We start from the raw sequence: 70,992 nt of genomic DNA on the forward strand, positions 1-70,992 counted from the left end.
ACAATTCAAACCAAGTACATGATGTTATAAAATGTGGTTACATCAAAGCAATTTCTGGTGGGTCCAGAAGTAGAATATAATTCTTTAAACCAACGTATCATCATTTTCAAGGCCAGGTTGGATGGGGCTTTGAGAAACCTGGTCTAGTAGAAGGTGTTCCTGCCCATGCAGTGCGGTTGGAACTAGATGATCTTTAAGGTGCCCTCCAACCCAAACCATTCTGATATCCAGTGTTCTGGTTTGCCACATACAATAGTGACAAATGCATCTTGTCAATACTACTATTACTAGTAGACAGGCAATTATTATCCCTTTTTGAAACTTTCCTATCCTTCTGACTCTACCAAGAGTTGTTCATTCTGCAAGATGAACTGAAATGGCCTTGACTCTGACTTTTTAAACCTACTAAGTGAAATGCCTTTTTAGGAAGTGCACCATATGTGGCTTCAGACGGTGCATGTAGCAAACTGGTCTATTTTTTAAGTTAAGGTGTCTTTTTTAAAAAAAAACAACTGTAGAAATTCACATTTTAGAGTCATTAAAAAAACAATTATTAAACTTAACTGCATTCATTGTGCTTTCATTTCTAGAACTGTATTTGGAAGAGATTAGCGACCAGGTAATAGAGGTTGATATGGAATGTCAAACAGATGCATTTTTGGACAGACCACCCACTCCACTCTTCATACCAGCCAAAACAGGAAAAGATGTGGCCACAGAAATAGAAGAAGGAGAGGTATGAAGCTAAATCAGGTTCACAAGTGCTGTCAAAATAGGTCTCTCATACAAAACATGTTTTTGATGCAGAATTGAGGTAGAAACAGAAAGGAATTAATCCTCACATAATGCTAAAAAAAAAAAAAAAGGTCCCCAATGTTTGTTATGGGCGTAAATGCAACATTAAGAAAGGCGCTTCTCCATGTGCACTGGTTCTGCTGCTATCATCTAAAAACTACAATGATGAGAAACGCTCTCCCCTGTAGAAAGAGTGTCCAGCCCAAGAAGGGGTTGAGAACATAATGATGAGCAGAAATTGGGTCCAGGTGAGTGCTCTGCTTCTCCCTGGCAGCACCCTCAGGGGCTGTGTGGTGTCTCATTCCAGCTGTCTCAACACTTAGCCCCCAGCTGCACCCATGCTTCTTGCCTCGGCTGACATTAGCTTAGTTGACCCCCTACCCGCACTTTTCCATTCTACCATCAGCAGAAGGGCTCTGCTAATCGTCCTTTTGTCATTGTTGAGAGTGATTGTAATGAAAGGTCACTTGTCTCTGTTTCTCTGACTTCGATCCTCAGTTGTTTGACTTTGACATTGAAGTCAAGCCAATTCTGGAAGTGTTGATTGGGAAAACAATTGAGCAATCTTTGCTGGAAGTCATGGAGGAAGAAGAGCTGGCTCAGCTGAGGGCACAGCAGCGTGCCTATGCAGAGCTGCGTAATGCAGAGCTTGCTGAAGTACAGCGCCTGGAAGAGCAGGACAGAAGATACAGAGAGGAAAAGGTAGGACTTCTTAAGGGCAGAACAGGCCTGTCTGAATGCCTACCTGAAGAGGGAAAACCATTTCCAGTACTGAACTACAAGCTGTAAAATAAGGTGCATGCTCTCAAAGGGGTATTGTCAAGTTTAGTATTCCTCAAAGCATTTTGGTTCCATATAGCTGTACTCTACCGTTCACTCTCATGCTGCCACCACCATGCTGTTGGGTTTATTTGGAGAAGTCATGCTTCAGTGACCTGGTGTACTCAGACACCTGATGGAAAGGCTAAATGCAACAGTAGCCTATGTACCTGATGCAGCTGTTCCTCAAACCTTTTCTTTATAATAACTGCTAGATGAATAGTCACAAGAACTTGAAAGTGAGAGACTTTCACCTGCCATATATGCACACATACCTCTCAAAATCTCCCAGTATTAAGCCATATTATTACTGCCTAGTAAATAGAAAGGGCAGCTCTTAGTTGCTGTTCATCAACCTTATATATTTGGTTTTTTCCCCATGTTCTCCTGGATCAATTTGACTTTTGATCCTTAATTACATCAAACAGGATATAAAATAGAAAAGATTAAAAGTTCAAGAAATTCTGGCCCAACTTCATCTAATTCCAAGGCTCTATCTGCAATAATAAAGCAAGGAATTATGAGATTAGTGCATGTTAAGGCATTAGAGAAGGATTTCCTGTGGCCATCTATAAGGCCTTTATTTTACAGACTTGCCAAAATCAGAAAAGGTACACCAAAGGAACACATTTCCTTTTAGTCCTTTTAGGCTTTAATACTGCTTAGATTTGAGTATGTCATGACCCACAAGGTGGGTGTAGCACTGCCATGTCTTACAAAGTGAGTGTGGCTCCCCAGAGCTGGGGGCCCAAACCAAATATCACATCCCACAGAGTGGGCACAGGTAGTATTCTTCAGAGAGGGAGATCAGCCCAGGGAAATTTGGACTGGACCCCCTTGCTTTCTAAACTCCTTCTGAGAGGAGCCTAGGTGTGGCTGGGCCCAATCCACCTCCTTTAATTAATCTGTTTTAACAACCCACTCAACAAGATTAAGGTTGAGAATTCTCTTCACTGTACTCTAGGAGTAAGATTATTACCCAGGAGGTTTGTACAAAACACAATTTTACTTAAAAGTGAGTAAGATTATAAAGCATGCCAGATTGCATCTAGCAGAATTAGAAATGATGGTGCTTTCTTAGCAGTGGATTACAATTTAGCAAAACTTCAGGAAATTGTCCAAACAACAGGTTACAACTAACAAAACTTAACAAAGCAACAGGTTGTAAAACTTAAACTTAGAAACTATGTTACCCTTATGTGCTAAGATAAGGTTAGAAACTCAGAGAGATAAATTAAAAAGAAAAAGGGGAGATAGGAAAGGTATCACTACCCTTGGATCTGGTGATGATCTTGGTAGGAAGTTGTGGTCCTTGGATGGCTGGCGCGCTTCCAGGATTTCGAGTGTGTCTCTTTTATGCAGCCGAACTGCATCTTTTGGGGTGAGGTTTGGCATATCTTGCACAGCCAGGTGTTCACTTGGGCCCCTCCAGATGGGATGACAAAACAATAATACTTATTTCTGTGTGTGCTCCCTCTCCAGTGACCTTACCCGGGGCACACACCAGATGTCACTCTGCTTCCACAGTGTACAGCTTGCCTGCCCCTGTCCCTTATCGAATAAGGACAGTGTCCTGCCTGTCAGGGTGACCATCAAACAGAGCTCCCCTTGCAAGGACAGGGTTCATTCAGCTTATCAGGATGGCCACTGAAGGAGGGGCTGTTCTTGCAAGAACAGGACCCAGTTTATCAGGATGTCTGCTGAAATGAGGGCCTCTGCTTGCGAGAACAGGGCCTCAATTATCAGGGTGGTTACCCAAATGAGTGCCTCTCCATGTGAGAGCAGAGTCCAGGTGGCTTATCGAATGAGGGCACCACTGGAGTGCAGTGTACATTTTGTCAGGGCAGCTGTTTTGAGACAAATATTCTTTTTGGGATTGTACAGAATACAAGCTTGCTTTCAAGCACTTATTCACGTGATAAGTTTTTGTGAAGGTTTGAGGCCCTAAGTGTCAGTGCTCTTGATCATCTTTGCTATTTTTGACTCATACTATGGTGCTTATTCAACATCAAGATCAAAAGAGTAACAGCTAACGGCCTGAAAGGTTTACATGTGATATTGTCTTGACAGCAACGTCGCAAACTCCAGCACATGCAAATGCTGCAGAAACAGAAAGAGACTACGGAGAAAATTGCAGCTCGGGCATTTGCTCAGCATTACCTGTCTGATCTCATTCCTGCAGTCTTAAGTAATCTTCGTGAAAGTGGGTTATTTTATGATCCTATACAAAGAGGTTTGTATCATCAGTCATGTGTACAAGTAGTCAAGAATAAGCAAAAGTTGACGGTGAAGAGCCACTTTTGAACTGAGAAGAAATAAATGTGTGGTTAGGATTGGTACTGCAGAGAGAGATCCAAGCTGAAGTAAGTGTATTTTGATAGGACAAGCAAAGAAATCTATATGCCATTCTGAATCTTTGTTAATGATTATCAGAGCAATGAAGAAATTAGTCAGTTAAAATTAGGATCTTAAAATAATCCCAGATCTGTACATTGGTGATTTACAAGGTTTTAGGATCAGTAGCATTTATTACCTTGCTGTACCCCACTTCCTCAGGCCCCAACAGGTGCCCAGGCCACAGCTTGGGAATGGATACGCTCTCTCCAGAGTGAGTTGTGTGGCAAATACAGAAACTGAGTGTATTTAGCAAATAGGGCTGGCTTTGGGACCATGGCATAAAAAAACACAATTTGAGAATTACATGGGTAAGCCAGAGCTCTTCAGTCAGAGGGAATAAATGCTTTCAGTAGACCAGAAACCAGACGCCTTTGGAAAGTAAAGCAGGAAATGTTATTCTCCTGACTTGGTCAGGATAGTTATTTTCATCTCAGTGAAACATTACTGTGTATCTCATCCGTGCTAGCCATTCAAGGGTGCCAGACCCCTTTAAAATTCACTGCAGTTGAGAGGACTCTGGTCTGTATCCATTAAAATGGGGAATCTCAGTAAGAGAAACAGGAGATAAGAAACCAAACAACAGCTGAGAGATTTCGTATGTCTCTTGCAAAGCAAGTGTCTTTTGGCAAGGATGTTCATCTTTGATGATTGTAGTAAATGAAAAGATCCTGTCACTCATCCTTAATAAAAAGACATTTTTTCTTTCTTCCTCCCTGCTAAATGCTTACAGATATTGAGACAGAATTCTTTCCATGGCTGATGACAGAAGTGGAAGAAACGCTAGAGAGGAAGGTTCTGGGGAGGACAATACTAGACTGTAAGTTACCAAATCCTGGAATGTAATCTGGGCTGCTTGATGTTCTGGATCGTTTTTTTCCCAGTCAGAACAAATGGCCCATTTACAGGGTCATCACTTGTTAAGGTAGCAGGTATCATTTTTGGAAGAACTCCCAAATACCCATATTTTTTGTGACTTTTTTTTTTAAACTATATTAAAATATTTTTATAGTTGGAAAACAACTGCTACGTACATCGAGGTAGTTGATTTTCATCCGAAATAATAGAAGTATCAGTCATGGTGCACTGCCCTCTCTCTCTACTGGCTTCATATTGTTTCATGTGTCGATGCTGGGAGATGCAATACATTGAGCAGAAGAATGGTTAAACAGCACCAATTATTTTCTCTGCCATAAAACTGTGTTAAACAGCCATCATTTCCATGCTGTTCTCCATAGTGTGCTTGACCGTGCCAGTGGCAACAGAAAAGCCCAACTGCCTGTAGCTACCAGTAAACCGTAAAAGTCTCTGAACTCATTTGTGTAAGCTCTGTGAGCTATAGAATATGTTCACCCTCAATGAACTGAAAAGGATAATCACAGGCCATGGGTGACAGAGGAGTTAGGTGACCAACACTTATCATCAAAACAAGGGCTTATACCCTCTCAGTAGTCAATAACCATGTCCGTGCTTTTGAACTCGATTAAAATATCAGTCTTCTTTTGAGCTAGTTCAAGCTAAGTATTCAGGTCTTCAGAGGCTGTAGTTGAAATACCTGAACAACCTACATTATGTCTTGTATAGAAACACAATATTTTTATAATATGTGTCCACAGTGGTAGTCCTAGATCAAACCACATGTTACATCTTTCTTTTATGTTTTTCTTCCTGCTGTGATTTTGGGTTTGAGTTACAATGGGGTTTGTTTCCTTTGGGTTTATTTTCTATTTAACCAGGGTCCTTTTTAGCGTATAATTCAAACAATTACAGCTGGTCTGTTAGGCATGGACAGACCTTGTTCCTGGTGGGGCATGCCACTCTGAAACTGAGAAACAACTGTAAGGAGATGAACTAAACAGTTCAAGTGAACCCTTTCAAATTGCTGCTTTCAGTGTAAACTCTTTTCTCTGGAACCAAGTCACAGCATCTCAATAATTGATAATAATCTCAAATTATCATTTTTTTCCTCCATGATTGTTAATGGTAACTTTGTCTGTTTCAGCCTTGATTTCTACAGTGGTTGAAAAACGCTTAGAGGAATTTAGCCATACACCTTTGGTTGTACCTGCTGAAGAGCCCACGCCAACAGATGCAGCCCCTCAGGTGGTTGGTGAGACGGACATTGCTGACCAGCCAGTCACAGAGAAAGAAGAGATTGACCAGCCTGAGGAACAGCCTTCACACCTCCAGTTAGAAGAAGCAGATGTAGCAGAAACAGGATATGAAGACTGAGTAACAAGCAGGCAAGTCATCAGGTAAATGGACATTAATGTCGTAGCTGAAAGAAGAAAGGAATTCCTATCTATTTTCAAGTATTCTGCCCTAGCCACGCTGAAAGATGAACCTAAGCAACACTAGAGAGAGCATTAAAGTGTCTTTTCCATGTGCTGATTGCTCATTTCAGGCTGGAAGAATCAATAGAGAGGTTCCTAAGTGCACTGAATGGCAGTGAAATTCTACCCCCTTCTACACAATCCAATCCATCAAAAGCCTGGGACCTTTACAGTTGAAAAGTAACGCTGCCCCACACCACATGCTAAAAGGTCATAAGGACATTGAGAGCATCCTTATACTTCACAAGTGCTTTGATAATATTCTCAGAACAGAATTTCCTTACTTTCCTCATTTGGGAAAGTAGCTGCCGCAGCACTTAGCTACTTTGTTTTTCACTCAGGCTAGTCTCTCCTTTCCTGACAAATCTGGATGGGCATCTCAGCAGGTAATAGAGCAAAGGTTGCTGCTTCTGAAGCTCTTCAAGTTCAAAGAGTTATATGCCACTGAAAATTCTCCCAATGCAAAATCCTCTGCCTCCTGACTTCCAGAGCAATGCTAAGGGGCTGGAACTATGCACTAAGACTCCATTTTCTTTGTAATTTTCCTTTACCACTGGTTCACTGGAAACAGTACCAGAAATGACTGACAAAATGTGGCTGCACTTTTACATTAATAGCCCTGTACTTGAATTCAACTCCAGACACGGGCAGGTTGGCAGAGAAGGGGGACCCTCACACTGTGTTGGTCACTGGAGAAGCAAAAGCCTTGAGCAACATTAAGGAGGGGAAAAGGGACATGGGGTAATGGCATAGCTGTCACCTGTCTGGGGTGATGCCAGCAGACAGGCTGTGTGGCACAGGCCATGCCACTGGCTGGGTGGCTCAGGGACTGGAACACAGGGGGTTGGGAAAGCCACTCAGCTGACACCTGGGTGCAGGCACCACATCCCTCACACCACCTCTCTACAGAGACCCCTTCTGATGCCTTTCCTCTCCAAATCCTCTTTCTTTGGTCTGAGTCCCCAGCAGGTAGGTAACACCATAGGGCTCTGCACTCTTGTTGGCCCAAGAGAAGGCCCAGGGGTCTGCAGCTCCCTCTCTCTTGCTCAGAGCTGCAGCAGCCACCCTCGTGTGGGTGGGTGCCAGGAGAGAGGATAGAGGACAGAAGGAGACGGCGCTAGAGGGCAGGACAGCCCACAACAATCCCACATGGCACATTGCACATCCTGCACTGGCAACACCCGGCTGGATTTCCCCCACTGATAAACCCTAAAGCCATCAAACTTTTCCAAAATCTCATCATACTCATAGCATGAGGAGCCAACACTTGGGCTCACCCTACAAAGTCCACACTACAATCACAGACTCACAGAATGAGTGGTTTGGGTTGGAAGGGACCTTAAAGATCACCTAGTTCCAACCCCTGTGCCATGGGCAGAGGCACCTTCCACTAGGTCAAGTTACTCAAACCTCATCCAGTATGGCCTTGAACACTTCCAGAGATGGGGTAGCCACAACTTCTCTGATCAGCCTGGGTTTCAAGGCTTTCTAAATGCAGCTTTTCAGTTTTTCCATGCCCTGTTTCAGCTCTGTGCTGAACTGTTTTAAAAAGTTCAGCAGGGCTGTTTCAACCTGTCCTTTTAATGAGATTGAAGTAAAAATGCATTTCCCTACCTATATTACACCATCTTTTCAAATGATAAGCAACTCACACACCTGTGTGCTGGAATCAGGATGCAGGCCTCTGAGTGCTTTCTCTGGACATATAGTTTCTTTTGACATTGAACTGTGTCCAAAGGACCACTTGTAGCACAAGAAGTGTTGAATTGGTACCTCCTTCTAGTCATGTCCCAGATAGGTACTTGTCAGAAAAAGCCTCAAGCAGTGGAGAGTGTGCACAGTGAGGCTTCCTGTCTTGGTGTCTTTATCAAAAACAGCAAGTTACAATATGGCTGTATTCACATGGTTTCCATTTCTTGATTTATCTGCAAAGAGCTAAAGCAATCAGCTCAGCAGTTTAGTGCCATATTTACTTTAATACCCACTTGAGAAGCAGGGGAGGACTTTGAGACTTACTGGCCCTGACCCAATCTGAGAATCGCTGGAGGAGTTCAAAAGATGTATAGATATGATATTTAGGGACATGGTTTAACACCAGGATAGGCAGAGTTTGGTTAATGGTTGGATTTAATAATCACAAAGGTCTTTTCCAACCAAAATGATTCTATGAATCCTCTTGATACTGCTGGACCAGACTGGACTCTCCACATTTCTCCTTTGCATGCTGACAGACTGGGGGCATTTTGTTGAGACTAAAATCCATAGCTGGTTTGCTGCTGGCAGAAATAGTGGATTCCAAAGAGCTGGGGAGATAACTGATAAAAATAATACACCTGTGTTTGCTTGTTTATATGAATGTGTTACACATGAATCTCACCTTATCCATATTTCATGGCCATAGCCTTGGGAGTCCGCATTACTTTAACAACAGCTGTATACAGCAACAGCCCTGTTGGTCCTGCCCTCCAGCAGAAGACTCCTTTAGACCAGTAGGACAATATCTATCACAGGCAAATAGTAAAATGATTCCAGTCTGGTTTCTCACTGCCAGAATTGCTTTGGTAGTGCACGCAACAAACCTGATATGGCCTGGGCTACATTTCAGTGGTGTAACTCTTGTGCTGCTGTGTTGTGGCATTATTGCAGTTACAAACTGCCTTGTGTCACCTCACTCATCCTCCTCAGCCTCTCCATGAACATTTGGCCCTCTCAAATTGCCCAGGCCTTGTCTATCAACATATGATAGTATTAGCATACACCTATTATCACTGGCAGGTTAATCTAATAAATTTAATGGTGAACTGTAGCAGCCATGGCAGTTGCATAGCCCATGCTGCTGACTGCTATGGAGTTCATGATTTCTGGCAAAAAGTCTGTCTGAAAAGCTGCAGCAGTAACATTTGAAACTGCTCCAGAAAGATTACTTTTATCTGTCAGAGTCATAGCTGGATCTTGCAGCCACTGCTGAGACAAGATATGCAGTTAAATATGACCTAACGGTGGAATTCGACTCAGTAGGAATTGTGATTCAATCATACTCTGGCGATTGAAATTACATCTACTTTAAACATACCTCTTTTTTTAAAAAAAAAAATCATGATATGTTGGGAAGTACTAGTATGGGTTACAGAGTACTTCTAAAAGATTATTTAATGAGCAAATCCAGCAGGCCAGCCATTACCATTTTAATCAATGGTAATCTATAAATAAAATGCATTTGTTTCAAACAGACCTGACATATTGCTCAAATTACCTACAGTTTCTCAAAACACAACACAATGAACCACAGGATCACTGAAGGGTCTGGACAGGCTGGAGGGGATCTCTGGAGATGTTGTCTGGTTGAACCTTCTATAAAAGTATGTCCCTACATTGGACTAGGCTCCAATGGTGGCAGAGGTGTACTGCTGCTCTAACAGGTTTGGAAGGTCTGGTGGCCTGCAAACTGTGCAGCTGGGCAGCAATGCCTCTTACAGCCATGAAGGCAGACCCTGTCCCAGGCTGGCAGTCACAGACGAGAGGATGATATTATTGTGCTCTTGTTGGTCCATACCTGAAGGACTAAGCCCAGCTGTGGTTTTCCCTGTTGTCTCAAGAGAGACACAGACAAATTGGGTACCATGCAGAGCCGCAGAGATGGTTAAATGTGGAGAACTTGTCCTAGTAAGTGAAACTGGGTGTGTTTAGCCCAGAAAAGAGAAGGCTCAACTAGATCTGATGGTGGTTTTCCAGTGCTGAAATGGTGGTTGTGGAGAATGTGGAAGAATCTCCATAAAGACTGAATGTGACAGGGCAAGAAGCAACACGGCTTCAGGGAAAATACCAGCTGGCAATGTGTGCACCCTCCTTTCCTTGGCACTCGGTACGTACTCATACCCCTCAGCCTGCCAGTGTGCAAATCTGCAACAAAACCTTAAGGTAATGAATCAAAAAGTATCTGTGCAGGTGCCTTGAAAGTAGTTAACTAACACCAGTGCAAAGAGCGGATTTGCGTTGATCTTTACAAGTACGGACAACTTCGCACGACCGCAGCAATGGCAATGCGGAGCCGAGCAGGGATATTTATACTTCATTTTTAACAAGTTTGCCAGTAGCGTCGTTTCAGAGCAAACCTTGGGGCGCTAGCGGTGGCTGCACACTGCCTGGCCCGCCTCTACACTCCCTTCGCTCCGGCCCTGCCCTTCCAGTGGCTGACCCTAGGCACCTCTCCCCGCCGGCTGTCCCGCCGACCGACCGCGGCCCTACCGCTTCGGAGGGGCGGGGAGGGGAGGAGGGCAGCCCGCCCGCCCCTCGGCCCGGCCCTCCTGCCCCGCCCGCTGCCGCCCCGCCTCCAGGCACCTCCCCAGGGCCGGGCACCGCCGCGGGGACGGGAGGAGCAGCTGTCGCTGCGCTCCCCGGCCGGGCGCTGGGGGAGCGGGCGGCTCTTGCGGAGCTGGGCCATGAGGTGAGCCAGGCCTCGTCGGGAGTGGCAGGTGAACGGGGGTGGCGTGCGGGGCCGGGCCGGGCCGGGGGCGCCCCGCCGCCCTGCAGCGGTGCCCAGCCCCTCTGGTGAGCTTGGAGGCCCGCTCCGGGCGGGCAGCAGGGCTCTGAGGGGTTGAGGCCGGCCGGGAGGCAGCGCCGAGCACCGGAGCTGGCGGGCCGGGCGGGCGTAAAGGCGAATTGCGCGACATGTGTCCGCCTCAGGAGGAGACTTCTGTAGTTACTGATCTCCCTCGCAACTTTTCCCGAGCCCCAGCCGCCGCGCAGGCTCTCATGCTTGTCCGTCCGCCGTGCCTCGCACCAGAGCCCCAACTCGGGATGAGCTCACTCGGGCCCGCTCCAGCCCCCCTTGCCTCCGGCAACGGAGAGGCCTGGGGACTGGGCGCTCGGGAGGAGGAGGTAGTCTTCCTCCTCCTTCTCTGTCCCTTTCCGGGGATTTCGCGGCGGAGCGTGAGGCGGCCGGCGGCCCGTGTGCCGCCTTGGGCGGTGGCACCGCTGGGGCGGTGAGGATCGGGTGCGTGGATCGGGTGCGTGGTCCGGGACAGGGGCGGGGGTTCGCTCGCGGTTGGGGCAATGTCTGCGGGCTCGAACGTGTCCCCTCCGCTCGCAAACGGGTCTCGGCGGCTGCGGCTGAGAGAAGCGGCTCGCATCCCTCCACAAGCGGGGTGACAGCTTGCTGCCGTCAAGTCTTGAGCTGTCATCGGCTCGTACGGGAGACGTGATTCGTGTTGTGGGTTGTTTTTTTTTTGTCTGGGGAGAAAAACAGGGATTTGCCGCGTTGTATGGGTCTTTATTTTTTCTTAAAGTACATAACTTTGTTAAAATTTAACTTTCAGTTGTTTCTCACTTCCCCATTATAAGTCTGCGTCCCATAGCCAAATAACAGTTTGTTTTTCTGGGAAGGTGAATTTGAGACAGCCAAACTCTTCTCATAGGGTTTTTCCTGTGTGACTTGAGCATAACAAGTATGTTCTCTTTGCAAAGGAGGGCCAATAAGGCTAACTGCTTTTGAAGAGGACATTTGAAGTAATTGATGAAGAGAAGAAAGTAGTAGCTGTCTAGAAGCTGTGAGTTTAAATATAATCTCTTCTCATCTGATATTCTTAATTTATAAAGGAATGTATAGGACAAAATTCAAGCTATGTTTTTGGGTCTGTGATACATACATATATATATATATATATATATACACACATATGCATATTTTTGTGCAGCCACTTTGTCCATCATACAGGATTATTTATAGTCATAATTGTACCTTAATGATGAGGGTCTTCATGAATACAAATACCAGAAATACAAATGGTACATAAATTTTTTTTCCAAAAAGTGGTATGTGAGAATGTGTTTGGCGTTATTGCCAGAAGATTAGCAAATCCAGTTCTGGCAGAATGAGGAAGGAAGAAGTTCCCAATCCCACTTGCATCTCTCAGTGCTGCAGATGTGAAATTAACATCAGTACGCATGACCTGCTTCTTGGTTGCCCTAGTGCTTAGCAGAAAATCTAGCTCTTTAATTCTGAGAGACCTAATCCTGTGCTGCACCACAAAGTATCAAGCAGTCCCATCCTGACTTGGCAACTTCTCTGGCAAGACAAGACCATCTCTCATTCTTAAGTCATCTTGTACTCTACTTACCACACATGTGCAGCTCCCCTGTTGTGTTCTGGCCCTTTGCTGAGGAGAAATAAATAGGCTGTCATTGGGAATTTCCCTTCACTGGCTCCTCAGGTCCCTCTTGGTGGTTTGGAGAAACAGCTCACAGCGCACTGCTCCATCTCTATGCCTGGTCATACTATACAACACTGAACAGTTAAATAATTTTGAGTGCATTGCCTGTAGGTAGACTTTCTTCTAGCATGGGCACTTGTTTTGCATTCATTTTGCAGACAAGTAAGCCAGCAGGTCACAGATTCATGCTGTCTAACTAAAGACAATAACTTCTGTTTCCTTTCAATTCTGTAATCTGCTCTGCAGTGAGAATCCCTTTGTTGTGAGGCTCTGTGAGCACATGCATTTCTTCTCTCCTTGTCTGCCCTTTTGCCAAGACTCTGTGGAACGGAAACAGTGTAAAATAATTCCCCCCTGACAGCTGAGACAGATTTACTCCAGAGTGTGATGCAGGGGCTGGGACCGGAGCTGCTGTTCCTTTCCCTCAAACTCCCAACTTCTTGGCTGATGATTAAAAACCAGAACATCAGCCAACACCCTGCCCATAAGTGAATATACACACACTGTGCTTAAGACAGTCTGTGCTGGTGCTTAATATAAGTTTAATCTGTTTGATACAAGTTTCATGTATTCAGTGTTTTCATGTGTTACACCTAACTTTATGAACCTAAACAGTCCTCTTCAGTAAGAGCAATCTGGCTCACAAGATGTTTTTGGAACCAGAGGATATTTAAAGTATGCATTGCCAACCAGTTCCCTAATGGCTCCACTGAGTTTTTATTTTAAGATACTCCTGCTTTCAAAGATAAGCATGAAGCAAATGAGACTGCTCCAAACACCAAGGAGACAGCAGTCACACACTTGTCCTTAAGCACGTGCCACCATACAATTGGCCACATAATTTAATTGTCACTGAACTGCGAAAAAATTGTTTGCTCTTTTCTAGGTTGTGTGGAAAGAAGTAGGAAATATCTTTAGAAGATGCCAAGGATATTGCTATTTAACGATAACTTGCAGGAAATAACAAGCATTAGGGCAGAAAGGAGGTCAGTGTATTTGAATTCCATATGGGAAAATCTTGGAAATTGATCATAAAATTTAATTCCACACATATCCCAAGGATAATAAAATAAATATTTTGCTTCTACTTTTGCTTTGTTGCTGACTTATCTCTTTCTTCCATGCATTTTTCTGAATATGGGCTCCCTGAGAAAGGGAGTTTTGGGTTCCAGATGTCTCAGACATGACCATCTGGAAGGGACAATTCTTTCTAGAGGTCTTTGTATGCTTCTCATATTTCCTATTTTTCCTTGATTTTGCTGCCTGTACTGTTTCATCTTTTGTAAAATGTTGTGAGTTGCAGGGCTAAATGAGGATCAAGGATGCCTTTGTAAACTAGTTCTGTCTTGCAGGACAAAGCAGGTCTGCTTTTATCTTTCTCCTTCCTGCACGTAGAGCACTATTTTAGGAGAAGCTGTTTCACAAAGAACTTGAGATAGCAAAATTCAAGCTTTTCAAGTAGCATTAACTACTCAGTTTCAAGCTGGAATGATGATACATTAGAGATTGTATCGTAAGGCATTGATTTATGGTTCTAGTGAGTTGGACAGATAATTTGATCACGCTGATTATCTTCCAGTGTTCTCTCCCATTCAGCTTCTGTAATTTTTCCAAAGACATTCCTAAACACACTGACACTGTGTATTCCCTTACTTAAATCCCCGAAAAACTACAGTGGGAATAAAATGCATAAAAGTGCATTTCTAGGCCTTGTGGTGGTTTGTAAAAGGGTTTTGTGAAAGAGTGGTTTGTAAGCTCAGTCATGCTGGGTAGGTAGCTCAACATCCTTGTTCTCCCTTTTTTCCTCTGGAAAAGAAGTTCTCCCTTTTTTCCTCTGGTTCTTGTCTGTATCAGTGAAGAGCCTGAAAAAGTACCTGTGGAGAAGTGTGTGCCTTTCCTCTTGTTATTCTCAACTTAGGTGCTGCTATTGGAGTATTAAAGAAGATAAAAGGAATATCTCATTAATAGCACAGTGGTCTGCTGTGAGTGCCATCTAGTCCTGACTCTTCAATAATTAAATGCTGGGCATTAAGACCTCCCAGCTCTGTCTGTCCCACAGGCATCAGAGAGTAAGTGATAACATTCATCCCAGTCCAAATGCTGAGAGCCAGTCTCCTTTGTAACATAGATGGATTCTCTGTCCCAGTTGTGTCCTCTGTTTCCTCCTCCCCTGCTCTGAGGGAGTTGGGAATCATAGGAGGTCATAGGAGATGTCATAGGAGGGTGTTTTTTCATTGCCAGTATTTTGTATATTTTGGGGAGGAGCAGAAGAATTTTCTCCTGTGTGTTGAGATCCAATAGGAGACCGGCCGTCTTCTGGGTCCCTAAAGTGATAGGATTGTTTTTACCTTATGTAAGGCAGTGAGTTCCTGAAAGGGGAAACTTGTGCTCACAGTTCAGGTTGATCAGCTGGTGGCTGCCCAGACGTGTTGCACACAGAGCTGTTTCAGTGCTAAATGTCAACTCTTTGTGCAGAGGGGTGTTGCAGATGGCTTGCATGACCCAGGCGCTCTTCATGGAATGTCTCACCACCTCACTCTGAAGATGGCACCATGCATTATCTTCACAGTGATGCTAACCATGTTGGGTAAAGTTGTGTGCTGCCAGTTTGGGAGCACTAGTTACTCCAGGATGGCAAGATTCATCCACAGATTAATAACTTTGCTGGGTTCTTCCTATTGGGAGGCGTTGCCCCCCTGTGAGCCTTCTGATGCCATCACCTTTCAAGCAACTGTCTGAAGAACTGTGAAAAGCAATGCAATGTGTGTTGGGCATACAAGTGACAGGCGTGGGGTAGGTAGGCTAAAGGGGCCTGTAGTGTAGACACAGAAAGTGCAGAGATAGCGACTGTGCCCCTGTGCAGTCCATCTGATATGTAGGGCTGAGACAGGGCACAGAATTTGCTCCATGCCTTGTACCAGGGCACAGGTAGCAAAGCCCGTATAGATGTGCTTTGATTTTTCTTGATGACATGTAATAGAACTGCACTTAGGAAAATATTAGAGCAGCAGTGTCTAACGGTGCTGGCATGTGCAATAGCAAGCAAACGTAGTGCAATGAGCAGTATTATACTTTGCTCCTTCACCCAGCCTTTTGTTTCCACTTTGTTGTTGATATGAATAGTGTTGAGGGACTCTTAAGGATAAGCAAAGGTACCTTCTGCAAGACTGTCATGTATATTTTTCAGATAACTGTAGCAGCAAAAGTCCCATGAATGTTTTTAATCGTGCTCTGTCACTACAGTTGTGTTGGTTTACTTTAACTAGAACATTATTTCAGTCACTGCAGGTGTATAATGTGATCAACTGCATTTGTTTGTCCTGCTCTACAGAAATATGTAACATTAGAACCAATCCAGTATTTTTCAAGATTACTATTAAAAATGCTGCAAGACAATAAACAACTGATTTATAAAGCATTAAAATTCTGCTTTGCCTCAACAGATTGATGTCCAAAGAAGGCACAAAGTATCTAATAATTTTGTTGATTTGCCATACTAGATAGTGACCAGTAAGTACATGTTAAAAGCATGGCTAAGCTTCTCAGGTCAACATTTATTTTGTCCCTCAGGGGATGGATGTTCCTTCTGTGTCAGGTGGAATTATCACAAGTCATTGCCACAGAAGCAGTGTGCAGAGAGCCAAGAGGAGTCTGAAAGGAAAGGAAGCAGCAATGCTGAACAAAGATCTGGAAAGAGGCAGTAAGCGAAAGGCAAAGGAAAGATAATTAAATACCGGAAAGTATTAGCTAAAGGAAAGAAGTTACTTAAAACATAACTGAAGTTTAATTGGAGAAACAAAAGGAAAGATCTTAGGTGGAGGAGGAACAGCTCAGAAAACGGAGATTTGTTTTGTCAGCATAAGAAGTTTTATTTTAATTTCGTTTTCATTTAGTCATAGCAACCAGCTCAACTTTTTGTGCAGAAAGGCAACTCTTACAATGTTATAGAAAGCAAAATAACCCTACATATGTAGTCAGGGCTGCTTTCTGGCTTCTGAATGTTTTCATGTGTCTTGGGGGGAGTTGTGGCTCACCTGCATCATTGAGCAAGTAAAAGGCATCAAACCCTTCTTAAGAGATTAAGACAAGCTGAGAAGTAGCATAACACTTCTCTGCTTCAACTGCACTTGGATATCTCAGCAATCACACACATTAATTAAACAAATGACTTAAGACCTTTCATAGTGAAACAGCAGTAGGCGATTTGCTTGCTGAAATCAGGTAATTTACCTCTAGAAACACTATGCTTTGTATTCTCAGGGCTCATCCAAGAAAAGACCAGGGCTGCTGGTCAGAAGAAATCCAAATGCACTAGGATAAAACCACTCATCTCTGTTTCAGTGGAAGAGAAATTTGAGAACTAGCACATGAGGTATCCCGAGTGAATGCATCATTTGCTTCTTGTAAACCTGGCAGCCAAACAGCCCTTCCTCATTCCAGTAGCTCCAAGCACTGGAAAGAGATTGCTGAGTGGCTGGTCAGCAGTGGTAGGTGCCAATGCAAGTAAGAAAAGTATATGGTAAAGATTTCCACAGCTGTGGGGGGAGGCTGTTATATCCCAGATGAAGGAAGATGAAGGAGAATTTCAGTGCATTGTAGCACAGCCTCTAGCACCAATTCATTTCAAAATCAGTCAATCTGATTCTGCAAAATGTTTTGGTTTTAGTTAACCAAGTGTATTCAGACAAAATACAGTTTTAGTGGAAATATTTGGCTTGGTCATGACTCACTTGTTTTTGCAAACCTAACACTCCTTTCCCCACAAAGCAAGTCAATAAGCAGGCAAAAGAAGCAGAATTTTACTGTAAAATCTGCAATGTTGAATTTCTGTAGTTTTGAAAAGTATTCTCCGTTTTCCCTTTTTTAAACCTGTTGTGGATGGGGATGCTTGTGAAAACTTTATTACTGCTGTGATGACACTCACAATGTCCTAGTTTGGAAACCCATCACTTTGGATTTTTACTTTTGCTTAGGACAAAATATTGTAGAGGCATTTTGGGTCTTGTGTAGGTTTCAGATAGATTTGTAATGATATTCTTATGACTGGTTGTGCCCAGCATGGCTTCTGGACCTTATTACTTCTCACGTAACAGCTGCCAGGGACAAGAATAATTTTCATGCTTGGAAATCATCTTTACTTGACCTGTGCACGTTGGCATGCTGTTCTTCTCTCCAAAATATTCTTAGTCTGAGTGATGGATGCAATAATTTCCCTTTTTTAATTCATGAGCTTGGTGTACAGATTTTTCACTGAGTCTGATAAGGCATGAGGAGCTTTTAGATGAATAAAAATGTATGCTGGTTTTCATATGTTTATTGGTTTCCTGAAATTATTTACTTTTCATGTATTGTATTTAAGGGGCAGAGAGGCTGCCTTGACCAGAAGAGAAGGATGATGTAGAAACAAAACAGGGTTAAATGAGAGATTAAATTTGTTTTCCTTCTTTTCTAAAAGAAAAGAGAAATATGTAGCTGTTTTTTTTTTCCTGGAAGTTGTTCTTATCATTTCAGTGATTTGTCAACCTTAAAGCCTGAATCTCGCAACATTTAAGTCTTTGCAGGCCTCAGCACTCATGCGGACAAATACTGACAGTCTCTGGACCCCTAGAGAAGATGAAATGCTGAGTTACAGAGTGTATGAGAGGATGTTAGAAGTCATCAAAGGGATTGTTGAGTAGGGGTTGTGGATCTCAGTTTGTTTTTTTTTTAAAAAAAGAGTCAGCTTTTTATAATCTCTTTTAGCAGCATTTGAAATATAAGCACTTTAATTTTCAAATAAGACATTACAAAAATAAATATCAACTTATTAAACAAACAGAAAACAGAGTAGAAAAAAATACATAATTTAAAATAATTTGTACACAGCTTTCTAAAATGGTTCACAAAATACTTGAAAACAATTTTGAATGAGTGTCTCTTTTGATCTGTGAAAATACTACCAGGATCTGTGACTTCAGAATTTTCTTCTTGTCAAATTTCTTAATTTTTTAGACTATGTAAGTCTCTGAATTATCATTATGACCAGTGATTTTCAGTGATTACTGTATTAACAAATTGGTTTAATTTTTAAAATTATGACCTGACGGTCATTTTGACCTGGGTTTTTCTAAATTCCAGTCTGATAGCAAAAATTGTCATGGACATACTTAGGTCCTAAGATTGCTGTCATACTTCTAATAACATATTGAGGACCCAGAATTCTAAATTGCATCAAATGGTAATTCTAAAATAATCTATTTTTACAAGGATGGTCTTCAAAAATTGAAACTGTGGCTTTTACAGGACAACTTCCAACAACATCTTTGTGAAAAATGTCTTCATTTTGTCTCAGCAGAGCACTGACTCTTGAACTGTACTGATTTTCCCTAAGGAAATCTGGTTAGCATTTCATCAGTGACTATTTAGTAGGAATCAGTTTGTTTTGTTTTCCCAGTGTAGTAGATTACTAGAATATCACAGTGCAACAAGTAGAATACACTTCAATAATTTGCTCACCAAACCCATCTAAATATTGGATAGTGGACACTTTTTATAACCATGAATTCTTCCACTTGCAAACCTTGCATCCTGAACATCTGACAGAATGTGGTCATGTAGATTTTATAAATTAGTAAAGTGACTCTGGTTACTTGGGGTGCAAATGTCAAAAGTCTGAGTTGTTTGGGGTTGTTTTTCATTAACTCGCAACCATACTGAATGGGAGTTGAAGAGGTCATGCAACCGGGTGAAGAAATATGGACAAATGACCTTTTGGTGAACTTTTAATGAAAACTGAGAGATCACTGCATTTTTTTCTTCATTATTGTAACAAACGTTCCTATAGGAGGATAACTTTTAAATGAAGAAGTGGTGTTCCTTGCATCTGTTGCTGGAGCCCTTGAAGAAATTAAACAGATTCCAAGGATGTCTCTGAAAAAATGGCATACAGACAAATGCTGAACTGCTGAAGTACAAGATATATTTTATATCTGCCTGCACTTTGCATTCATTAATCCATGGTGTTCCTAATCTAATTAATCCATTACGTTCCTAATTTAATATTGATATGGTAGTTAACCATCATGTATCTGTTGAAGTGGTTTTTTCCATTCTTTGAAGGTAGCATCTGGACTCTTATCAGTCTCTACAGGGCTCTTCAGCATTGGCCTTGTTATTCTGATTTCATAATTCCTTTTGCATTCTCCTCTAGTGGGAAAAGAAACTTGTATAGGCAAGAGCCAGTCTCCTTTAATTTATTAAAATTCCAGATTTGCCAGAGAAAAGGGCAGAACTGCATTACTGTGCAGGATGAAAGCTCAAGATGAAAGTTTTAAACAAGCACGGACTGTGCATGCTATGCCACATTTTTTGGCTGCTGCTTTGAGTAACCTGCAAGAAGTGGCAGAGGATCCCAAGTAGTCTGTGTACTACACAGTTGCCAAGAAGGCTTCCAGGCCTTAGAAAAGAAGGAATCCAATTATAACTCCATTACAAGCTGTCAGTTTGGGAGAACAAGAGGTTCAAGTGATCTTCAGCTAACAGTGAAGCAATTTTTTCTCTCTCCTTTATCTGAGAAACAGATCACTGTGCTGAATGTGAATGGTGATTTATTGTCATAAATAAATTCCCATTGTCATTGGCAGTATTGTCATTGTTGAATATGTATCTGTATCTAGAGCTATTCAACAATAATCTGTTAGCCACAATTTGTGGAGGTTTGGAATAGTCATATGGCTTCATAATTAAAGGAAAAAGGAAGGGACTGGCTAAGTAGGATATGGGAACGTGTATCTTTTGTTAATCAATCATAATTCTCTTAAGGAGAAAGGAGTGGAGAAAGAAACACTGTAGTAGACAAGGTGCTGCTTACAAACAGCTGGTTGTATTATGGTAGAGCATTAATTATGTTTCCATGTGTAATATACTTATAGAGACATCCAGCTTTTGCAAAACAGCTAAAGAGACAAAGCTGCTCAGTGTGTTGAAATCACCAATAAGATCATATGTTGCATCTAAAATACCTGTAAAGATATTAATATTCTCAAAGTGAAATCCTTTTTCATGTAAAACTTCTTGAGTTTTACTGGTTTCTGAATGAAGTAGTCGTTTTACAGCACTGAAATTTAAAGCTGCAAGACTCTGGAAGTCAAGCCTGACCAAATTATTTTATTGATCATTATTATAAATTATTAATATTAGCATAATATAACAGCAGCATTCACAGTGTCACATTACTGCAGTAGTGTTGTGGGAGGAGGCATCTGGCTGATGCTGTAGGTAAGTGCAAAGTTTGTGAGCGTCTGAGGCTAAGAGGTTTTAGATTACCATAATGCAAGCAAGATGTGTGAGGTAAAGTGTTGGCTTCCAGAAGGCAAATCTGTTTCTATAATTTCCTGACACTTACTGGTGTTGCTGAAATATTGGCTAAATGTGTGTGTATCCCTCCTCTCTGGTCACAGGAGTGCTTGGTAGACCGTGTGGGAACTCCTCAGTTCCTCTGTCTCTGCTGTGGGTTTTGCTCCCTGCGTTTGGAGAGCTGGCAGCTGCTAATGTATTTTATTTGTCGTGAGCTTATGAAAGGAGGGACTGTTCAAGCCAGGGTTTTTGTCAAACCTAGTTTTTGAGGCTGCAGGAGACTTCTTGACTCTTTGGAGAAGGCTGCCTGAGGAGGATGCAGGGAAGGGAAAGGAAATCTCCCTGCCACCAGTCTGTCAGCAGAGATGAGTGGTGGAGCCCTTTCTGAACTGAGCCTCGGGGTGCAGGCCTGAAGCAGTGAAAAGGGTTTAGCCAAGGTATTGAGGGAGAACAGGAAAAAAATGCTTTTTCACTTGACCTCATCCAAGTGGGTTCGATGTTTGTTCAGAACTGAGTTTCAGGGAGCATACTGGAGTCCTCTCCACAGGCTTATTGAAATGGAAATGGTTTTGCCAGCTGCTGTGGAATGCAAATTATTTTAGGAATGTTCCTGGGTTTAGGCTTTTTTAAACTCACTCTTTTAAGGTATTTTTTATTTTTAGCTCATTCTAACTGATTCTCGTAACAAAACAAGCGTCCAGAAGGATGGCTAATGCCTTGTCCCTGACCCAGTAAAATACTGAATTGTAGTTTGGGCTCCACATGTACAAACGATTCCTTGCAAGTCAGTGGTGGAAAGACATGGGAAGTGCAGCAGCGCTTTGCTGGATTTAAATCAAAATGCTGAGTGCTTTGCAAAGCCGAGCAACAGAGTAGCCCTCAGTAGGGCAGGCTGGCAGGAGCTGCCATTTGATTCCATTCCCTAGGGATTTGTCTCCCTTTTGATACTGTTGCTTTTTAAAAATACTGTTTAGTAGCACTTCTTCCTTTACCAGAGTACTGGAGATGGGCAAATACTTTCTCTTGATGCATTGTCTGCCGTAGGTCTTTCCTGACTAGAAAGATGGCATCCAGTGATGCAAGGTTAGTAAAGTGGTGATGTTGGATGCTGCCGTATTGCAGAACAGGAAAAACCTGTTTAGGAACAAGGAGTGGGATTTGTTGGTCGTTGTTGGGATTTGCTTTTAATGAAAATCATTGGATTTGGTTTTTTTCCTTAAAACTATAAACAAACTTGGACAGGTTAAGTGTATATGTGGACTATATTTGATGGTGCTACATGTTGACATGATCATAACCAGGTTAGTGTATTGATTGGTTGGTGCAGCAAATAAAAAAGCAGGACTTCTTTATCTATGCAAATTTAAAAATATAGCTTTGGCAAAATAATAGCTAATAATCAAAAAACTATCAAAAGTCAAAAGGATGTCCTAGTGCCCAACCCCTTGAAGTCACTGGAATCTGACAGCACTCCTAGATATTTGTATACCAAGTCATTTAATGAGTTATGTAAAGTTATAAAGTATCCTTCAGCAGTAGGGCTGGTTTATACATTTGTATAGTGTGTTTAGTATACATATATATGTGTGTGTCTCCTATACACACTTTAAAACAGTATCATGAAGATATACACAATATTCTTAGGGAAAACATATGTTTTAGTACATAACGTTTTTTCTGCCAAGTCTCCCTTACATTTTTGTGCACCATTCTTTTATATCTGTGTAGTCCTTTGTAAAAAAAGAGGTGTTCCATATATAACTTTGGATTTTCATTATTTTTTACATTCACAAGTAAGACTTCCATATGAAGAACTAAAGCTGTATCAGTAAGCCGGATTTCTGGAGCTGGGACGAAAGTATTTTCTCCATTTCTCCATTGCTGAAATTCTTTGCTTAATCAAGGGAAAGGTGTGGAATCTTAAATAAGTAAAAACTTCTTAATGGCAAAGAAGTTATAAATTTTTAAAGTTATAAAATAATTGTTATTTGGAAAAAAAAAAAGTAATTTTTTAAAAGTACAGGTATATGCTATTTTATATGATACACTATACAGTGATTTATAATTTCATGTTTAAAATTTTCTCCAGGGATTGTATACATGATAAATCCAAAATGCACAGAATTTTATTGTTGGGACATGTTTGATAAGTTATGCTTAGCATATACCAAATCCTGGTTGTGGATGCATATGTGAAGCTAATACAAACCTCAGAAAATCTACTCAAGTGTCTCTGAATGGAGATTGTGGTCCTGCATATTAATTTTTCCAATTGGTACTGTGTTAATACTTAAATCATTTCTATATCATTATCATTTTCTTTCCTGTTCATGAGTTTGGGAGAAGAGAAACTTGTCAGCAGAAATGCAGTCAGCCCAGCACTAGCACTAGCACTAGCCAAAAGAGAACAAGTTGGGACACTAGTGGAATGCTAATGCTGTTTAATGGATGCATTGTCTCCTGAAGGTGTTTTCTTCTGATGGATGCAACCTGAGCATTAGGTATGTTGAAAGTTCAGCTGTGGCAACAGATTTCTGTAAATGGGGAAAAGAGAGTCCTTTCTGATTTAATCTCAGTGTAAGTAGGTTAAGTGTGGTTTTCCTGTCATGACTTCGGCTGTATATGTTAGACATCTGCAACTCTGTTATTTACTTTAGATCGCTTGAAAAAAAAACTTTTACTTGCATTTTACTCAATTAAAATATGATAGATGGTACCTAGATAACAGTGTCACTTTTATGTGGGGCTGTTGTGAATCTACAAAGTGGTTGTCCTGGACATTATTCAGGATATCTGAAGTATAGCAGTGCCTCCTTTTTAGCTGCATGAGTAAGGTGGACAGATGACTTCACAGCATCAGGAGAAGGGTTTTCCAGTGACTGGTTTCTGGTGTGCAGTGTGAAATCGAGTTGCATTTTGTCAAGTCATTAGAAAGACTATGTCTGTGCTGGCAGTTGGCATCACTTCTGTGCTGAAAGCAATGTAAGGAATTGTCTAAGAACCTCTGTGGGCTTATAGGGACTATTCTGCAGTAGGTGCTTATGTGTTCAGAACATCCATAGAATCATAGGTAGTAGAATCATATGGGTTGGAAAGGACCTCTGAGGTCATCAAGTCCATCCCTTGATCCACTAACACTGTGGTTACCAGACCATGGCACTGAGTGCCACATTCAGTCCCTTTAAAAACCTCCAGGGACGGGGAATCCACTACCTTCCTGGGCAGCCCATTCCAATGCCTGATCACCCTCTCTGTAAAGAATTCCTTCCTAATATCCAGCCTAAACCTCCCCTGACAGAGCTTAAGACCATGCCCTCTTGTCTTACTGGGAGCTGCCTGGGAGAAGAGACTGACTCCCCCTGGCTACAGCCTCCTTTCAGGGAGTTGTAGAGAGTGATGAGATCTCCCCTGAGTCTCCTCCAGGCTGAACACCCCCAGCTCCCTCAGCCCTTCCTCACAGGACTTGTGCTGGATCCCTTCACAGCCTCCTTGCTCTTCTCTGGACCTGCCCCAGCATCTGAATCTCTTTCCTGAACTGAGGGGCCCAGAACTGGACACAGAACTCGAGGTGTGGCCTCACCAGGGCTGAGTACAGGGGCAGAGTCACTTCCTTGGACCTGCTGGCCACGCTGTTCCTGATACAGGCCAGGATGCCATTGGCCTTCTTGGCCACCTGGGCACACTGTTGGCTCATGTTCAGCTTCCTGTCAATCCAGACTTCCAGGTCCCTTTCTGCCTGGCTGCTCTCAGCCACTCTGTGCCCCATGTTTCTGCTCATGGTGGATTTGTAATTCAAAAGCTATCATTCATGTCTTTGTCTCTGCATTGCGTAGGTCTCTTCTGCAGACCTCTGTTGTCATCTACAGGTGACATCACCATGTGAGCATAATGGTATCAACTGCAGTGCTGATGTGTCAGTATGAAGGCTTTTCCTGTTGCTGTTACTTAAATCTCTTCCTACATTGTCGTGATATACATACATCTATGTCTCTTGACCTTCTAGCCATTAGGCCAGGGTAGGTAGATGTACCACTTCTGGAAGAGTCAGGTCAGTGGGAGAACTCTGACTCATGAACCCATGTGAGAATGGTGTGGTGTCAGATGCAGGACAGCTGTCTTGCAGAGCTAGTATGTAGTCTTATATTACAGATGTTACACTCACAGAGCTGTTTCTAGGCCTGCCTTGCCATGGAGTTAATTCTCTGGTGAAGATGAGTTTCATACAATAAAGTACTTGCTGTCTGGCAAAACTGTGGCATCCTCCTAGAAGTCTGCAGTAACCTGCAGTGAGTGGATACAAGACTTGGAGGTGGCAACTGGTTTTCTGGTATTCAGAAACCTTAGCCAGGTGTCACCAAAGTATTTTTCAGGCACAGCAGGAGCAGCAAGTGGAGCTTTGCTTCCTCTCTTGTTGTCTCCCAATGCAAATAATTGATAAGCAAGGTAGTTATCAAGGCCATTGTTGGCAGCAGTCACCTATGTCTTAGGTGCGTCATGAACAGCCCCAGAGGTCCTGTGGGGGGGGGGTTTCCCTTGCTGTGTGCATTTCCTTGTGAACATCACCTTTCCTCCAGTGCAGTAGCAACTCTGCATATAGGGCATTATGAACCACACCTGGAAACTGGATGGTTGATTTCTTTACTCCCATGTCCTCTGCATCAGAATAGTAGGGCTAACAGGCATTGCCTTTCCCACTGGGGATACTGGACATCTCAAGTCACACATGCCTTCAGTGTGCCCACTATGGTCACTTCAGAAACACAAAATGTGTAGTCTGTAAACTTGTGGCAGTAGTGGAGCAGCAAAGAAAAACAATACCTAAAAATCCTGACTCCTACACAAATGCACACTGCAACATATCCTTTTTGATAGGCAGTACAGAACCCATTCTCACTTCCTCTAACCAGCATATAACCCCTTTTCATCACAGCAAGGCAATGAACTTTTCATCATCAAATGTGCCTGTAATCACTGCTTTGCTATCTGTAGACTATTAGCCATCAATGATACTTAGGTTGAATAGGACTTCACAGGCTATGTGCAGAAACTAATTTCCTGGTATCTGAAAGTCTGTAAAAACCTCAGAAGAAGAACCTCAATTTAGTGTCTGGACTATGATTTTCATCTATGGGTTGGGAAACATTTCCCATGCTACTTCTTCTCCTCTTCTGCCCATCCATTGATGAGGATGGACAGTACTTAAGAGCAACCCCAAACTACTTCTTTTGGCTGTATGTGCAGCACAGCCAGTTTGTCCAGTATACCTGTAACACTTCATATAAAGGTCTATGTGGTATGTCAGTGTGATTTACAAGGAGTAAAAACACAGAAGAATGCCCAACAGGGCTGTTAAACTGAAGCCAACCTGGCTACTAGCCAGTTGGCTAACTTTAGATTGGCAAGTAGTTGATCTAGCCAGAAACCACCAGGCACCATGCCTGTTTGGCATAGGGTAAGTGGCTGCTAAGACTCTGCATGTGTTGGAGCCCCTTTGGGTGGGGGGCAATGCACTGTGCAGGAGGAGCCCTCATGCATCAGAGGACGGAACTTGAAGTGGGAGAATGATTTATAGTGGTGATTCTGGTTCCATGTTGAGTGTAACTTGTGAAGAGCTGGCACAGCTTATGAAGGAGCTCGTTCTGCTTACACTTCTTTTACTCTGTAAATACACCTTGCTTTGCTAATCCTCATCCTATCGGATGTACTTCTGTTTGGTGAAGACAGCATGGGCTTGAAAGGCATGTTTAAGCATCTGGGAAGGAAACACCCATCAGCTTTTTTTATTTTTTAACATCAGTACTCTTCTAAATTCCAAAGTGTAGACCATCTGTAAAAAATATTTTCTTTACAGATTGTGTTTTATGCTAGGATTGACAGCTTAACTACACAAGGGTTTGATTATGTTGTGTTGTGATGTGATGTGTGGTAAGAGAGCAAGTCTGATTTACTAACTTTGCTTGTCATGGGTTTGGGATTACATCTGTGAGTACTTATTTGAAGGGATATGTAATTTTTATTAAGCTAACTTGCTAAAAAAAAGGAGGCTTAGGGAAGAGGAGATCTTGTAATTCTTTACAGCTTTACCTGAAGGGAGATTGTAGCAGGTTGGGTGTCAGTCTCTTCTACCAAGTAACAAGGAGGAGAGAAAACAGCCTCAAGTTGTGCCAGGAGAGGTTTATTTTGGATATTAGGATTCACTGAAAGACTTGTCAGGCACTGGAGCAGGCTGCCCAGGAAAATAGTTGAGTCACTATCCCACAAGGTATTTGAAGGGCTTCATGTTGATGTGGTGCTTAGGGGCATGGTTTAGAGGTGGACTTGGCAGTGCTGGGTTAACGGGGTTGGACTTGATCTTAAAGGTTTTTTCCAACAAAAAGGATTCTATGATTCTTATGTAATGAGCACGCTGATAACGTTGCCTAGTAAAGATGGTCTGCATGTACATAATTGTTGAGTGTTGTTGAGTAAATGGTGGGGCAAATGCTCAGCATGTCTGCTTTTGTATGCAGGTAAAAATGGCAGGTCCTGCAGATGAGACTTAGGTGCTTACAACAGATCAGTGGAAGTGTTACTTTAATCTTCTCAAACTTGTAACTGGCACTTCTGTGTGCTCTTACATTTCAACAGGTAGCAGGATTTCAGTTTCCTCATCCAACTTACAGATAACCTATCAGCTCTAGCTTCTTCCTTGGGAAGCTTTCCTCTGCAGGTCTCATCCACTAACTCCTCTGTTTACCTTATCTTACCACTTCTTTACACACCTTGAGTCTGTTCTTTCCTTCACACCTTGAGTCTGTTCTTTCCTTCATTCTCATTATACTTTGCCATCCATATTTCCTGTCATCTTTATTGCCTTCTTCCATACTTCTCTCAGTTCTCCCAAGCAGCTCAAATTAATTTTGAAGCATCTTACAAAAGATCATTGTGTTTTTTAAAATTAAGATGTTATCTTTGACCTGTTTCAGTCTGCAACAAAGTACTGTTACTTTCATCGGAGTCAAGTTTTCACCCTAAATCATATACATGTTATTTGTATGCTCCCTCATTATTACACACCTTCATTTCTGTTGCTTTAAGTAGGGATTCCACTATGCTGGAGGCTGCTCAGACAGCTACAGAAAGGGGCTCTGTTCCTACATGCTTACAGTCAAATTTCAGTCAAAAAACATCAAATGAATGGGAAGAGAACAAGATGAACAGCGTTCTACAAAAAGCTTCATCTCCCGAAGTCTTTCAAGAGAGCAAATAAAAGGTCTTGTGCTTTAGCTAGGTAATCTTCCCTTTGACTTTGCAAGGCAATACTCTTAAGTAGCAGATTTAAACACAAAATGGTATTCAATGGGGTAAAATACATGCTGCCTGAAAATTTCGGGTCGATAATAAATGTTAATGGAGACATGAGATACAGTGAATTGCTTTTAATTAGAATGTATTACATTAATATTGTCAACTCACATTGTTTGTGAAATCAAGTGGAATCATTTATTAAGAGATAGGAAACGGATGGATTTATACTTGCCTTCACAAATTGAAATTCTTTGTTAGATTTCCCTAGGTAAGGTTTCCTTGTTTCCTAAAGAGCACTTCATGTGATAACTAGCATGAGGTTTAAACATGAATAGTGCTAGTTCAGGAAACTGATCATTCTTTTTTTTTCATTTATTTTATGTAGGTTTCCATTGCCTGATCTGTAAACATGTCTACAGACCTGCTATGTAAGTACATTTCCTTCATCCCAGTGATATTTTTGTACCATGTGTTTTTATCAGATTCACAGATGTGCTCGTGATTGATGTATTTTATCTTAAGTATGAAGTCTGCTTTTACATTTGTGTTTCTTCTGAGGCATCTGTGGAACAGTATTACCATTATAGCCAACTGGCTTATTCTTGGAGTAAGGCATGACTTACTATGAGTAAGATTGTAAAAATCTGGCCCATGCATAAGAACAGACTGGTTCATTGAGACTTAAAACATTTTAGATAGAATTTTTTATCTATCTCTGGCACAAATACTATCCCAGATGACTGCTGAGAGATGTGCTTGGGATTTTTTGTCACTGTGTGAATTTAACTTCTGTGTTTCCAAGGCATCATTATCCAAGTCTCACTCCTCATCACTGTTATTAGTTCTTCTTTTTCAACAGCATATTTCTATATACTGAAAAAAACTACCACTTGGGACTCCCTGATACTTGCATTCTCTCACTGGTTCCTAAGATAACTGCAGCATTAACCACATTTTCTATGCTTATTGATCTGATCTAGATGCTTTCTTTAGGAGTTCCTTCAGTGTCTCAGCTCTCATTCTTTTATCATCACCTCCAGGGGCTCCCCAATGGCACACTGTGTAGCATAAGAGGGGACAGTTTCAGAAACTCATTTTATCAATCTCCAATCCTTCCTCAGATGAAAAGAAAACTTTTTTTTTTTGTCAATAACTATAATCTGTTAATAAATACAAAAACATAAGTGGCTGACTGGCAGATAGCAGCTATCTGTGGAGGTGGTATCTCTACTTCAAGTTATGTGTCAAAGTGCATATTTTGAGCTTTATTTGCTAACTGGCAAGTTTGGGGCATGCTTAAGTGCCATTTAGATACAGGAAGAACTCTAAAGCAAGGAATGTAATATGCCTGACCACAACAAAACTGCTGTCAGGAGTAAAATGTTTAAAAAAGGGAGAGAGGGGAGGAGGGCTGCACAGTGGTCCTGGTCAAAATCACTTATGATTCCTCAGCTTAGATGTTTAAGCTAATTTGACGGTTTCAGACAATTTATAACCTGGCAGTTTCATTTGTCTCTCTTCAACTCTGCATCAGCCCCTCACAGCATCTCACCCACTTTCAAGTGGTTGGAGAAGTTGTCATCTGAGGAGACTTTGAAGGAATTGGGTGTGTTCTTCTGGGAGAAGGCTCAGGGGACATTAATCATAGAACCACAGAAAGATTTTGGTTGGTAGGAACCTTAAAGATTTGGTTCCAACCCCTCTGCCATGGGCAGGGGCACCTTCCGTGAGACCACACTGCTCAAAGTCCCATCCAACCCTTGAACACTTCCAAGGCTGGAGCATCCATGTCTCTGGCCAGCCAGCGCCAGTGACTCATAGTAAAGAGTTTCTTCCTAACAGCTTATCTAAATCTACCCTCCTTCAGCTTAGAACCATTCCCTCCTAAAACTGTTCCCTCTCATCCCATCACTACATGCCCACATTAAAACTCCCTCTCCAGCTTTCCTGTAGGCCCCTTTAGGTACTGGATAAACCCTATAAGGTCTTCCTGAAGCCTTCTCTTCTCCTGAGGCTTCACCTGAACAACCCCATCTCTTTCAGCCTGTCTTCATGGGAGAGGAGCTCTAGCCCTCTTATGGTCTTTCAGTAGAAAAGTGTTGATTATGGAGAAGGTGGGTGTGCTTATCTCCATAAGGATCCACTGTAACAGAACAACAGGTTATGGCCATAAGTTTCTTCAGTGAAGTTGTCCTTGGGTATAAAGGATATTTTCACCATGATATCAATTAAACATTGGAACAGCCTGTCCAGGGAAGTGGTGGAATTTTCCTCACTGGAAATAGTTGAGACACAGCTTGACAGGGCCCTGGGTAACACCCTGCTAAGGCTCTGCTTGCAGGAGGCTGGGCTAGTTGATCTCCACAGGCTTCTTGCAACTTAGGTAATTCTGCAGTTCTCTGTTCCTTATGTCCCCAGCTATCTATGCAATGATAGTCATCCCTACCACCTGTCCCTAGTCTTCTTAATATCCTACTGCTTGTGCTGTGGCAGGTCCTGTGATACTCAATCAGAACAGACACTTGTTTTCTCACTCGACATGTGAATTAGGATTGAGGCAGTATGCATGCTCAGGGGACTTTCCAGATTCCAGCTGGTGGGTGTACGTATGTATGTATGTGGGTTTTATGACAGCTCAGTAGTGTCTCAGGAAAATGTCAGTTCACAGCAGAACACTGAAGACTAACATGGCAAATCTGTACAGATGTGAAGTGACTCTAAATCTCTATGTCTGTTTTTATGTAATTAAATAGTACAGAGCCAGCCCATGACCTTAGTGCTGGCCTGTGCTAACAGACAACATCAAGGTGCGTTTTGGGGATAACATAATGCCAGGCTCTGTTCCAGTAAGGAATTTGGATGTAACCAAACTCTTTGAGGGAGGAAAGGGAAAGAGGTGAGGAGTATTTAGGCACATGGGGCTGATACCAGGTGGTCTCAGCACCAGACCGTCTCTGACTCTTCCTATTTAATAGTGGACATGCAGCCTAAACACCCAATCCCTAAGCCACGGCATTATCTTTCACTAATATTTGGTTCAATACAAGGTCAGATTCTTGGTTTAAGTACCTTGTTCCAGGTCACATTAATGAAGATTAGTTGTATAAATAAAAAGAAAAAAACCAAATCAAACCAGACCAAATCCTTTTAGATTCCTAGGAAAAAAATCTGCTTGGGGTAAATTCCACAAAGAAAATGTACTGGCTTCACAATATGAGGGCTTCTGTGACTAGACCTCTGAATCCAGCAACTAAGTCTTCAAGCCTGTGGAAATAAACAAAAATAAAGCCAACATCCCAGTGAAATTTCAGCATGAAGAAATTGAGGTAGCAAGTGTTCCTGTGTTTAAATGAAGAAGCTAGGGGAAAAAAAAAAAAAAAAGAGAAGTTTATAAAATGTCTGGCAGCTACCAAGGCTCGGCCTGTTGGGGAAGCAACAGACTTCCCCTTTGGAGCTTGTTTTTCTTTTTATCCTTGGATGAACTAGCGTGCAGTATATTATGCTGCCTGACTGTAGGGGTTTGTCACGGTTAGTACCGGAGGCTGTCCCGGGAACGTAGGAAGACTATGGGAGTGAATGGAGCATGTGGTGGCTGAGGGGGTTCGAGCCCACTCTGGGGGAAACCTGTGGCTGCTCCTCTCGGCTTGGTCCGGCCAAAGCTGTGCAGGAAAGGAGGTGGGTCTTTGATCTCTTTGTTACAGCTGCTCCCTGGGAATTTGCTGAAATCAATGCCCTGTTTTCCTGAAGAAATGAATGGCTATGCCTAACTAGCTTTGTGAGGCGCTGGGGAATTCACTGCTTCTGTTTATTGACAGCTGAAAAGGAGCACATGGTGCTGAATGGGTCCTCTTAGGGAAACAAAACAGAGTGGAATTAGACTTAGTTGAACACAGGGACATTTGGAAAAGTCTGCTGAAGGAGGATGGCGTGGTTCCTGCTGCCTTGTGTTAGCATAGCCTGACTTTTTACTAAAAATGCCGTTTTAAATAAGGTAAGAAATGTTCTGGTTTACCATCCATAGTGCCATTATGAAATGTTTGCGTTTGTGCTCTGAAGTGCAAAAACCAATGTTTAAATTGTATTCTGTTATGGGAAACACCTAAGTGACTCTTGTGCTGTGCATAGCCTCTGTGTACGTTCATTTGTTCTTTATGTACTGGTGATTAATGAATATGAAAAGTAATAAGAAATTATGTGGTATTTGCATCTTTCAGTCAGGTCCTGAACCTCAGTTGTTTGTGTATGCTATTATATGCAGTTCTTTAAGGCTTTGATAATCAGCTGAATTGCATCAGATGATTTCTTGACTGGTAACAAATTGCTGCATTAATACTTATGCACTGGGCAGTGTCTTACAAGCAGCCCAGTCTGGCAGAAAATCTGGGAATCTGAAGTCCCTTGAAATGTAAAGATATATTTTCAAGCCTCTGTCTCTATGTGTAGGCCCAAGGCAAGAGATGCACTTGATGCTGCACTGTCTAGTTTTAGATGTACAGTTGTTTGCGTTTTTTGAAAGAAAGCAAAGCGTAGCAAGAGGAAGATGATAATGGAGAGGCAGTATTTACTTCATTCGAGTCCAGAACAGTTTATCAGACCAAAGGAATTTGGTGTGTAATTCATATGTAAATTTTCTACTGAAAACAGGAGAACAAATTGCCAGAGTTTCCATATTAATTTCTCTGGTGACTGAAGAAAACTTCTCTGAGATCATAGAGCTACAACTTTCAGGTGTGGCCAACTTAAGACTGCAGGAAGAAAGTTTCTTCCTTTGTCGGTTTAAGTGTAGAGACAAGTTCCAAATGGAATAATCTCTGTCCTGTGAGTAGGAATTCCTGGTTTTGTGTTGCAAACCTGCTTCAAAGAGTCCATGTGTGTGTGCGTTTGTCTGAAAACTCTTGAGTAATCTTCTCATTTAGGGGGAAGTACTTAAGTTTCACATTTTATCAGAGTAGTTTGTGTTACATTTTATCAGAGTAGTTTGTGTTCCTCAGTCTGGGATTTTGCTTTGGGTGACTTTGAGCTAGTAATCTTACTGGTTTTGTTCTCATTTTGCTAATTTTGTCTCATTTTAGCTGCTTTTCTTGGAAGCATTTGGGGTCCATATGCAAACAGACCTTAGAATAATCTGCAATCATGAAAATAAAAATAAATTGCTTAACTGCAACCTTGTAGCTTCTGGCACCTGCCTTTAAATTTCCAAGATTTTTGGAGGGAAATGCAAAAAAAAAAATAAAATTAAATATATCTATGATTTTGACAGAGGTGAAAACATTGAGCTCAATCAGTCTGATACTGATGTTTGTGAACTCTGTTGTCATAATACCTATCCAAATGAGACCTTTTTTGATGTCCTTTTTTGTATTTATTATAGACTTTGGAAGTCACTAACATTTAAAGCTAAAGCCAATTTAAAGTTAATGCTTAAGTTGGAAATGAAGTATTTTGGTAGGTAATTTTAATGCTGTAGTCTAGATGTGTCATTAAAATAAGGGTTTCTGGGTAGTTTTGGTGGTGTAAATAAAAAGGAATTATCGTCATGGAAAGCTTAGGTAATCAGAGCTATTTTAGTTAGTATAACAGAGAAGAAAGATTATTATGTGTGACATGGAAGGTGACATTTGTTCTCTGTTACTTGGGCAATAAGACAAGGCAGAGTGTTCAGTGTTTAATTTAGTGGGCTGTGTTTAGGCAGAGGTGCGTAAGGAAGTACATGGGGCAGGCAATTTTCCCTTTGCCTCTTCTAACACCAAGGATTTTTAGAAAACATGAATATCATTGTAACTTACTGGAAATGTTGAAGTGGAAGGAGTATAAAATAATTTATTTACAACCAATAGAGCAAGATACTTGAAATACAAAGCAGTTTATGTGATCATAGACAGCTCTAAGTAAACGTCCATGTTGAATGTTATACAAATACCTATTGGAGGTGCATTTCCCCCAAGGTGATGCCTTTACCATCTGTTGAGCTTGTTCTTTTAGCTAAGAGAGTGTGAAATGGGAACAAATTCTTTGCAATTTTGCTTTGCAAGGTTGCTTCTTAGATTATAGAGATTACTGTTACTTTTTGGTTTGGGTTTTTTTTTTTCACTTTTGGAAATAATTTGAAGCAATACAAATTAATCAGAAACCTATGGAGAAAAGCTTTCATATTTTATGTTGTCTCAAATTGAGATGATTATCAATAGGGCTTTATGGAGACTCATTATAATCTGAGTTTAGAATGCTTCATCTGCAGAAAATAAATCTGCAATTTTTTCTAAACCCAGAAATTTTTTCAACTCTTAGATTTAATTATCCGATAATACTCTATAATCACATACTTTGTAATTCTTTGTTTTAGACAAACAGACTCAAAACTGTACTTATGCATGAGAAGAATGGTTACTGTAAGGGAAGTATATGATACTGCTGCCTAATTTGTTACTTCCAATTTTTGTTATTCTTTTCTAATCAGCCTGTTAAAGAATCTCAGGTGAACACAATTTCTTTAGTACAGGATCAATAAAGGTGTCAGATAATTATTCCTATTGGAAGTCTTTAGAGTAGAAAGAAGAAGTGTATGTTGGATCTCAGGGAAAAGTTGAAAAGTAAATGGAAACACAGATACATTTGCAAGTGTATTTTTTTCACAGAAATACATTTTTGTGTCTGTTCAGCAGCAGAGCTTCCCAATGTCTATGTTGGTTTTTTTTTTTTAAATTACTTCATACCTTAAAAGAGAAGAATATTTTAACTGTATCATGAGAGTCTTCTATTCATTTTGTTCCCAGAGAAGCTGGGAATCTAGCATCCTTTTCACATTGAAAATTAAGCAAGTAGTAAAAAAAGTTGTTGGCTGTGTCCTCTGTTATGAAGGTGATATGTAATTAGAGCCTAAGGTGTTAATGTTTACAAAAACACAATATTTTAAAAATAAGACTCATATATTTCAGTATTTTAAATCTATGATTTAGGATTAGTAAAAAACAGAAAGCAGATATTTTTTTGTTTTCTGGGTTAAATTGGAATACCAGTAGGAGGTTTGGGCAGTTGCCTGGGAAAGTTAACTGATTTTCCACTTTTCTTCAGACTTAGTTTCCACTGAATGCAATGTGGATTGTGAGTGTTCTTTCAAGATAGGCCCTGCAAGATCTCAACACCCATTAGTGTGCAGTTTCTGTGTATTCACTTCTCCACACAGACTTCCTTCTTTCATAATGTGGCTACTCGCACATCACTAGAGCCAAATGTACAGACTTCTACCTGCAGAACTGGATCCCATGGTTTTTACACTGCTCTTCTATCCTCAGTAGCTGTAGTTTGCTTCATTTTGTTATATGGCCTCTAAAGTCCTCAAGTTCCAGCCACAGGTGGAGTACAGCATCTCTTCACTCTTTCATGCCAGTTTTCCTCATTGCATCCTACAGTAAACTCACATTTCCTTCTCCAAAGCAAGAGTCTACCTGCCTGGTTCCTTCTGCTGCTGATCAGATGGAAATATATCCCAGCTGCTAGTATATTTGCTGGGAAAGTGCCTGCTAGTCCATGTTGAAAGTAGTGTCACAAATCGAAGAGAAAGAATTGATTTGGGCTTGTTTCCTAAGGAGTATCATAAAATAGTTTGGGTTGGAAGAGACTTTCAAAGCTCATCTAGTCCAACCATCCTGCCATGGGCAGGGAAATCTTCAACTAGATCAGGGTACTCAGAGCCCTGTCCAACCTGACCCTGAATGTTTTCACGGATGGGGCTTCTACCACCTCTCTGAGCAGCCTGTGCCAGTGTTTCACCACCCTCACAGTAAAGAATTTCATCTTTCTATCTAGTCTAAATCTACCCTCTTTTAGTTGAAAACCGTTACTCCATGTCCTATTACAACAGGTCCTGCTAAAAAGTCTGTTCCCATCTTTCTTATAAGCCCTCTTTAAGTAATAAAAGGCTGCAATAAGTTCTCCCTAGAGCCTTCTTTTCTCCAGGCTAAACAACCCAAACTCTTTCAGCCTTTCTTCACAGGAAAGGTGCTCCAGCCCTCTTATAATTTTTGTGGTACTCCAACAGGTCAGCATCTTTCCTGTGCTGAGGGCTCCAGAGGTGGATGCAATACTCCAGGTGGGGTCTTATCAGAGTAGAGGGGCGGAATCACCTCCCTTGACCTTCTTTTGATGCAGCCCAGGATATGATTGGTTTTCTGGGCTGCAAATGCATATTTCTGGCTAATGTTGAGCTTTTCACCCACCAGTACTTTGAAGTCCTTCTTCACGGGGTGGCTCTCAATCCCATAATTCCCCAGCCTGTATTGATAGCAGGGGTTGTACCAGTTCAGGAACAGGACCTTGCAGTTGGCCTTGATGAAGTTCACATGGACCCACTTCTTGAGCTTGTCAAGATCCCTTTGAATGGCATCTCATCCCTCACGTGTGTCATCTGCACCACTCAGCTTGGTGTCACCTGCAAACTTGCTGAGGGTGAACTCAATCCCACTGTCTCTGCCATTGATGAAGATAACAGCTCCCAGTATGGATCTCTGAAGGACACTGCTTGTCACTGATATCCATCTGAACATTGAGCCATTGAACACTACTCTCTGCATGTGACCATCCAACCACTTCCTCATCCACTTAGTAGTCCACTGATCAAATCCTATCTCTTCAATTAAGAGAGAATGATGTTGTGGCAGCCCAGTTCAAAGGCCTTACAGAAGTCCAGATAGATAATATCTGTAACTCTTCCCTTGCCCACTGATACAGTCATAAAAGTGGCCATCCAGTTGGTCAGGCAGGACTTGTCCTTGGTGAAGACCTGCTGGCTGTCCTGAATCACTTCCCTGTCCTTCATGTGTCTTAGCATAACTTCTAGGAGGATCTGTTCCATGATCTTGCCAGGCACAGAGGTGAGGCTGAGAGGTCGATTGTTCCCAGGGTTCCCCTTTTTGCCCTCTGAAAAGTGATTGCACTATTTCCCTTTTTCCCGTCACTGGGCATTTCACCTGTCTTTCATAACTTGTAATGGAGAGTGTCTGGGCCACTACGTCAACAAGTTCCCTCAGCACTCTGGAATCATACAGTGGTTTGGGCTGGAAGGGATCTGAAAGATCATCTAGTTCCAACCCCCCTGCATAGGCAGGGACACCTCCCACCAGACCAGGTTGCTCCAAGCCCCATCCAACCTGGCGTGAACACTTCCAGGGATGGGGCAGTCACAACTTCCCTGGGCAACCTGTGCCAGCGTCTCACTACCCTCCCAGGAAAGAATTTCTTCCTAATGTCTAAACTTAATTTCTCCTCTAGTTTGAAACCATTTCCCTTTGTCCTCTCACTACACACCCGTGTAAAAAGCCCTACCCCATCTTTCTTGTAGAGCCCCTTTATATATTGGAAGGTTGGTATAAGGTCACTTCAGAGCCTCCTCTTCTCCAGGCCAAACCACCCCACCTTCTTTAGCCTGTCTTCACAGGGGAGGTGCTCCAGCCCTCTCATCATTTTATTGGCTCTCCTGTGGACACAGTCCAGGAGCTCCACATCCTTCTTATGCTGGATACTCCAGAACTGGACCCAGTACTCCAGGTGGGGTCTCAGAAGAGCAGAGTAGAGGGTGAAGAGCAGAATAGAGGGAGAAATGCAGGTCCCATTGACTTAGGCATGTTCAGGTTCCTTATGTTGTTATGGACCTTCTCTTACAGTCCCCATTTTTCATTCAATCCATTGATCAATCAGTCCACTATTGCATCCTCTCTGAAGGCTGAAGAAGTTACCCTTAATGCATTTGTGCGGGCTCATGGACTGCTTACAGCTCATGGTGCAACTTTTCCAGCAGATGTTTGGCCTTTTCCCCAGCAGTCAGAGCCTGTGAGCACCACGCCTCCTGTAGCTGGAGTAACAAGGCTTCATCAATAGGCTTCCCTTGATCTGCCAGCCTGGTAGTACACACCAGCCCATTGTTGCCTCAGTCTCAGGTTCTTACCTATAAGCTTTCAATCTGCTTGTGGCTATTCTTCAGAGACAGGTCTATCCATCTCTTGATTGAAAGGGCAATGCCTCCCCCACCTCCTTCCTCACCTGTCCCTTCTCAACAGCCTGTAGCCACTGATAGCAACAATCCCCCCAGTCATGGGGATTCATCCCACCAAATTTCAGAGGTGGCTTCACCAATACTACTGCCAGTCTCCTCTACATGACTTCTGGACTTGATGGCCAATAACAAACAAGTTCACTGAAGGAGACAGAGACCCAGTCTATGGTTCTGCTTTAAGGCAATGTTGCAGGGGTTGGAAATATTATAGCTAATTAATACTCATTATTAATGACTCATTAGTCATTAGAATTGCCACACTTCATTTATCAGAATTGAAACCGTGGTGTAGACTTGCCATGAATAAAATTGTCAGCTGTAATAATACACTTGATATGGGGTGTATGGCAGTGCACATGTGGGGTTATGCATACATGCATTTAGGAAGACATATGTATTGCAGGGGTTTTTTGCTAGAATGAAGATGGAAGATTCTGGTGTCTGCTACACTGCATCAGTAGCATTAACATTACCACTGAAAGACCTGACACTAAAATAAATCAATTGGCCTGCCAAAAATCTCCCCACAAGAAAAGTGCTCAAGACCAATTAAGGCTACTTTTGCTGTGGGAAGTAAAATTTATCCTGTGAGAGATGTAAGTTAAGGGGTCCAACATGTGGCTCACAGGGTGTTTACAAGCAGTTTGAATAAGACTCTTGATGGCTGTCTGTATTTCTGTGGACAGGGGATTTAAAGGGATTTTAGTTTTGCTGTCTGCAGTATGGAAGCAGTGCAGTTTGGACCGTGATAGTGAAGACTTAAAGCAAAAAGATGTAGCAGCCAGAAGCCACAGCCTTGCACCAGGATGCTGGCTGTTGGGGCAGATGGGCAGAGTGCAACAGAAAGGCTTGGCTCTCAGAAAGCTTTTGCTGGGCATTTTATTGGACCAGGCTGTGCTGACCAAGGCTGTTTTCTTGTGAAAAACCCAGCAGTTGTTTCTGAGAATTTGCTGTTAACCTTCTTTTTTGTAACCTGTTTCTGGATGTAATTTTATGACTTCATACCAACCCAATGGAAGGAGAGAAGGGAAAACAAACAAGCAAACAAAACCCCAAAGCAAGCAAGCAAACAAACAAAAAACTAAAAAACAACCGACCTGAAAAATCCAACTGCGTTTTTCATTTTGATTGTTCGACGTGTATTCAGCTCTCAGCAATGAGAGAAGTCTCTTTGTTCATGCTGATTAGAAGTTATTACATGTGAATAAGGGAAATGACTTCACTTGAAATGTGCTAGTTATGTATATTGGTTCTGATAGCAAACAAACCCCATGTGGTGTACCAGAAATGTGACACGTACATTTTTGTTCCAAGAATAACTAGGAAGAGATTATTTTTAAAATTAGCTTTAAATCAATCAATGTTTTGATCTCAAATAATTTTTAAATGAATGTACCCTCCAAGAACTTTGATAAAGTGGTTCCTCGGACTGCAGAGTGAAGTTAAACTTGATAAACACACCTACATACTTTCCCTGCTCTTTGGTTTGTTGTTTGGTTTAGGATTTTTGGTTTTGTTTGTTTCTTTTTCTTTTTTTCTGTAAGGTTGCAGGAAGGCCCTATACTGCCCTTTCAGATGTTCAAATGTGAAAGTAACTTTTTCTTCTACTGCACCGGCTTTGTGAAAACCTATTGAAGCTGCTGTGTACAGTCACATTGCTGAATTTCACAGCCTAGCTGTGCTCCTTGACACTTCTTTAATTGTTCAGCTTTTAAGATTCGCAAGAGGGAAGGAGCACCGAAGAAAACCTCACTGGGATTGGTAGGGGGATGACTTTTTATGGGAAGCCTGTTAAATTCCTTTTGGCTATGCCTGTCCTAGTACTTCATAGTCACCAGGCAAGGAACTTATTGTTCCCAGATGTGCTTGACTGTCATCATGATTACTCCCCATTAAGAAGTAGTAATGAATCACAGTCCTTTTTGTCATTTATATGTTTGTATAACAAATAATTTTGGAGTTCTGAAGAGTTTACATGCTTAAATTCATGTCTGTCAGGAAAATGTGAGCGTGCTTTGCATTGGATGATTTCTTCACAGTCAGATAAGTGCTGATGCTCACTTCCAGAGGTATCCTTCTGTAAGAACAGCTGTGCTGGACAGAACTGTACTGCTGGGGGGCAGGAGCCAGGCAGATCATCTCCCACTGCTAGTCACCTGAGTATGTAGCCTCCCAAAATCTTTGCTTTTGGGAACAGAGGGAAGGACACCAGGAGGATGGAGATGAGATGAGATGAGATGAGATGAGATGAGATGAGATGAGATGAGATGAGATGAGATGAGATGAGAGAAAGTGTCAATGCACATCATCATCTGGGTCAGAACATCTAAGCTCTGGGCTCACAGTTTTAGGGATTTAGCTCAACCTGCTGTTCTGACTGAAGGAATAGGGTAGCAGTAAGACATGTTTGCTATCGTATTGCTCTGTTTCTGTCTTCAAAGAAAGTAACTCCATTCTTGAGTTTTACATTTTAGTGGAGTGAGGTCATGTTCCTGTAAGTGTGATTAACGTTAAGAATGGTTGCTGGGATGTTTGCAAACCACAAACAAAGGCATAAGCATGGCACAAAGTGCCACTAACCCCCCAGGACTGACTCTCCTCGCCCTCTGCCAGCATCTTATATATAAATATTCTTCCCTTTTTTTTTTTTTTTGGTGGGGGGGAGGGGGGTTGGTTATTATTTGGGGTGAAGGATTATGGATAGTAAAATGCCTGCTTCCCCAAAAATATGCTGTGTGGTGCATGTATGTGCAGGCTTGCAGCCTTTGCTCAGGTGAGCATATGATTACAAAAAGTCAGCCTGAAATGTGGTTTCCTGATTTTTATTTATTTTTTTTTCCATGCAGAGCTGAGCAGTTTTAACTCTGTTAATGAAAAGTTTTGCTGTATGAGATACAAGAGGCATGAAAAAGAGACACTGGAAAAATGTTCACCTATTTTTGTGTTGGACTAAGGATCAGTTATTACAGTTCAAAAGTGAAAATCAATAGAAAATTCAGCATGACGGAATATCAGAAGTTAATGGAATTTGAATAAAATTCTTCTGAATTCTGGTAATGTAATTATATCAGCTTCTATTTTACTATAGTATAAATAGGATGAATTATTAATCACTTAAGAGCTTCAGCTCCTTTGTAACATTTTGCACATCAAACTTAGGACATGTGAGGCTTATTTCATAAATGTTTTCTACAGAGGAAATGTGTGGCAGTGACCCACAATAATGGGAAAATAACTTGGGATTAACTGTTTGCTAATTGAGTGCTTTGAATTTTTGCCAAATAAATTATATTATGGAACAACATTTTCAAGCTTTTCCAGCAAGGAGTGCTTCAGAACAAACTACAAGGGAGGAAAACCTTGTGTACTGTTGTGTAAGAAGAACTAAGACTCGCATGGGTCACATGCAATACATATTGGACAGAAAATGTCCACAAGGTATGTCTGCAGCTTTCCCCTACATGAAAGTTGAGCAAAGCTAACGGAGCAGTAAAGTTTTACTCCAGGATAAATTACTGTTGTTTGCTATGCAAATCTTATGATTGTAATTAGGCTAGGATTTGGACTGCTGTGTACACTGATCTTTGTTCCCTCTGGGCACGGGAGCTAATTCTAATGCAGCAAAACAGCACAGCAAATGTCGAGCACTGCTCAGCCGGACGATTGTTTCTCTCAGGACATCTTTGGACATTTTTGAAAGGATTGGTTTACCTCTGCCTTCACAGAGCATGTAAATTGTGCCACAGGCATCGTGTGGGCTACAGGAGTCTTCAGGTACTGTAAAGTCTTGCTTGAAAGTAGAGGCTGGAGAAAGCTGGAAGGATTTTTCCTGACAGACATCTAGTTGTTAGCAAACTGGTTTTAAAAAGTGGGGGTTTTGCCACTGATTGGTTAAAGGAGCTGGTGGTATGTTGGAGCTATCACGACAGTGATTGCAGTTCCTAGTATAGCTATGTATAGCTCCCCTTATCTCTGCAGCCGGACTTTGTGTAACCGCAGCCTGTGGCTCCTTGCCCACACCAATGAGCTCTCCCCAAGGCTGGGCTTCTGCCTCTGGGGGTGGCACAACGCTGTTTTGGAAACCTGAGTTTGTTAACTGTGCTTGAATCCAGCTTGCCCAAGCTTCCACACCAGTTTGGCTAAAGCTGACCACGGGAGTTTGTCCCCGTGCAGTGTGGCCCACCCCGGGTTCATCTGGAGGACAAGGCAAGCTGGCTGCCGAGGCTGCCAGGTGGTAGTCTACAGCAAAGGAGAGCTGTCACCTAGACCTGGACTGGGGGGAAGAACCAGCGTGGTGAGGATGGTACAGGTGAGCCACAGTCACAGCTTGCTGTCCTCCCTGGGATCATGGCTGCCAGCATTTTGGTCAGCCTCACGTGGTGGCCTTTGGTGACAGCCCATGTGGTGGGAGTGCATCCTGCGGGCAGTGGGTGTCATTTGCTGGTGACTCAAAGAGCAGGGGAAAGCCATGGCTGCCAACTATGCCTCCCAAAGGGCTGGGGAGACATGGGAGCAGATGCATTCAGGAGGAGGAATACTGGGCTAGGGGCATGCAAGAGGTGTAATGAGCAGGGCACAAAGGACCCCATCCATGTGTCGAGGTGGTGGCTGAACACCCACTCCCTGCTCATAGTGCACCTGAACCCACACCCGTGCTGGGCTTCTCTACTCATCAGTGCCTCCACACTGCTGCTGTGAGTTCAGCAAAACAAAAATCTTACTAGCTGGAGGATCTATTAGATTGTGTAGCTTTATCTACAGGTAGGTGGAAAAGGCATTGTTTGGAACCTTTTCACAATCACTCCAAAGACATAGAGAAAAAACGAAGAAGTACCCTGTAGGGGATAATATAGCACTGATGCTCTAAGATGTAGTAGGCTACATGTTCTGGTTTTTAACAGCTTGTAACTCCTGTGAATCTCATTTATTCAGTTTTGTTGCCCACTCATCTAAATCAACGCTAAGTGGAGGAACTGAGGAAGTTTTACTTTTCCTTGCATGCTTGCACAATTATCAAGTATTCTTTTAAACATGACATTTAATCCATTATTTTTTTGTATGTGTAAAATCAATTTAAGGGAGTAGGGTAACTGTAAAAGTGATGTACAAAAGAGTCAAACAAAAAGCAGGAAAAAATATTCTTTGCAGAAAGTGATTTTTCTAACCAAGTATATTTGATTCCTAGTGTTTGTTCAACAACGTGTGCTGTTTTCATAGCTGGGTGCTCTGTATTTCAGAACAGGTTAGAGTGTGTTCTGAGTTTGTTGTTGAAAAAATTTGGTTTTACTTGAGTAACCAAGATAAAAGAAGGTTCAAAATCTTTTGTGAGCTTTGCAAACCGGTGCCATGCTGCAGCTGTGGTTATGCGTATATTCCTTTGCCAAAGGCATCTGTAATTTAGCATTGAAATACAAAGGATTGAGAGCTGGTCTGCAATTACCTCTGAGGAAGGATGTAAACTTGACAGTTTTGTGCTATTAATTTTGGGGGAAGGTATTACAAAGACCTCTGTCCCCAAGGGTAATCCCTAAAGTTATTATATTTACAGTGGGCTGATCCTCTGCTTCTGGTACACCCAGCAGTTTTTAGTGTGCAATAAGTTCAGAGCCAGGGTGCTAATGTGATGGTGTGGGGTTAGAAATGCTGCACAGCAAATGCAATTCCAGGGTGCCCATTAAATAAATAAGTCAGTTATCTTCATATCCCATCTAATGAAGCAAAGAAGATATTAGAATAAGGCTTGGGCAGCTCTGGCTATTTCAAGGTGCCATGCAGCTATGCCAGGTCAGAGCTCCACTGCCACGGGGCTTGAAGAACACTTGCAGCTCTGCAGATAATTTAATTCAGTTCAGGCTGAACTTGATCATGCCAGTGAGGTGTGCCTCCTGGGGGACATCCCTGGGGCCCCTGTGCTCAGTTGTATGTGCAGCACCCATTTGGATGCAACTCAGTCCCTGATTTTGGAGAGCACCTCCCAAGTGCCTGTGCTGTGTGAATCATTTCAAACTTTATGTCTGGTGTCCAGAGGACCAAGGGGGTTCATCTAACAGGGCACTAATGCTGAATTTGGAGGCTGATTCAAGGAAGACCCTCTTTCCCTTCTTTCCCTTTCAAGCCATCCCATGAGCTGCCCACCCTGGGGCCTCTGCAGCAGGCACTGCCCTGGGGTAGCTGGAAGGTTTGCTCAGGATCTCGGTTGTGATGAATCACAGAGGCATGGCATGGATTGATAAGGTCGTGTACTTTACGATTAGATACATCCTCTCTCAAACAGCAGTTCTTTGTCTCCATTTTGCTTTTGGTAATGTTTTTCGGCAGTTTGCATACCATGGCTCTCCAAGCAAGTAGCTGTTTGATTTGAGACAAAGTCACTATTATTCTAGGTAAGCTGAGGAAGCCTTCAGAATTTTGTTGCTGTCAGAAGACAGTGATTGTTGTCAATTCGTTTAAAAGCTGGTGAGGTTAAATCACCAGGAAAATACTTTTTTCTTGCAGCCTAGCTGTAAAGGATTTTCAAGTACATAAAAAAGTGTGTAACACAAAAAATCTGCCTTGCAGCTGGTTTTTTTTGTGGGGTTTTGGGGGTTTTTTTGTTTGTTTTGTGTGTGTGCATTTTAAGTGATGGATGTAAATTGATATGTTCTTTATCTATAGCCCTATCCAAACACCCCTATATATTTCAGCTATTCACAATGCAGGTGTGCAGTCTGGGAGCCATGGCAAAAGAAATCTATTACATGGTCCCCAAATTATTGAAAAATACGTACTACAACCTGACCAATACACAAATCTACTTCCTCATTTAAAGTTCATGGAGAGCTCTAAGAACTCAGTGGGAACAGTTCAGGCTTATTTCAGGACTAGACTCTTCAGGCATATAATTTTGTCAGTTGCCTATTTTGAGCAACCATGAGTATGGTGTTTATGGTGCTACTGTCCTTTCATAGAATCATAGAATCATAGAATTAGCCGGGTTGGAAGGGACCTCAGAGATCATCTAGTCCAACCCTTGACCCAAGACTATCTCAAATATCTCTCCAGGCAGCGTCTCTTGTGCTCTTATGCTTCTCTTGACTTCTCTTTGGCTACGAGCTCCTGTGTGGTGAAGCCTTCCCTCTCCTGCCCTGGACTCTGCTAGAGCCTCCCATGGCTTCCTTGGACTCAGGAATTCTGGCTCCCTTCCTCTGCTCCTTATTGTCAATTACTGAATAGACTTGCTCAGAAGAGTTTTCAAAAGTAAAACAAAACGAAGTAGTCATGGATGACCATTACCAGCTTTTCCTTTTGACTCAGTTGTAAAGTGTTGTTGGCTCACTGTTTTGGTTTCTACTGTCTATAAAAATGTTTTGTGCAAGAAGTCCCATTTTTCCCATTGTCCTGTGTGACACCAGTGCCAGGATGACCTTCTGCTGCAGAGTATCATTGCTCAGTTGTGTTGCTGCTCTGTATGAGTTTCCCTGGCAACCAATTTGAGCTACACTGAACCAAAAATATCTCACTGTGCTGGGAGAAAGTCAGTTTGCAGACATATTTCTCCAGTAATGACTTCTCTGGACGGTTTGTGTGTTCAGCCTGCAGATGTCATCACTGAGAACCAATAACTGGGAGTTGCAGCATGCCCCTTTTGCTTACTTCCACAAGCAGCACTAAGAGAAGAATGCCCTTGCGTGACTGTCAGATGAGTTGTAGATTGTAAGACCCATTGTACTCATTTTTCATGGAACACCAAGGGTCTGGTCTTCTATAGAGAACAGTCTGTGCAGGTTCATAAAGTCACAGTGATGTTTCTTGGATTCTTTGGTTCTCTGCAAATTACCTTGGTTATTCCTAGCAAATTCGCCTTTCTCAATTTCTAAATAAATATATGGACCGTGATTTATAGGTGCACATGCTGTGAGCTCCAGTTTTGTTGCCTTCCTAGTCACCAAAGGCATGGATTTCGACATCTCCAAATGAGCTTGTGTATGTCTTTGGAGGTCAACTCATGAATTTGCACAGGAGAAAATGTAAAAACTGGAGGTCTTATTTCAAACCTTCCTAGTTTGGTTTTGGAGACGCTATTTAATGTGAAAGAGAAAAGCATTGATTATTTAAGATGTGACAAAGGTGACAAAATTAGAAACAATTAAATTGGATAGGAGTAAGTCAGTTTTAGTAACAAGCTCCCTTTTCTGGGTCTGCAGGGTGTGAGGATTGCGGTAAAAGCCTTGTAGGAGAATGCAAACTCCACGGACCACTCATCAGGGCTAAAGATAGGGTTATTCCTAGCCGAGCCCGTCTCACCCTACCTCATTACCTCACTTTGCGAGTGTTGGAGCTGCGAGCTGGAAACCAGCAGAGTAAGTATTTCAGCTCTTTTTCCCACAGTTGAGAAAGGCAAAAGTACTAAGACTGCCTTGTTTTCATGAACAACTTGAGGCATAATCATTGGGTATTAACAGCATGAAGACTATTTCAGCTGAGCACAGTTAAAGTTCACATTCATCTACTGCTTTTGTACTGACTGATTTCTTGTAACCTCGATGCATAGGCTGACAGCAGGGCAATAGCCAGAGCTGGTGTGACTTTTAGCTGTGAGCAATCAGTTAGCTCTGTTCAGTCAATACACCTTTAATGAATGTTTAATTTGTGTCTAATAGTAGCAGCCATGCACTACTACATACTTGTTTCTTTTCCCTGAGCATGCAAATCAGGAAAGATTATATAATAAGAGGTAAAAAACAGAAGGGTAATTATTCTCCATCTACCCCCTGCAAACTCAAAAGACCACAGTGGATTAATTTACTGTCTGCAGCATCTTCAGTTCATATTATAGATATACTCTTGTTTCCTTCTGAGGGCAAAGGAATTTGAATGTCCAAATTTGAACAAGGGAACTACATCCTTAGTGCACAGATTTTCCACAGCTGCATGTGTAGAGTCCTGCCTAGTCAGAAAGAGAATTACAAGATGCCTCTTTTTTTGCACCCATGATAGTAGGCAAAGGAATAACTAGAATGATTAAGACAAGTAATGTTGTGTTTCTATAGATTCTCTCCACTTGTATTGGGAGAGAACAACCTCATAAATCATGCCAACAAGCAGAGCTATCAGCTTGTAGATTGATGAATATCAGCACCTTTGTGTTGCCTGCATAATATTCTGACATGGATTTTGGGCACTTCTGTATCCATTGTAATATCAGGTGTTTTTTAAAAAAATCTCTGTTAATGTTTGCATCCTTTCCAGATTCTTCCTGTTAGAATTATATACCTGGGTTATTAGTCTAGCAGAAGAATTCAGGCGTTCTACACTGTCATGTTTATCTACATTTGCACAACTGTATACATGCAAGAAATACTTTGTGTATATTAGTATTGGACTGGTCTTTTTTTGTTCACAGTCCTTGGAGTATTTGCAAAGAAAGTAATACAGAAGAGAACACAGTTTGGTCCTTATGTTGGTCAACTGTCTACAAAACTGACCTGCTATGATGAGAGCAGACTAGTACTGCAGGTAAAAATCCAGTGACTTACTATGAAGTGCATTTGTGTCTTTAACAGTATTTATGTGTTTTAACCAGTCAGTTTGCTCTAATTAACTGTTCTTTTCATCTGTATATCTGTATGAATTTGAATCACATTATTAGTCATTATTATTAGCACAGCATAACCTGAAGTACCAAAATGTTATTATATATACTGTGTTTGCTAGAAGTCTGCTTTCCTGCTTTCTAGTTTTACCACTTGTAGGGTGATTTCCTATCAGTCTAACAGCTCTTGGTAATCTTTTCACAGAGCACAGCTACTGGAAGTATCCAAGGATAGTGCTGCCTTCATAGATAAAACAAAAGGATTTGCATGTAACACCATGCCGCTGGGACGATTAAGTTTGTGTGCTGAGTTAGCAATAATAGTAGAAATACTAAGACACTTGCTTAGTAGGGAGAAACAGTGCAGGGATGGGAAAACACTTATTAATTATGTGATTATATATAAACTTTGACACATGATGTATTAACTCACTTTAGTCAGATTGTTACTAAGGGCTGGTACCATCCCTTGCTGCATGTACAGATACTGATCATCTCATCATTTGTACTTTATCCAGCACAAATAGCAGCTGCTCAGGATTAACCTATCTTACACATACCTGCACACACATCCTTTCCCAGAAGAATTCCCTGTAAGGTGATAATTGATCATAACTCTCCATCTACATTTGCTGCATAGGGTCACCCCTGGGGGTACACCTCTCTGTCATACAGTGAGGCTGTGGCTTGGCCACGGACTCCCATTAGGATTCCTCAACAGGTCATGGTTTTTTCAGAGCCTGTGTTTCATATCAGGCCCCCCAGGAGAGAGGGATCAGCAGCAGCTGTGCTGTGACATGCTTTATGTCTTCATCTGAGCTTTCTCCAGAAGCTTGGGACTGGAAAGCACTGTGTTGTAGTGGAAGGCATAGATACAGATATTTCTGTAATTTCATTCAAGAGCAAAAGTAATAGCTTCAGGAATTCCTCTGAAATGCATTTGTTTATGGAAGTCATGTGAACGGGCTGCCAGGAAAATAATGTCCTGTGGGATTGTCATGGCATCTTGACACCAGAGAGGATTTGTTCTTCTCCATAACTAAATATCTTCCATCGTTTTATGAGCCACTTTATTTCCTACAAATGCAGAAAACACACTTGTCTAACTAGCTTGCAAGAGTGAATGAGTTAAGCACCCAGTTCCTTCCTCTTCCCAAGCCATTGTAAACCACACCCTAACTATCAGTCAGCTCCATTTGCTTAAAATTACACTGTGATAAGCACAGCTCTAGCTGATGAATGGACTGTTTCTTCAGAAATGGAGACTCGAGTCCCAGGTTTCCTACCAGACAGAAGTAGCTGCCTTGGCTTTTCCCTAGCAGTATTCTGAATATGTGACCAAGGTTGTCCAACAGATATTTTTATTGGAAATGGGTTGAAGTTAGGTAAAATTGTTCCCAAAAGCAATGGAAATGCAACTTTTTTTGCAAGTAATTGCCCACTGACATGGTTAGTAGAACTGATAGATGCTGTGCTAACATTTGTTGTGTAGCTTCAGTTGTTCATATTCAAGACTACACTGAAGAAAAGCAATTGTCTTGTATGAAGTCAGGAGCATTTGCCTTGTAGAGGCATAGCCTTGGAAAGGAATCTAGGAAGAATAAAGTAAAGGAAAAAGAAAAATCTTTCTGGCACAACTGTTCATTTGTGTTTACCTCAGCACTACTAAGGGGAAAAAGAGAATACTGTTAAAATGCCATTATATTGCATGTTACCTCTCTGGACAGCTATACAATTGTTCTGTGCAAAATGTAGTGCTAGCACAGCACTAGAGTTTGAGATTATCAAGTACTCAGGAAGTACATTAAGCCATAAAGCTTATCTTCCTACCTGCACTTAGTTCTTATAATATTATCTTTCTATAACATAAAAATGATGAAATATAGACTGGAAATACATACAAAGGCCTACAGTTATTTTAGTAGCTGAGTGCCTCAGCATGTATTCTTTCTTCACTTTCCTTTGCACTCTGTATTCTTTAAGAGTAATCTATCTCAAAAACAACCACAATTTCAAAGGACATATGACAATACAGGGTAAATAACTGATAGCCTTGATTCCAAGCTAAAGAAAACTATTGTGCCTTTATACAGCACTTGGTTTTATCATGTTCTTTCTCCTGTCCTCCCCCATTGTTTCAGGTATTGAAAGATGGAGGGAAGTACTTTCTGGACACTCCCAATGAAGACTGTGGAAACTGGATGATGTTTGTCCGGCTAGCCCGGAACCAAGAAGAACAGACCCTTGTGGCTTATCAGCACTGTGGAGAAGTCTACTTCACAACTGTTAAGGTAGTTAGACCCATAGTGCTGCACCCCTCATACAAATGGACATTTATAGGCGTAGGTTCTGAAAGGCAAGCTTTTTTACAGGGGAAAGAGTGATTATATTCTGCCACAGCAAGCAGTGTGTATGGGGCTTTGCAGTGAAAGGAGGTGTGTACTTGCTGTTGTGGGTAGTGAAGAAACCGAGCAGCAGGAAACAGAAATATCATTCATGATGGTGGTGTCTAAACATGGACATTGTAAAGTTCTTCTGTTTCAGATAGGTACACGGTGAGATGCTCTGGCATTGTTACATTCAGTAGTACTTCATCCCAGAAAGAACATACACAGTCCTTTCCTTTATTACATTTTTGGGCACGCGTCATATTCTGAGCGTATTAGAAACAGGGTCCTCAGTGGAATCTTTACATACTATTTTCTGCTCTCATTAAATCTGAAGACCCAACTGTAAAACTTCAAATACTGCAATGTTGCCATGAAATAATCAGTTTATGTCAGAGATTCTGGACTTCGTGTGAGGAGAGAGAACAAAGTACTTTGTATTTTAAAATGGCACTGGAACAGTCTTGGGTTTTGTTGTTTTTGTCGCTTTTTCAGGCAAAGTTGTTTTTTTTTAAATCAGAACTTACTCTTTTCTACACTTAGGAAACTGAAGTCTGTATGTTGAATATTCATTGTTCTTTTTTATTCTGAAGCTAATGCTTGTGTATCATTTTGAGCAACATTAAAAATAATTTTAATAGAGAAAATACAAGTCAAAAGAAGTCAGTGGGGCATTAAAATCCAACATTTCAATTTAATTTCCAAGACTGACACAGATTTCTGTGGTATAATACTGTTTATTTTTGTTCCTCCGTTTTTGTTTCTCCACCTGGAGAGTGCAAAAAATACTCGCCACACAGTGATGATCTGAGAATAAGTTAATAGTGATAACATTTTACACTTTCAAGGTCTTTTATAACAGTTGCTTTTAGATTAATATTAAAATAATAATTAATTTTAAAAAGAAAAATCAATGTAAACCAGTAAATGTTAATCTGAGACACTGTTTATGCTGTTTGAGATTGTGATGCAGCCCATACTATTTGAGATTTCTGTTTGATTTCAAATGCATGCTGTACTTGTAGAACTGACAGTATTAATACTACTATGCTTGGGAAGCATGAACAAATTCTTTTAAAAGAAGTTGTAGTTTTGAACTGGTAACTTTCGATATCTGGTGTAATTTAAATCCTACTGAACCAGCTCTGCTGATTTCAGCAGAACTCTGCTTCTTGGCATTAATGGAGAGTTGCATCCTGTATACAGATATGAAGAGTATATTAGCATGAAGAATGTGTCTTGGAACCCTTTCTGTGCTGTGTATCATAGGGAATTACACTGGTTTTGTTTCACCTAAGTCCCAGTACCATTCACAATACAGTGGCATCCTGAAGATCTTGTCCTGGTCAGCAGAAGTGATAGCCTTTTGCTACACTGAGGCACACCCTGCTGGTTGTGGTGTGAGGCTGCCTAAGGGCTGGTTATGAAGGTACCATCTCAAGTTTATTTTGAATGAAGTCTGCTAATTTGGTAGCAGAAGGTTTGGCTCCTCTCCCCACTGTTTTTACAAAGAGATGGGATTTTGGTGAAATGAAACTGCAGCTACAAAAGGATAAATGTGTCATACTAACAGCATCATTAGTGTACTTGTTGCTGTCTGATCACAGGACAGTTTTTCATGGGTGCTACCATAGCTTCCTCTTCTTATCACGGGTAAGACAGAGTAAATGACAGCTTGTAGTAGATTTGGATACTGGTGTTTACCTCAGTTTTACTGAGATTGGAGGAAGATCAAGCACATCAGTGTCTGAAATGGTCAAGTAAGGTAAAAGCTCTAAAGTCATATTGACTGGGTCTCAGCTTCCCACTGAAGAGGAGGTTGCCACTGGTCCAGGAATGCCAAGCAGAAAGTCATAACAGTGTCATGATGTGCAGCTCTTTGTGACTTCCAGTCTCAGTCTGTAGTCCTAGGGCATCCCCAGGCATTTGTCTCTCTAGAGCTCACTTAGGCTTGTTTTTCTCCATATAAACAGACCATATATAGGAGTACAGCACCTGATTGGCCTCCTAGTTTATGGCTCTGCCTCATGTCCTTTACTGAGTGGAGAATTCCACACACACCATTTCTATTTAAGCCAGGTTTTATCAAAATGTACGAACAACCCATATTGGTTGCAATTAGCAAGCAGATTTGTGCCTGGGAGATCAAAAGTTCAGTTTTCAACATGATACACATGATTACCTTTCACCTGTAAGTACTGACAATGTAAGTTGTCTTTTACCTACCGTGCCTGTCCAACACTGATGTTAAAACCTAAGTGTGTTTTAAGATGTCACATTTTGTGGAATATGAGTCAGCTGCTCTTCTACTGGACTACTTCGTTGTTTCTAGTGACACAAGTTTAACTTAGTTTAAAACTAAAAGTACTGGGCAGATTGACTCTATCCTTGTTGCAGCAATGTTGTTTTTAATAAAGATGAGGAAAACGTTGTACAGCGCCAGGGAGTCATATAAATCAAAATCCCAAAATCAGTTTTTTCCTTTGCTTTTAAATAACGAATGAATCTTTACCCAGTGAATGTAACCACTCCTCTTTTATTTTTTCTGTTTGCGGTATTATTGACTGAAAGTATTTGTCAGAGGAGGTCATAGTTAGTTCAGTCCAAGGAAAGATTTGGGCAGGTATGACTGGATGGGAGGCTACTGCACGCTATGGGCTCCCTTAAAGCTGTGTGGGAAAGCTTTAGTGAAAGGAGGGCAGAGGTATAACAAAGCACACGCATAGTGAGCCTGACATGGTTGAGCCAGAGCATGGAAACGTGCAAATTTGACTTCAGTCCACATATTGATCAGCTCTGCACCCATGCTGCATGAGTGCAACACATCCAAGGGGCATCCAAACTGTTGTTCATTCATGATGCATTTTTTCCTTTGCCTGAACTCTGTAGTTAAGTGTTTACTTTCTTGGGCTTTACAACATTGAGGAATGGGCTTTGGATGTTGCTTGGAATGGCTGCTGGATTTCTGGACATCAGACAAATAGATTTCACTGAGCAAAGGTCATGACAGCTAAGGCACTGCTTCTGCTATTGTCCCCCCAAAAATCTTTTTACACAGGCATTTCTGCTATTAGAAACTGTGATGGTGTCAAACCTTGGTGGATGGCAATGCTCAGAAAGCACTTGAATCTTGAAACTAAGTTACCAGTAATTTAAACAGGTTCAAAGAGTGCATCTTGGTAAGGACCCAAATTGCACACATACCATGTCTCCAATCTTCAGTTTATTTGGTATAGGAAAATTTGGACAAGTAAATATGTACTATTTTCTTCCTTTCACAGCCAATTGAACCCCACACAGAACTGAAAGTATGGTATGCTGCCGATTATGCCAAATTTATGGAAGCTTCTGCGGTCTTCATTAAAGAAGAATCTGACATCTGTCCATTGTCTCCAGTAGCAGTAAGTACCCCTAATCTGCATTTAACCAGTCACCAGATATAGTAAATTAAAATTTACATGCCTTCTCTGTTTATGTAATTGTGGTTATGTGAGAGTAGACCATAGAGTAATAGCCAAGAACAACTTTATTAAATATAGTTGCTCAAAGAAAGGTTGCTCTTCCTCTCTTATGTTTGTCATCCAGTGGAGCCATTAGATATCACCAGAAGCATGTGGCACCACTGGGATGTGTTGGAAAGACTTAGGATTGGCACTGATTTGTGGTTAACCAAGTTGTCCAGCCTGAAGACTTCTTTGACTGGTTTCCCCTTGTTACATTCTGACTGGTTGGTCAGATGGTGCGCTGATAATTTCAGTCTTTCCTTTGCAATAACTCTTCTAATCCCAGTACCTTCACCTCTGTACGATAACAGGAATCCTTAAACAAATAGGAAAAGCTTGTAAGTGTTTAAAACGTGCCCATGAAGATTGATACCTATGCTAGAAGGTAATGTTAAATAGGGAATGTGATAGAACCAGGAATTCAGAGGTGTTTCAGGAAGGAAGTAAACCCATTGTTGTTTGTGCATTAGGACTTTAGAGTACAGCCCAGAAAGAACATCTGGGAAGGCCACAGCATCAGACCCAGATAAGGTAGAGGAGGGCTCTGTCAAAATAAAGACTGAGTGAACATAGCCTCACCATGTTCTCAAGTGCAAGATAGCCCAATGGAAGGTAAGGACAATTTATGAGAAGCTGAAGTGAAATACAGACAGCTATAGGAAGTACACAGTCATGTATTAATTGGAATTACAATTCATCAGTGACTGCAGGTTTTTTCCTAATTGTTTTTCATTGGATTTTTAAAATGTCAGCATTTAAAATGAATTCAACTGAATGCAGTAGAGCTCTTATTTCCACAGAAATAATACTTCCAAATAATGCATTGCTGCCAAAAAATCTTTTATGTTTTAATGCCACTAAGTCAGGATAGGGTTGAGATTCCCAAAACTATGGTGTCTCTTACTGAGTTTAAGAAAGGCTAATGCCGAAGTTCAAGCTAAGTGAGGGAGACTGTCCTGGAGGCACTGACTATTACTGTCTGGCAAAGTGTGGAGCCAGCCCAAAACAGAAGGAAATCCTGTATGGTGTCTCTTACTGAGTTTAAGAAAGGCTAATGCCGAAGTTCAAGCTAAGTGAGGGAGACTGTCCTGGAGGCACTGACTGTTACTGTCTGGCAAAGTGTGGAGCCAGCCCAAAACAGAAGGAAATCCTGTATGGCTGAACTACATTTGTGTGCAGAAACTCACTTGGATTTTGCATGGTTGCAATACCAGATATGTCAGTCTAAGGATAAAGTACAGTTTGCAACTCCTTTCATGAATAATTCAGTACAAGAAACAAATGCAGAAACTTTGAAGTTCTGTAAGAAAAGATGAAGGACTCAGGACTTTTAAAAAAATGTAAATAAAACCATGGAAATCAGCATTTCTACATATTTTTTTTTCCTTCTAGTTTGTAGGCTCCAAGAGAGAATCTATTTCCAGCTGAACAGCTCTGTGGTAGCACATTGAAGTAAATTATGTGAAGGACAGCAACCGGGCTTGGGGAAGCCCAGGAGAAGATGTAGTGTCAGGGAGAACAATGTTACTTTTCTTCAGAACAGCTAATAAAAAGACCTGTTTCTGTTCTCCTTGCAGAAAGAGCCTGCAGACCCATGGATATGCTCCAGCTGTAGAAGCACTTTCTCAACTTTTGCTCTGCTAGAATCTCACCAGTGCATCCCTAAAGACCGAGTCCTTACCACCAGGTTCAGACCAACAAATAAATTGGGACCTGTAAGAGCAAAAAACAAACTCAAAGGAAAACTGAGAGGAGTGGCATTAGGCAAAAGCGTTGCCCAGTGCTACGGACACATTTCCTGCTCCTCTGCTTCAAAGCTCAGCTGTGGCAGCTCAGGGAGCACTTGTGATGCGCTTGTGAGGTTTGTCCCTAAATGGAGAAATGGTCGATCTTTGCTGAAAGGAAGAGAAGTGAAGCAAGCAGAGAGTTACCCCTGCCGACTCTGCGGGAAGGGGTTTGACTCCATCGAGAAGCTCACGGTCCACACGTACGCGCACAAAGTGGAGCGACCCTACAAGTGTTCACAGCACGGATGCACAAAAGCCTTCATTTCCAAGTATAAGCTGCTCAGGTACAGCTCTGAAAGCACTCCTTGGCTGGTGGGTGTGTGGGGAGAAAACCAAGGGCATCTTTTTCATCTCAAGGGCCCTAGTTATATTTAGCCCTTGATTTCCTGTTTTTATTATTCTGGTTTAGGTAGAATTGGAGAAAACTAAGCTCCCTCAATTATAGGGGCTGCTCAAAAATATTATGTTGAGCAATTTTAACCTACTATGTGCATTAAGATTCACACCCTCCCCTCCAAAAAAGTTTGGCTTTTCCTAATAATGGGAACTTGTGAAAATGCCTTCTTGCAAAGGTACCAGTGTTTTCAAGTCTTAAAGCTCCATTGTGCAGTTGAGTGAATGTAAATGCCATTAACATTTTTGTTTTTCTGTTTTAGGCACTCAGCCACTCATTCTCCACAGAAATCTCACCAGTGTGGCTACTGTGAAAAGACCTTTCATAGGAAAGACCATCTAAAGAATCACCTTCAAACTCATGACCGTAACAAGATGGCCTTCAAGTGTGAAGACTGTGGCAAGAAGTACAACACCAAGCTAGGCTATAAGAGACACTTGGCTCTTCATGCAGCCACCAGTGGCGACCTTACCTGCAGGGTGTGTGCTCAGGAGTTTGGCGGTACTGAAATTTTGTTGGAACACCTCAAAAGCCATGCAGGGAAACCAGCTGGCAACACCAAGGAAAAGAAACATAAGTGTGACCACTGTGAGCGTCACTTCTATACCCGCAAAGACGTGCGGCGGCACATGGTGGTTCACACAGGCTGCAAAGACTTTTTGTGCCAATTTTGTGCCCAGAGGTTTGGGCGGAAGGACCACTTGACTCGCCACACGAGGAAAACTCATTCACAAGAACTGCTGAAGAGCAGGTTGCAGAATGGGGATTCAGTGGGTCTCCTTGACCAGCTTTTTCCATTCAAACTGAAGGAAGATGCCAGCGTACTTTCCCCTTTTCCTGAAAGGGTCCCTGTGCAGAATGGCATTTTGAGTAGTTCAGAATCGGAGGAATACAACTGTTCACATCTTCATTCCCAGCCAAACTTACAAACTGCTCTTCCTCTTGAGCCTTCTCATTTGCAAAGGATGGGCTGTGCAGACAGCCTTCCAGCTGTCCATCCCACACCATGCTCAACAGCCATTCCTGCCAATCTGAACCTTCATCAGCCTAATAAATATGACCTTAGTTCTACCTCATTTGCAGCAGGATCCCTCAAGAATCTACCCATAAAAATAGATGTAAAAGGTTACAACGCGCATCTTCTTGAGGACCTGCCGTTACCAGAACCTCAGTCTCTTCCCAAAATCAGTCTGGAAGAAGCTTCCTCAGGGCCTGCAGGGGATACTAACAAATACCCAGTGCACAAGGAGACAGAGGCAGCAGCTGAAACTACGAGCCTGCCTTTCATGGATCTCACCCATGTGATGAGTTTCTGGCAGGTCCCACCAGGTGACAACCAGAATGCCTCTGGGGACATCACAATGGCATTTGGTCCAGAGGAGCCATCACACAGGCTGAATGGCCTCAGCCAACAGCAAGGTCTTCAGCTATCACCTGGTGGGATGGCCATAAATCAGCTGCATCATCTTCCTCGCTCCTTTCCATCCACTACAAGTTCTGTAACTTTGCCCCATTTTCATCATGCCTTCAAATAACTATCACCATGTTTGCTTTATTTTATTTTTTTTTAAAGACTGTGCTTCTTAAATCTGTTAGGATGGGGTGGTTTTGGTTTGGTTTTGGGTCTGGGTTTTTTTGTTTGTTTGGGTTTTTTTAAATGAAGAACTGCCCCAAATGTTTTCAAGCACATTATGAACATGGTAGTTAAATTCAGGATGTTAATAAACAAGAAGCTCTATTTTTCATACTACTATTAGATTTTTAGAATATGACAATAGTAGAACTAACACATTTCCTTCAACACCCTCTATATTTTTGTACCTTGTCTTTCATGCAAACAGCTGAATAAATATATTAGAGTAAAGCATGGTAAACTATGTAAACTATGGCCACTGCAGGAGGAGAAATAGGGTTAGGGTGGATGGGAAGAAGGGGAAGATCACAGAAAAGTCATTTTAATGAGCCATAAATGACAGCAAATTTCTACACATGGCAAAGATAATTTATCAACATCACAGAGATTTTTGTTCAGCACTTAATTACTGAACTATATGAATCTATAAATCAGAATCATTCCAAGATTAAATCTTACTTCCTTGTTTTACTTTTTTTTTTTTTTTTAATGAAGAAAATCACTACTATCATCACATTTAAGTAGATTTTATTTTCTGAAGTGCACTTCAGCTGTGTGCATCTCCTGCATTTTTTCCTAGGGCTGGAAATACCTACCACTTCTGCAAGACTCTGTAAGAACTGATGTCTTGTAAACGTGCAGTTGTGTTCAGAATAGGAAGTGAATTGTCTCAAAGGTTAGGACAAAACATTAATTTTTCACTTAGAGCTGGGTCTGGGAAGGTATCATACACTGGTCTTTCTCGCTAGTAAAACACTTCAGCATTTGCTCAAATTTAAGCATCTGTTATCCCTTTAGGTCAACAGCTTGATTGATTTTTAACACTCAATAAAAAAATATTGATTCCTACCTAAGGGGCCTTTATTCACCTTTTGTTGATAAAACTGGCCTTTGTTTTGTCTGGGAAATGATTATTAATCATTGCCATCTACAGCTTGGATTTTTTTTTTGGAAAGCCAACCCTGGCCCAGGGAACCTGTGAACAAGCAGGACAGGCACAGAGAGATGGCAGCAAGTCCTCACCAGCTCTCTCTGGGCTTACCTGTGGTGTCCAAGATGATGGGACTGGCAGGAATGAGTCAGGCAGAGATGGTGGAGAAGGCAGCAAGATCTGCAGGTATCTGGTGGCTCACAGAGGATTGCAACAGCACTGGTGTGGGCAGAGGTGGCCCTGCACACGGTGGGGGTGTGGTGGAGGAATCAGGCAGCCCCACCAGCACTCCCTCCTCTCTGAAAAAAAGCTCATTCCTCCTCCAAATTAGAGAGGAGGTTGTGAGGGCAGAGAAGTGGCGTAGGGGAAGTATAATAGACCATGGCATAGCAGCTAAGAGACAGTAAAAAAAGAGATCTGACCAAGTTCAAACGGTGGCCCTCTAGGAGATATCAGGATATTTTACCTAACATCATTGTAGAGATAAAAATACTCTGAACACCACTTGAAAAGCTACAGCAGCAGAGTGATACATGCCCACTAAATAACTGAATTATTATAAATAAATAATAGTGTAAAAATAGAGAAACTTAGTATATATTTGCTCTCATCCAAAAAACCAAAAAGAGCCCCAAACACATTTTATAAAGAAAATAAGCCATGTGAAACTGAAATAATGTTATGGAATGAAAATTAGACTACATGACGCAAAAGATTGCATTGCGTATGTAAAACAACCCCAACTAGTTCTAGGGCTCAGTTCCCATCCCCTTTCAGAAACCATGCTCATTTATCTTTCCTTCAGATATATTTACCAATTGTTCCTGTTGGGACTCTGTTTTCTTAATCAGTGAGTTACTGTTGATGCCCCTAGAGTTTTTCACAGCCAATCTGAAATAAAATGTAAGTTCCATATATTAATGAATTATTCATTTTCTGCTAGCATAATATTAAAGTACTCTTCTTCAATACACCGTTCCTGTCTCTACAATTACATGCTCTGTAAGGCACTGGGAAATGATCTATGGAATGACTACCAAACAGCTCCACACAGAGAAGTAATGGGAGGAGGCACCCCCAAAAATATAAAACTTGCTGTAACTTTTAAGGGTTCATTTCTTCAGTTGTAAAAGAAAACAGCGATGGCATTGAAGAAGATAGTCTGGTGTGGGGTTCTTCCCCCTTGCCCTTTCTTTCTGGATTGAAAAAAAAAGCCAAGAAGCTCTGCTTTAATGGATTAGGGCTAATCACCTGCCTGTTGTCTCTAAGACAGTCTAGCTATAGGAATTACACTGAATGAGCCACATCTATCTCCTGTTAGGCAGTTTATTAAATTTGGCAACTAATATCACAATTAACAATTATAAATTATATAACAAATAATATCACAGCTTTAAAAGGGACAGCATAGTAACCTCTGTAACTAGGGAAAAAAAAGAAAAGACAGTGAATTTCAGTTTGCTTATTTTATTTAATGTGGCAGCAGTAGCAGTTGGAGTGGAAGAGGTGCTTGAAAACTGTTGCTTAAGGTCTTCCATAATGCATCAGAGGAAAACATTACCACATCCTTGCTGATGAGCCACTCTATCGCTGCACATTTGTAGTCTGAAAGCGCAACAAGTCATATACTTGATATTTGTATAGAAACAGCTTTTATATTTTACTCCAGTTCACCTAAGAAGATTAAACTTTAATTCCTGGGAAGGTGATGGGGCAGCTCATCCTGGGAAAGCATTTCCAGACGCGTTAAGGATGAAAACGTTTATTTTCACCACTCAAAGCCAGTTTCTCATGTCTGCTTTCTCAGCTAAAAAACGTCTTGGGCAGCACTGAAAATCACCTGTCACTAGCCCAAAATGCTCACAAAGTTCAGGTCTTAATGAAAATGCAGCCCCTACAAGTGCACCCAGGCCACAGTTCCCAGGGACACACAGGACTCTCCTGCATTATGGATGGTAGTGTGGATATCTGGCACAGAGACCTGCCGGAGGCATTGACTGTAAACTGGCTGCAACTACAACCGTGGCAGTACCTGGACTCAAGTGTCCCTGGGGAATGTGGTGTCTCCTCCCCAAGCCTGTCCAGTCCTGAGTTTCAGACATCAGTGGCTAAACCTTGAGGATGATAATCAGTAAGTCCCTGTTGGTAGTCTGCAGGACCTTGCCTGATAACCACCTAAGTTACTACACTGTGAACACAGTCACAGGTAATCCAAGGTGCAGAGAACACAACATGAAACCACTGGGGACTGTCAATTGTTTTCCCTGTAGCTGGCAGTTCAAGGAGAAAGGGAAAGCTGATGATGGTATCATGGACTGACCATCACCTTGGCCACTGCAGACTTCCCCACTGACCAGCAGCAATCAAGGAGAGCACAACTCCACATTAAAAAAAACTTCAAAGAATTATTGTAGTGCTCTGGGACAGACTGTTTTGTGTACATTACTGTTCATCCCACTCTCCAAGCACTCTTCCAAGTGCATCTCCCAGGTTTAAAATACCTTGCCAGCTACAGGGAATCTGTTTCTGTCACATTCCCTGCTAGTATCTCACTTTCTGCAGTGCATGTCTGTGAGGGGTGAAACACCTGAGCTATCTCCTTGCACAACAGCACCACAACCACCTTACGCAGGGGCTTGAAGACCTTCTTGCTGCTCTGACACAGCTCTGCAAGGCCTGAGATGGTACAACCCCAGCCGCCTAGTCTGAAGAGCAGAAATCAAACATCATGGTCTGGGAAAGTAACCACTGAGGAGAAGCAAAACCTCCACACCATCACCCTGGTAAGTCATTACTGCAAGGAGTGCTGACACCTTCCTCACTCAGACAATGGAAGCACATTGTGAGACACAAGACCTGCTAGAGAGGTTTGCATTATAAAGCAGCAAATTGTCTCAAGATGCCTGTTACAGCTGAACACAGTCACTGCCTACTTGAGTTAGAGCTGCTTCAAACCAAAGAACTTCTAACACCAAAGTATATGTTCTCAGCAGCCCATAATGGGGACATGAGGAACTCTGCAAAAGTTTTCAGTGCAATTAATTGTTTCCATTAATACAAAGAAGTTCATACTACAAACACTGCAACAGGATATGATATATACACAAAAGCAAACAAAGTCCTTTTATGTTACAGGGTTGAAACAGAAGTAGTATTTCTTACCCAAACTCTCCTGAAGACTTTTTGCAGCATATACACCCTACTATTTTCTGGTTTTCCGCTGTATTCCTGAAGAAGTCTCTGCAGATCATTATTTCAAGAACTTATTTGCCATGAAAAAGTATAACCTAGATAAATTAAATCTAAGACCCAGAAATGTAGGAATCAAAGATACTGATACAAGGAGCAGTACATATTATCAATCACAGGTTATACTACAAATAACCATTAAAATAACTTTATAAACCATCTTATAAACATAAACTGATTAGGATCATGGTTACCAGTAGTAGTGAGTGCTAGCAAACATATTATACAGATGCTGCTTAGAGGCAACTGTTTCAGGGGTGTGGTGTTGCTAATTTTAAGGCTGAGTCAACAGATGGAATTCATATGGAATGAACAACATATAAAGCTTGATGATTCACCTAAGTGGACTTAAGAAAAAATAAATATGATGCTATAAATCTTAACATCAGAGATTAAAGGCTATGGAGTCCCTTATGGGACAGAAGAAACCTCACACCCAGACTGGATATTTTAGACCTATATAGACACTTGTATTTCAGGACCTCTAATTGAAAAGGCTAAGAAGCCCTTCCTGAGAACCCACATTAACTTCTGTGTATACATTTGAAACAATGGTTCAGGATGATGACTTAGAAAGCCATTCATTATCAACAACACCCACTTGGAAATTTCTGACCTTTCTAATTTCTAACAAACGTTGTACAGAAATAAGTTTTGGATTTTATGTCAAGGCATGGGCTTGCAGAAAAACAAAACAAAAAACCCCAGCCCAAACAAACAAAAAATTCACGTTATTATTCTATCAGAAAACTGGATTTCAAAGCCTACAGTCTTCTGTAAAATGCTGCCCCATATCTCAAATGCTGCCATGTTTGCTATAAGAAAAAAAAAAATGGCTAAATTTTAACTCCTTACCAGGCCTAGGTTTGTCTGTGTTGGCACCTTCTTGTGCTCTCTTCTGAAGTGATGATTCAGCAGTTGTTAAGGTTGGAGGTTTTCTTTGGGTCACTGGTTTCTTGCCCTAGTGAACAAGAAGCAAAAAGCCACACTCAACTCTAGCAAGGTGCTTATGGAGCTCTGTGGCAACTCTCCTAATCAGTCTTGAAGCAGCACTAGGAGGAAAGAAAAAAAAGGTGTACTATCTGCCACTTGGAAGCCATTTTTCCAGATCAAAATAGGTAAGAGAATAATAAGCTTTCGAAACTTTTTTCTTTTTTCTTTTTTTTTTAATAAAATAAAATAAAAAATAGAAAATTAATGCTCTCCTAAAGGGCCTGAATAAGAGCTTACTTCATGACAGTGGCAATTAGCTCCACTTTTCTGATTCCCTAACAGGGCTTAGCCCTCTGGCCTTGGGTCTAGCAACCAGGGAGTAAATCAGCTATATATATCAGCTATATATATATCAGGGATCAGCAAACGTGCAAACAGGGAGCCCTGTTGTCGATCAGGAAGAGTTTTCTCTTTATACTGCAAAACCTGCCAAGTTTCTGCTTCCCTATATCCATTAATCCAGTTGCAGATGAGTCTGAAGAAATTGTTGTCCAAACTTTTTGTCCTATCATATTCTGCCCCTTTTTATGTCAGACAAAGGGCTCCAATTTCAGGGAACTCCTAGCTGATGTGCAGCATGTATCTTCTCTTAAGAACCCACTGACTTCCCTGGAGTCTTAAGTTTCATATTAAAATAGGTCTTTACTCACCATAAACTAGGGTTTGGCAAATCTGCCTCCAGGACAGGACATCGTGACTGTGTTAGCTTACCGAAGCCGGCTTGGTGATCTTTGCAGCAAAGGCACGGCGCATAGCTTGTTCTTCACAGAACTTGATGTGCCTCTCTGCTGCAGTCTCATTAAATCTCCGTGAGCAGTGTGGACACTGAATATAGTCTGCCCATGAGAAAAGAAACAACTTGTGTTACAGTTTATAAACTACAGGTGAATTGCCCTCCAGTAAACTGGAGTACTCGAGATGGAGGTCAAAACTTGGCTCCATCAGAAGGTGACCAGGTTATTTGCCATGAGCTTCCAGAGTACAAGCTTAGACAAACCACAAAAAACTCCTCTAGAAAAGCACTTGGGATCCCAAAATTCATGCTTACAGCATTAACCCAGCGAACAGTAATTGCTTTCAGAAATAAGTCCCTGGGAACTAATAAAGGCAGATTTTACTGTCTTTGTCCTATTCCCACCCCCAACCTCATACTTCATATATCTGCAGAAAAGGCTATATTTAGAAATTCTTTCAGCAGTCTAAAGCAGTGATTTTAAGACTACTTTTGAAGACTGGTCATTATGATTGTTAGCTGTTTTTAAAAAATCCATTTCCCCTGGTCACTGACAAAGTACTGCTTAAGAGGTTGTGCCGTACCAGCTAATGCATGTCAGGGATCCAGGTTTCTGGGTGTGAAGCAGCACTGTGAAGAACACACAGCAGTGCTTCCTAGAGTTGTTTTTGACAATGTTTAGTCCTAATGCTGCTAAAAGCTGTTCAGCTACATTTCTCACTGGTGCAGTCCTTTCATTTAATGAATGATTGGTGTTTGAGGTCAGCATAGTGAGTTCAGCCCTTGCATTGCCCTTGCTATCCTCAGACCCTTCTTCCTTGCCCAATGCCTCTTATAAAAGTAGCTCAAGAGTCCTTATCCTAGTATTACAAATCACTTACTCCAGTAACAGCCCAGAAAAGGCAGCCCAAAGAACCACTGAAAGCACAGCCCCAGAACAATAGCATGGGCAAAACAGTTCTGACAACTGGAGGAGAAGAACAGGGCAGATGCCTGACTTTGGAGAGCTTGTAGAGGGACCTGGCCCTTCAGAGGAAAATGGGAAGTTTGGGAGGAAGAAGAGAGGGAATAGGAATGTATCTCTCTCCTCCCCACAATCCAGATGTTCTCTCTAGTCATGTACAGTCCTGTAGTACAGGATATACAGCCTCACTGAGATCCTCAGTAATTTGACTGAAAACAATTGACAATTTGAACTGAAGTTCTACAATCCTCTTCCCCAAAACTACCTCTACCTTTGCATAACTTGGTTTCCTCAGACAAGAAAATAACAGAGTCATTAAAGAGTTGGAAATTCAGAGAGGAGCTTGACCCCAGTCAAGGAAGGACAATGTGTCCCACTGCTTATATCACATCTCTGTTATCTAGAAGAGGAGAAAAGCTGGAATCACAGCAGCTGGTTTTTCTATCAGTCCCAAATTCCTGCTCTGGAAATGAGCCCAGAGAGATGCATTCCCATTCCCTCTGCCCTCCTAATACAGGCGGGACTCCACTGAGACCCTTTCCAAGCTCACTCCCACATTTAATAAATCACATGCTGTGAGAAATACTGGCTGCAAGGGCATTTTTGTTTGATCTGTAACTTCTAACACAGTGAGGTCTGCACAGACCACACCTGGTGTTAGAAGCAAGGCAGATTTGTCTTTTTCTAACTGGCTTCGCTTAACTACACAGAAGGGGACAGCGGAAAAGCCACCACATGGGACTGGGGAAGCCTGTGTGCACTACAGTGATTTTGAATAGTGAGGGGATGTATTTCACCCCCTCTTATAACATGCTACAACCTGGGCTAGAAGACAGGCATCCTGAGTCTTCTCCCAAAGCTAAGATCAGCTCTCAAACTTGCTGCCTTTAGACACAAAAGGTAGTTAGTTTTCCTTTCCACCACCTCTGCATTGCATTCCTACTCAATTTAAGCCAAGAAATACAGATGAAAATTAGAGAGTATGGAGGGAATTAATGTTGTGTTGTGTTGTGTTGTGCCAAGGAGTGCAAAACTGAGGCCCAGCTGTGGATAAGAAGAGGTCACTGCTTTACCACAGATCAGTACAAGAACTTTAATAAGATAAAGCAGACCACAAACCTGGATTGATGCTTGGTGGGGGAGGAGGTGGAAGAGGACGGCCCTCCTTCAGAGCTTTTGTGACCTGCTTGGCTGATCGAATCGCATTAATGAAATCTTCATGGTGCTGCCTCCAGTTAGATTTTTTTCCTGGCTGTTTCTGTAGCAGAAAAAAAAAGACACAAACTGTCTTTCCCCTGGGAAAAATCTTAAGAGTGAGGGCTCTTTGTTTCTGAGGGAAGTGAAAAGCATTACAACAAAAGAAAATCACTTTTTTTAAACATATAGGAAAGCTGATTTAGCCCTTTGCCATCTATTGACAGCACCAGAAGATGGATGAAAGAGCAATGCCCTCCAACAAAACACTCTGATCATACCAGTCCAAAGGGCACTTAAGAGGAAATAGAGAAGATGCTATGACCAACACCTTCCCTTCTCAGATTCCACTCATCTCCTTCTTTTCAGAATCTTCTTGCTTTAAATCTTTGTGCACTTCTGCTTTGTTTTTACACAATTGATTCTAATGGATATTTTACAATGACAATCTGCACTGATGCCAAATCAGTAGTCATTTGGCATGTCTGGCTAAAATAAGACACATGAACATCCATGTGTCTTTGCCTCCTCCCTAGCAATCCATGAAAATTAATTTGATCCAGAGAGAGATTAAGCCTTTTCCCCTCCAGGTCTGCAAATACATTCAATTTAAATACATATTTAAATCCTTGAGTTCAGTAGCAGTGAATCTCCATAGCTTCATCCATGGGAAGATCTGGGGATACTGACAGCTCTCAGGTTCAAGCTGGGGCATTCATGCACCAACCATCTTGGATCATTCTCTCTTTCAGATTTCAGTGAAGAGGAAGCTATCAGAGACTCGGTCTTTAAAATACATGCACAAACAGTTCCTAGAGGAGCAGAGGTACTCATATGCCCAGAATAGTCATGACACCTAATGGCTTGGCTTCTGATCAGAGCAATATTCTCAAACAGTAGCAGCACAGCGAGAAGAAAAGAACTTGGCACCCAGTCAAGCACATATGTGAGGTTCATCCACAACATTCAGGCTTTGTCCCTGGAGGAAACAATACTGTTACTGAAAGTCTTGATATGGAGGCAGCATACCCTTTAATTATACCTTCTGTGGGGGTTGCTTCTTCACAGTGGGGATTTCTGTCCCCTGCAGTCTCTGTTTCAAAGAGTTGAAGGGCCTGCGCTTCTTGGTGAAAACTTTCTTGCATATTGGATCATGTCTCAGCTGGGATGCAAAGGAAAACAATCATTTATGGGCTGAAGTCATGCTTTGTTAATGGTGCTTCCTTACACAGGCTTTAAAATAAGTTATATTCAGGAGCGGCAAGATGATCCAGTATTTATTCCAGGTTCTGTATAACTCCTGAAGGAGTTCAGCAAAACTTTAAAAAGCTCTTCAAGTACAGCTGCAGTTTGACACAAGAAATTAAAATTATTTCCAGTTTGTTCTGTTCAGGGACATGCTGGAGTCCAGCACAAACCATGACTTACAGAGAACAAACTGGGTCTGTGAACAGGAACAGTCTCTTTGGATAACCCCGCCATCACCACATTTGGTTTTCTTTCTTAGTTAAGAGGGAGAACAGAACAATCCTGTTCAATGGGCTGGTATTTCCATTATTAGCTTGTTGAGTTTAGGTAAGTATTCCCCTGACTAGCAGTCTTACGCTCATAGCATTAGCACCACTAAAACAGCAACAGCCCGAGGCTGTAAGGAAGCAGCTCCTTACCACTACATAACCTGACAGCTCAGAAGTAAAATGAGGAATATTACTGCAGCTGAAAGCACAAGGAAATTTTAAGTAGACACATCCAGTGCCGAATTTGTGAAAGAGCCAGATGTCCCAACAAAGGTTTTAAGGTTCCAAACTGTCCTAGATTTTAGCATTGACCTCACTCTTCTGCAACAGGATGTGCAATCCCTTTTGAGGAAAATTGAGTGGGCACCCAGCAATGTCCTCTTGGTTGTGCTGAGGATCACACCTATATGAGCCCATCCACAGGTGGTAAATTAAAGACCCTGTTACTATATTCCTTTGGCTACTCCCACTTTCCCATTCTCAGCTCTTCTTGCTTTTCTCATTAATTTCTCTATGCCATCCACTCTCTTCCCAAAAGAGTTGAGCAGTTGCCTGAGCAGGACCATTTTGGTTACAGCTCAGATGGGCCAAAAAGCACCTCATTCTACAACACATATTTCCAAGTTCTCATTTCCCTTTGAACCTTCCTACTCGTGTGCTTCAGGGTCCTTATCTTCTGTTTCCACATATCTTTGACAGTAAACTTGAGAGAAAGATTCATCTGCAAGACCACAGAGCCACAGGATTAGTGATACAAACTGAGGAAGGGAGGGATGTGTACAGAGCCCCAGGACTCCCTTGCAGAAAACCCCCACAATTGGGTTGTGCTAGGCAAAGTGTGCTGCCACCCATTTAGTTTGTAATCCAGGGTTTAGGGAGGTCAGGGAGAATCTTTTAATTCACTTCAGCAAGCATTGGAACAGAGACAGTACATTATGCTGTCAAAGGGACTACTTATCAGGTGGTTTATTAGTCTATTTTTCCCAGAAAGCCTGAAATAATAAATTCTCCCTAGAAACCTGGAATACAAAGAAAGCTTCAGGTCAGTAATTTATGAGACACAAAGAGATAATACATTACCTTAAATGCAATATATAGTAAACATCTGGTTTTTGAGAAGCAGGTAAATTAAGGTAGTGAAAGACTGCAGATTTAGTCAAATGTATTTCTGTATAGATTTATTAATTCTCTCATAAAGTTCATGAAGGAAAGCATTTGTTTGCTCTTTTAAACTTGTGTTCAACCCATTTCTGTACTAGCAGCCACCTCCTCCTTCCTCTGTGCTTACCACCCCTTTCAGCTGAATACATTGACATTCTCATTAGATTAAAAAAAAAAAGTATTTTTTTTACCAGAACATCTTGTGCAAAATGTCTTCCACAAGTTGTACAAGGAACCAGATCTTGCCTTTGAGCAGCTGTGTAAAATCAAAGCATGCAAGAGTCTCAGCTACACAGTACAGGATGATTTGACTACAGCAATCAGCCCATGCTGAAACCCTTTTGTTGTCACATCTACAGTCATGTGCCAGGATTCCCTGTTGCAGAATTACATTATTTATCCTGTTCCTATGAAGCACAAGGTCTTCTTTACTATGACAGAGCTGTTTGTTTTCTGTAGGACTGTTCAGTCCTTTCACAATCACAAGATGGTGGGATGAGGAGATGACTCAAGAGTACTCCAGTTCATCACTGTCTCAAGTGAGGGAGTGGGGCTGGAAAGTGAGAGCAGGTGGATCTGCACCCAGATTTATTCCATTTTGCTTGCAAGTCACCAGGAGCCAGCAATGCCCAGTAATGGCTCAGGCTAAACTGTTGCTATTCCAGAAAGTGACAGCTGACAAAACTAAGTGTGACACGGTTCTCAAGATAGAACATTTTCATGACAGGCTGAACAGCATTCTAAGATGATCTTGGTTTGTACATGGCAGATTTGGGGGGATTTTTTGTGTTTGCTTTTAAATCAGGATTTTTTTCTAAATAGGTTTTTAATTTACATGGAAAGTAATTTTAAGCCTTTCTGACTCCAACGGCAGTCACATACTTTCCTTCAAGAGCATGGACATTAACTGTATTAAACGAAAACAGCTTGAACAATGACAGAGCCCTTTTCATGTGACTTGTATCTCTACAGAGGGCAATACTTCTCATTGCAGTGTTCCTTACCTGCTCTTGCTGAAACAAAAGAAACCCTTATCTTGCTGAGCAGCAGCAATGCTACTGCTATTATTTAGGTAAATGCACAGTATGCAATGAAAAGTCAGGAAATAAGATGATTTGGCACAGAAGATTACTTCTGAAAAGTACAACAGCAAATGAGCTAAGAACTAGTAAAGAGTACGCGCGCTGTCTTTCTTTAGTAAAAAGCATGTGCACTGGCTAGTAAAAAATGTTCCTTTTCAGTAAACCACAAACCCACATTCCACCAAAGCCACTGAACAGCATCTGTTACTCACTTGTTCCATTTAACTCCTTTCCTGGTATCTGACTCATCTCAACAGAATGGTTTCTCAAACTTCCTTTTCTGTGCTGCTGTTGGGAGTCATGAGCACTCGGTGCCCAGACTTCATTACTCAAAAGCTCAGACCTCAAGCTGCCATGCACCAGCAATTACATAGCTAACAATTATGACACAGGTAGGCCCTGTGGAACTTCAGCAAACTACCACAGGTATCAGCTAAATGAAAACCCTGAAACTTGTTCAAAGCTTACAGACATTTCTACTGATTTGGTTAACACGGACTCTTGAACAATTCTAGAAAAGGAAGGCGTAACCTTGATGTGAATACTGTATTAACACTTCAGTTTTCTAAACAGCAATAAGACTTGTAGACTTAAATGCCTGCTTATTCCCTTCTCCAAACTCATGTTACTTGATTAAAATACAGTATAAAAACTTTCTTCCAATAAAAACAAGTACTTTTAATTGTTTCTGTACATTTAAAGGCCTCATCAGGCCTTCTGCTAGCTTGTCTCCATCTAGTACAGAACTATTTAAGGAATTTTTAAGATGTTTTGAATTTAGTAATATTCAAGCCACTCTACTGCTGTGTTGGTTACTGTGTTCCTTACCAGTAGAACAGTTACCTTTTCACCCAAAGGCAGAAGATTGCTAAACTTATAGTCCTGAAGATGAAAAGCTGAGGGTTTCTTATGAATACAGAAGGATTCAGAAAGACTGACTACAAATCCCAATCATTTCAGCCATATGCACAGACTGGTCACTATCAGAATAATTCACAAGCACAGTACAGAAATTTAGAATCACACCAAGCCTAAAAGATACTGGCCATTAGCAACAATTGCTGTGTGTCAGAAGTTTGTATTTTTATGAAACCAAACTGAATGCAAGACATGAAGATGAGTATTTCAGGAAAAACAAGACAATGACTCTCTGCAACATTCCGTGTTTTTTTAAGTATTTGCTATTTTGTCTGCCACCCTACTTAGACTGAAAACTTTCAGCAAAGCTGATTTCAACAGCAACACTAAGGCTCATGGACACCTGCAACACTTACTGCAACAGGTTTTACTCATTAAAAGTTAAAAACTCAGGTTAGGTAACAGGGATATCTAGCTACACAACAGATTTTTGGACACCTCTGTTACAAACAAGTTATTTTTCTATTGTACCCAAAACCAAAAAAAACAGCCCAGGAAAGACCTAAGGAGTGGGTGAAAACTCCTTAACTTACAAAACTGTCCGGTATCAAGGCATTATACTTAAACATCAGTGCAAGGGAGAGAAGACATAAATGGATATATTGCTTTGCAAATGGAAATAATTAAATAATCTCATCAGATAAAATCTGTAGCATTCTGATTATTTGTTGAATACATTCAACAAATATACATATATAAAACTGTCTAGTGATAATAAGAAAAATATTTTTTTATAATTTTAATACATTTCTACTG

The 70,992-nt window shown here is 41.6% G+C and overlaps 4 protein-coding genes across 11 annotated transcripts in view; 2 read left to right on the forward strand and 2 right to left on the reverse strand.

Annotated features, from left to right (window-relative positions):
• Nucleotides 1–6,393, forward strand: part of RSPH3 (radial spoke head 3) — a 9,014-nt gene extending 2,621 nt beyond the window's left edge. Inside the window, exons 4-8 of the mRNA XM_030447982.1 lie at nt 591–736; nt 1,294–1,497; nt 3,685–3,847; nt 4,742–4,828; nt 6,011–6,393. Coding sequence (XP_030303842.1) covers nt 591–736; nt 1,294–1,497; nt 3,685–3,847; nt 4,742–4,828; nt 6,011–6,240 — 830 coding nt within the window. The 3' untranslated portion in view covers nt 6,241–6,393. The remainder of the gene's footprint in view (nt 1–590; nt 737–1,293; nt 1,498–3,684; nt 3,848–4,741; nt 4,829–6,010) is intronic.
• Nucleotides 6,394–10,699: 4,306 nt separating this feature from the next.
• Nucleotides 10,700–58,343, forward strand: PLAGL1 (PLAG1 like zinc finger 1). 8 transcript variants are annotated; one of them, XM_030448223.1, is made up of 8 exons: nt 10,700–10,785; nt 28,557–28,599; nt 46,403–46,558; nt 47,602–47,714; nt 49,932–50,081; nt 53,459–53,578; nt 55,258–55,751; nt 56,124–58,343. In XM_030448223.1, exons 2-8 carry the CDS (start codon nt 28,581–28,583, stop codon nt 57,394–57,396), a joined length of 2,325 nt encoding a protein of 774 aa, XP_030304083.1. In that variant the 5' UTR covers nt 10,700–10,785; nt 28,557–28,580; the 3' UTR covers nt 57,397–58,343. The 8 variants fall into 8 exon arrangements, with proteins under 8 accessions (XP_030304083.1, XP_030304082.1, XP_030304089.1 ...); XM_030448222.1 differs by having other exon boundaries at nt 10,716–10,813; XM_030448224.1 differs by lacking the exon at nt 10,700–10,785 and adding an exon at nt 11,288–11,334.
• Nucleotides 58,344–61,627: 3,284 nt separating this feature from the next.
• On the reverse strand, nt 61,628–70,737 carry ZC2HC1B (zinc finger C2HC-type containing 1B). The gene is made up of 7 exons (XM_030447437.1): nt 69,531–70,737; nt 68,428–68,492; nt 66,601–66,720; nt 65,484–65,622; nt 63,379–63,503; nt 62,530–62,635; nt 61,628–61,665 (listed from the first exon to the last, which is right to left on the reverse strand). The coding sequence occupies exons 1-7, from the start codon at nt 69,565–69,567 to the stop codon at nt 61,628–61,630; spliced, it is 630 nt and encodes a 209-aa protein (XP_030303297.1). The 5' UTR covers nt 69,568–70,737.
• Nucleotides 70,738–70,838: 101 nt separating this feature from the next.
• LTV1 (LTV1 ribosome biogenesis factor) overlaps nt 70,839–70,992 on the reverse strand; it is a 9,206-nt gene continuing 9,052 nt past the window's right edge. The window contains exon 11 of the mRNA XM_030447432.1: nt 70,839–70,992. This exon is cut by the window's right edge and continues 343 nt beyond it. The gene's annotated coding sequence lies outside the window, so the exon portion shown is untranslated.

This window comes from Calypte anna, chromosome 3 (assembly GCF_003957555.1).
Source record: "Calypte anna isolate BGI_N300 chromosome 3, bCalAnn1_v1.p, whole genome shotgun sequence".
NCBI lineage: Eukaryota > Metazoa > Chordata > Aves > Apodiformes > Trochilidae > Calypte > Calypte anna.

What these genes read in the sequence shown, in the direction of transcription:
- PLAGL1 (XM_030448223.1), top strand. An exon ending in AGAGCAGACTAGTACTGCAG is followed by an intron (nt 47,715 to 49,931) that starts GTAAAAATCCAG and finishes CCATTGTTTCAG; the next exon opens with GTATTGAAAGATGGAGGGAA. An exon ending in TCCAAGTATAAGCTGCTCAG is followed by an intron (nt 55,752 to 56,123) that starts GTACAGCTCTGA and finishes TTTCTGTTTTAG; the next exon opens with GCACTCAGCCACTCATTCTC.
- ZC2HC1B (XM_030447437.1), bottom strand. Translation starts at nt 69,567, where the DNA reads ATGAGTCAGATACCAGGAAAGGAGTTAAATGGAACAA. An exon ending in AGAAGCAACCCCCACAGAAG is followed by an intron (nt 65,623 to 66,600) that starts GTATAATTAAAG and finishes TTTCTGCTACAG; the next exon opens with AAACAGCCAGGAAAAAAATC. An exon ending in AGATCACCAAGCCGGCTTCG is followed by an intron (nt 62,636 to 63,378) that starts GTAAGCTAACAC and finishes CTTGTTCACTAG; the next exon opens with GGCAAGAAACCAGTGACCCA.